This window comes from Melanostigma gelatinosum, assembly GCF_949748355.1.
Source record: "Melanostigma gelatinosum genome assembly, chromosome: 11".
In the NCBI taxonomy this organism is placed as follows: Eukaryota; Metazoa; Chordata; class Actinopteri; order Perciformes; family Zoarcidae; genus Melanostigma; species Melanostigma gelatinosum.
Window position 1 is genome coordinate 24542163 of NC_136644.1, and position 70588 is coordinate 24612750.

At 46.2% G+C, this 70588-nt stretch overlaps 3 protein-coding genes across 6 annotated transcripts in view; all 3 read right to left on the reverse strand.

The window, feature by feature from the left end:
• Positions 1-8863: 8863 nt before the first annotated feature.
• usp34 (ubiquitin specific peptidase 34) lies at positions 8864-52667 on the reverse strand. 4 transcript variants are annotated; one of them, XM_079278324.1, is made up of 78 exons: positions 52491-52667; positions 44433-44523; positions 43567-44095; positions 43031-43081; positions 41816-41965; positions 41508-41575; positions 38954-39146; positions 38664-38725; positions 38224-38305; positions 38000-38092; positions 37234-37359; positions 37019-37148; positions 36514-36644; positions 35553-36277; positions 35121-35335; positions 34862-34980; positions 34232-34359; positions 33986-34075; positions 33758-33853; positions 33529-33611; positions 33136-33290; positions 32764-32877; positions 32442-32541; positions 32018-32180; positions 31802-31928; positions 30998-31148; positions 30748-30848; positions 30375-30584; positions 30126-30251; positions 29900-30022; positions 29624-29707; positions 29329-29415; positions 29017-29217; positions 28859-28941; positions 28739-28779; positions 28422-28546; positions 27994-28146; positions 27446-27550; positions 27248-27303; positions 23829-24133; positions 23150-23313; positions 22983-23048; positions 22486-22632; positions 22184-22240; positions 21711-21788; positions 21262-21356; positions 21003-21175; positions 20767-20917; positions 20578-20656; positions 20448-20501; positions 20264-20359; positions 20110-20174; positions 19952-20027; positions 19494-19541; positions 19326-19391; positions 19140-19220; positions 18878-18963; positions 18023-18191; positions 17647-17721; positions 17153-17304; positions 16795-16948; positions 16449-16493; positions 16165-16269; positions 15469-15616; positions 14926-15230; positions 14419-14748; positions 14066-14223; positions 13814-13892; positions 13270-13396; positions 12849-12956; positions 12592-12696; positions 12372-12496; positions 12098-12221; positions 11942-12021; positions 11701-11841; positions 10773-10913; positions 10530-10686; positions 8864-10334 (listed from the first exon to the last, which is right to left on the reverse strand). In XM_079278324.1, exons 1-78 carry the CDS (start codon positions 52531-52533, stop codon positions 9583-9585), a joined length of 10977 nt encoding a protein of 3658 aa, XP_079134450.1. In that variant the 5' UTR covers positions 52534-52667; the 3' UTR covers positions 8864-9582. The 4 variants fall into 4 exon arrangements, with proteins under 4 accessions (XP_079134450.1, XP_079134448.1, XP_079134449.1 ...); XM_079278322.1 differs by having other exon boundaries at positions 27248-27342; XM_079278323.1 differs by having other exon boundaries at positions 30748-30884.
• Positions 52668-54767: 2100 nt separating this feature from the next.
• xpo1a (exportin 1 a) lies at positions 54768-66728 on the reverse strand. Its single transcript, XM_079277815.1, has 25 exons — positions 66193-66728; positions 65082-65214; positions 64826-64927; positions 64228-64300; positions 64063-64124; positions 63932-63976; positions 63662-63843; positions 63394-63442; positions 63170-63289; positions 62703-62831; positions 61212-61370; positions 60456-60638; positions 60178-60316; positions 59914-60095; positions 59612-59768; positions 59306-59469; positions 59079-59213; positions 58788-58971; positions 57954-58060; positions 57415-57609; positions 57139-57307; positions 56534-56668; positions 56240-56399; positions 55799-55895; positions 54768-55537 (listed from the first exon to the last, which is right to left on the reverse strand). The coding sequence occupies exons 2-25, from the start codon at positions 65205-65207 to the stop codon at positions 55391-55393; spliced, it is 3201 nt and encodes a 1066-aa protein (XP_079133941.1). The 5' UTR covers positions 65208-65214; positions 66193-66728; the 3' UTR covers positions 54768-55390.
• Positions 66729-68368: 1640 nt separating this feature from the next.
• fam161a (FAM161 centrosomal protein A) overlaps positions 68369-70588 on the reverse strand; it is a gene marked incomplete at both ends in the record, with an annotated part of 5636 nt that continues 3416 nt past the window's right edge. Inside the window, 5 exons of the mRNA XM_079279301.1 lie at positions 68369-68624; positions 68947-69068; positions 69134-69233; positions 69317-69484; positions 69758-70588. The exon at positions 69758-70588 is cut by the window's right edge and continues 372 nt beyond it. Coding sequence (XP_079135427.1) covers positions 68369-68624; positions 68947-69068; positions 69134-69233; positions 69317-69484; positions 69758-70588 — 1477 coding nt within the window. The remainder of the gene's footprint in view (positions 68625-68946; positions 69069-69133; positions 69234-69316; positions 69485-69757) is intronic.

The following is a 70588-nucleotide window of genomic DNA, read 5'->3' on the forward strand; positions in this document are numbered from 1 at the left end:
CTTAATGTGAATATAATTCACTTTGTTGGCATCTTATTCTGAAAACCGGATGTTTGTCTGAAGAAACCGGATGTTGTCTCACGTTAATCTTTCCGCTAACTTTCAAAGTCCTTCGCTCGCTCCCGATCTGCGCCGTTTAAATGAGTTTACCATGAATGTCAGCACATAGGTGCACTAGCATGTCTGACGATGTTTGCTGGCTTTTATCCCACTGCTCTTGTCATCCTCTTGTTGTTATGTCTATGTATTGTCTCTCGTCTTTCAAGAAAAATAAATAAAATAAATAAAAAATATTATAATAAATTTAAAAAATGCCTTAACGCGCGATAAAATAATTGTCTGCGTTAATTAATGAAGGCGTTAACGCGAAATTAACGCGTTAACTTGCCCAGCACTACAAAATAAACATAATTATCCTAATAATATTAATGAAAATACCTTTTTTTAAGTTATTTCCAAAATAAATTGCAAAGTGCTTTAAATACAATACAAATGCATAAACAGTAAATACAATATAATAGATACAAGATAGTAAACAGCAGTAAAATACATCCAAAGCAAGTCGAACGTAGGAAAGTGAGGTAAAAGAAGACGGTGGACCTCATGCAGCAACATGTTGGTGTTCTTCCCTCAGCTGACCTCATGCAGCAACATGTTGGTGTTCTTCCCTCAGCTGACCTCATGCAGCAACATGTTGCTGTTCTTCCCTCAGCTGACCTCATGCAGCAACATGTTGCTGTTCTTCCCTCAGCTGACCTCATGCAGCAACATGTTGCTGTTCTTCCCTCAGCTGACCTCATGCAGCAACATGTTGCTGTTCTTCCCTCAGCTGACCTCATGCAGCAACATGTTGGTGTTCTTCCCTCAGCTGACCTCATGCAGCAACATGTTGGTGTTCTTCCCTCAGCTGACCTCATGCAGCAACATGTTGCTGTTCTTCCCTCAGCTGACCTCATACAGCAACATGTTGGTGTTCTTCCCTCAGCTGACCTCATGCAGCAACATGTTGGTGTTCTTCCCTCAGCTGACCTCATGCAGCAACATGTTGGTGTTCTTCCCTCAGCTGACCTCATGCAGCAACATGTTGGTGTTCCTCCCTCAGCTGACCTCATGCAGCAACATGTTGCTGTTCTTCCCTCAGCTGACCTCATGGAGCAACATGTTGGTGTTCTTCCCTCAGCTGACCTCATGCAGCAACATGTTGCTGTTCTTCCCTCAGCTGACCTCATGCAGCAACATGTTGGTGTTCTTCCCTCAGCTGACCTCATGCAGCAACATGTTGGTGTTCTTCCCTCAGCTGACCTCATGCAGCAACATGTTGCTGTTCTTCCCTCAGCTGACCTCATGCAGCAACATGTTGGTGTTCTTCCCTCAGCTGACCTCATGCAGCAACATGTTGCTGTTCTTCCCTCAGCTGACCTCATGCAGCAACATGTTGGTGTTCTTCCCTCAGCTGACCTCATACAGCAACATGTTGGTGTTCTTCCCTCAGCTGACCTCATGCAGCAACATGTTGCTGTTCTTCCCTCAGCTGACCTCATGCAGCAACATGTTGGTGTTCTTCCCTCAGCTGACCTCATGCAGCAACATGTTGCTGTTCTTCCCTCAGCTGACCTCATGCAGCAACATGTTGGTGTTCTTCCCTCAGCTGACCTCATGCAGCAACATGTTGCTGTTCTTCCCTCAGCTGACCTCATGCAGCAACATGTTGCTGTTCTTCCCTCAGCTGACCTCATGCAGCAACATGTTGGTGTTCTTCCCTCAGCTGACCTCATGCAGCAACATGTTGCTGTTCTTCCCTCAGCTGACCTCATGCAGCAACATGTTGGTGTTCTTCCCTCAGCTGACCTCATACAGCAACATGTTGGTGTTCTTCCCTCAGCTGACCTCATGCAGCAACATGTTGCTGTTCTTCCCTCAGCTGACCTCATGCAGCAACATGTTGGTGTTCTTCCCTCAGCTGACCTCATGCAGCAACATGTTGCTGTTCTTCCCTCAGCTGACCTCATGCAGCAACATGTTGGTGTTCTTCCCTCAGCTGACCTCATGCAGCAACATGTTGCTGTTCTTCCCTCAGCTGACCTCATGCAGCAACATGTTGCTGTTCTTCCCTCAGCTGACCTCATGCAGCAACATGTTGGTGTTCTTCCCTCAGCTGACCTCATGCAGCAACATGTTGCTGTTCTTCCCTCAGCTGACCTCATGCAGCAACATGTTGGTGTTCTTCCCTCAGCTGACCTCATGCAGCAACATGTTGCTGTTCTTCCCTCAGCTGACCTCATGCAGCAACATGTTGGTGTTCTTCCCTCAGCTGACCTCATGCAGCAACATGTTGCTGTTCTTCCCTCAGCTGACCTCATGCAGCAACATGTTGCTGTTCTTCCCTCAGCTGACCTCATGCAGCAACATGTTGGTGTTCTTCCCTCAGCTGACCTCATGCAGCAACATGTTGCTGTTCTTCCCTCAGCTGACCTCATGCAGCAACATGTTGGTGTTCTTCCCTCAGCTGACCTCATGCAGCAACATGTTGCTGTTCTTCCCTCAGCTGACCTCATGCAGCAACATGTTGGTGTTCTTCCCTCAGCTGACCTCATGCAGCAACATGTTGCTGTTCTTCCCTCAGCTGACCTCATGCAGCAACATGTTGGTGTTCTTCCCTCAGCTGACCTCATGCAGCAACATGTTGCTGTTCTTCCCTCAGCTGACCTCATGCAGCAACATGTTGGTGTTCTTCCCTCAGCTGACCTCATGCAGCAACATGTTGCTGTTCTTCCCTCAGCTGACCTCATGCAGCAACATGTTGCTGTTCTTCCCTCAGCTGACCTCATACAGCAACATGTTGGTGTTCTTCCCTCAGCTTTCTGGTACTTGTGTCCGTACGGTGCTCGTGTGCCGCTGACTGCACACGACTCCTCGGACTCCTTCATCTTGCATTGTGCTGAAGTTGGGTTTTCTTGCTCTCTGCTGTTGCAGCTTCTCTGCAGGAAGTTCTCGGTATTTGGCCTTAAACAGCGAGACCGGGGCCGTGACGTTGACCTCCGACCTCACCAATCTCACACAGGACACCACACTGGTGCTGACAGCCCGGGCTGAAGACCACGGCCAGCCTCCTCTGAACTCCACAGGTATCTCACAGCATCTTGTAGTTTCACTCAACTAAGCCCCGCCCCCAGCTGTCAGGAGCGCCTCACAGGACCCTGACTGGTTGCTGGTCATGCCTGTATGTAATGTGTACTGTATGTGTGTGTTGCAGCTCGCGTCGTGGTGAATCTCAGGCTTGTCAGTCTGGGGGAGGGCGTGGCCTTCAGGAGCTCCTCCTACAAGTTCAGCGTACCTGAGAACAAGACAAAGGGGGCGTATGTGGGGATGGTCTCGGCCTTCTCAGGAAGTGACCTCTACGACGTCTCCTACGCACTGAACACACACATTGACCTGTTCGCCGTCAACGCCAGTGGAGCCGTGCGGACCAGAACACAGCTGGACAAAGAGGAGCAGGACTGGTACATCCTGGAGGTGGAGGCAGTGGACACAAGGACCCCCCCTACGTCAGCCGTCACAGTGGTATGACCTGTTCTTCAAACGATATCATATAGACATGTTCAGAGGCGGATTATTTCAGGTGGTATTGATTACTGGAAACATGTCAAACTTCTGCAGGGATTATGATACAAATAGTGTGATTTTGAATGAGATTTTCTTTGTTTGTTTTTTTAACTTTCACTCTCTATACTGGTACATTCATCTTGACCCAAGGAAACCTGGGGGAAGTCTGTCCTCTTCAGTATCTGACCTGTTCCTGCTCTCTCTCTCAGGTCAGAGTCCAGGTGGAGGACGTGAACGAGTGTCCTCGGTTTCCCTACGAGGTGTATAACGCCTCCGTGTTCAGCATCGCCCCGTACAAAACCCCCGTCGTCCACGCCAAGGTAAACGCACCAGCTTCTGTCAGTCACATCCTCAAGAAGCAAGTCATGATAAAGTATGACATATACTTCTTAGTATAGTATGTCATAAAAATGATCAAATATAGGATGTCATTAAGAAGCCATAGTTTAGTCTTAAATGCATCTACAGACGTTTCTCTTTACACTGCGTGCTTGATGCGAACCAGCAGGACATGAAAGTCTGTTAGGATAACACATCTTGACCCCCCCCCCCCCCCCCCCCCAGGCTTCAGACCCTGATGTGGGTGAAGAGGCTCATCTGGTCTACAGTCTGACGGCAGACAGTCCTCACTTCGACGTGGATCCGTCCTCGGGTCTGGTGTACGTGGTGTCGGCGGTGGGACTGGCTGGACAGACGGCTGCAGTGGAGGTGACCGTGAAAGACCCCCGAGGACTTAACGCTACAACCAAGGTGGAGGTGAGTGTGGAGGGCCGGAGGGGGGGGGGGGGCATTTCCACAAGGAGGGGAAATGCAAATCAACAACCAGCAGAATCCAAAATCAAGACCAGTAAAAAATGTGTAGATGACTGATTTCAATGTCCTTACTCGACTGTTTATTCATTCTAATAATCTTTGCTGCTTCCTGTATACTCTGTTGGTCTCCTCACACAATTCAATTTCAGTTTAAAGATGCAAACCTCAGAAACACTCGTCCTCCCCGCAGGTGGACGTGCAGGGAAGCGCGAGCAGCGCCGACGTGGTGGTCATCTCCCTCAACCAGCCGGCCAACACGGTGGAGAGGAAAGTCCCAGAGCTGGAGAAGTGAGACGAGTTCGTCACAGAATTCCGATTGTTTGCAGATTGGTTCTTTCAGGGTTGCATGGTTCTGGTTTCCTGCTTCTTCCTCGTCCTCTCAGGTCTCTGGGTGCGGCTCTGGGCTGGACGGTGAACGTCATCGAGGTGTCGAGCGCCGACGGCGGATCCTCCTCCGCGTCCAGAGCGCAGAGCGCCGCCGCCGCGACTCTGGTCGGCTTCATCGCCGTGGACGGAGCAGAGGTCGTTTCCTCCACAGAAGTCACAGAGTGAGAGTCTGCTTTTCAATGTGGGACAGGGACACACAATACCCTGCAAAACGTTTCAGAAGATGAAATACCTCCAGAAAGCAAGACCATGTATCTTGGATATTTACCTAAAACTGTCAAAAAGAGACAATATTTAATAAATGCGCTTCTGGTGGTCGGCAAACACACGGACGTAACAGCATCTGTGACTACAAACAGGAACATGTGTTACATACATAACGCTCATAGACCGGACTTTATTTTCATAGAGAACAGATCACTCACTAGTCAGTTTTCTTTTTTCACTCCTTGTTCTATTCGTGTAGAACTAAAGTGAGCATCATGTGACGTGTATGCAGTGTACATGTCTGACTGATGCCCACTATCAACAAAATAGATTTACTACAATATGCAGACAGGTTATGACGAAGCAGCCTGAACGGATTAATATATTACTTTGTTACATTTACTCATGTACTATACTTAAGTACACATTTCAGTTACTTGTACTTTACTGAAGTACTTTCAGTTTATGCCACCATACTTGCACTTCACTACATCTCAGAGGGAAATGTAGTTTTTACTTCATTTGACAGCTTTAGTTTCTTTAAATATTAAGATTTCTGCAAAGTAAGAGCTTAAAAACAAGTTCTGTTGTTAAACTAAACAGTTCTCTTAAGTACAGCTTGAATACTTAATTGGGACTATTTTGATAATTGTATATTTTTAATGGTTCCAGTTTCTCAAATGTGAATATTTGCTGGTTTCCTTCAAATAATTGTAATGAATCAGTAATAACCTCACGATAATAATATATAACAGTATATATATTAATAGCAGTGACATTTAGTCTGATTATACTTATAATTAAGTAACATTTTCAACACAGGACTTTTACCCAAGTGAGTATTTCCCCGTGTGGTATTCGTACTTTTACTGAAGTAAAGATCTGAACACTTCTTCCACCAGTCGGGTTTTATTTAATCTGTCCTACGGCTTCTCTGGAGGAACTGAAAAGCCTAATTTAAGCATCCATAGTCCAATAAACATCAATAAACACATTTCCTCCCCCAGGAAGCTGCAGAGCCAATCAGCTGCTGTGAGGGCGGCGCTGGTCCAAGTGTTCGGGGAGGCGCTTCACTTCGAGGTGGAGCTGAAGCCTCAAAGTCCCGCCTCCAGCCAGGCTGCGGTCATCGCGCTGGCCACCATGTTGGCCCTGTGCATGCTGGGATTGATTGTTGCCGTTGCCTTGATCATCAGGTGAGACTGGAGACCATCAACACTCGTGTGCTTCCGTTAACGGGCTCGTCATGTGAACGTAAAGGGACAGTCCGGATGTTCTGAAGTGTGTTTGTCTGAGGTTCTTCACTGCAGCAGATGAGTTTTTAGAGACACAGGAGAACCTGCACAAAGTAAACAGACATGAAATATTTTCATCCTCAATTATCAGCGTGTCAATACGTGAATCCTCCCAGAAGGAAGTTTAAAACGTCGTGTTCGCTCTCACAGGTTCAAGCGGACGCAGAAGCATCAGGATTCTGACAAAGAGAGTTTTAACGTCGACCGACCTGCTAAAGGTTACACGTGAGTCCTCTGAACAACTTCTTCATCTTCAAACGTCTTCACAGCTGTTTGAAAACTGCTTTAATGGATATCCATCCGTTTTGTTCCAGGAACATCGATGAAACCTCTGAACAGGTATTTTATTTTAACTCCTTTACATCCTGTCGTCATCAAAGCATCATATTCTATAAGATCATGTGTTCCTGTGAGAACCTCGTATCTCTAGAAAGAACAAACAACCTGTTTCCAGCTTTGTTATGAAGCATCTTCCAGCTGATCCAAGAGTCTCTTTAAAGAGTTTATTCACCTGAAGGAGGAGGATTTTATCAACACAAAGGAACATTTCATCCTTCAGTTCATCACAAACATTCAACATCAGCACATCTGGAGATACGAGGTTTTCACTGGACAGGAAGGAGATGCTCAAGTACAGAACAAAGCACCGTGCCATGTTAACGTACTTACATCCTGTCTGTGTTTCAGGGACAGACGAGGTCACAAGAGAAAGCAGCGGAGGACGAGCCGCAGAGGACAGACGGCGGGACAGTAAAGACAGACGGAAACATTGTGCGGTTCAAACAGGACAGACAGCCGGAGGACAGCAGCACTTCTGCTCTCTGAACACGACAGCTTTCAGCCCGACTGTATGGAGTCTGCAGAGTGCCACTAAAATAATTAGTTTAATCATCGTCAGTTTATACCTTTCAGCTGATGAAAGTATGATTTTATTTATTTCCTTCATGTGGCTGCTGGAGTGTTTTTAAAACATTCTAAACATCCATTTGTGAATCGATTTCTTTTATTTACTTTGAAATGATCCAACAGAGTACGAACAAACAGACTTCCTGCTGCTTGATTTCTTTAGGCCTCGTCCGCACATTTATGGATTTTATTTCCTTTGTTTTCGTCCACACAAACAGATTTAAGTCACTAAAAGACTTTTTTTAAACTTCCGTAGTTGCTTTGAGTAATGACCCGGCTGTTGAAAAGCTCTGACAGAAAGCTGGTAAATAGATTTCAAAACTCCCAGACCGGACAACGCCGTGGTAGAGACCTGTCAATCACAGTAAGCCCCGCCCTAAAGCATCCCCTGCTTTATGGTCTACTTGACTCTATATAGTTCAGTTTACTAAATGTACATCATGCTGTATTGAAGAAGACTTGAAATTAGAGATTGAGACATAAACTCATGTTTACAATGTTTACTGAGGTAATAAATCAAGAGAGAAGTAGAGTCATCTTCTCATAGACTTCCATACAACCAGAGGAGTCGCCCCCTGGTGGTCATTAGAGAGAATGCAGCTTTAAGACTTGAAGAGAGATTAGTTTCTGGGCAAAATGTTTTGGGACAAACACGTTCAGAAATCAAATGTTCAAATGTCACCTTTCTTACTTTCCTTTGCACTTTATCAAAATTGTAAATGTGTGTAGATCAATAACAGCATTTGAATTGCATCAGTCTGGAAATATTCTCATTTGTAAAACATAATAAATGAAAATAATTGTAATAAAAGAACAAATCATCTGAATGTTTGAACATTCCTCCTGAAGTCAACGGGCCGTGAGACGTGGATTAGAAAAGACAAACTCGTTACATCATCTTATTTGATTTCCCTTCATCTCATGTGACGAGCCTCAGATGATGTCACTTTATTAGGGCCGATATCAGTCCGCGATGGACATTTTCCAGCTAAACGATATCGTTACGGGCGTACACGCTGGTGGTGTCATTCCACGTGACGCGTATTTAAAGAAGTAGGAAACTTTCTATGGAAATCACTTTAACTGTTTGTTAGTTTGTTTTTTGAACGACACATCTTTTGTTTGAGTTGTCCGTCCATTCTTGGCCATAACTCATATTTCTCATAAATGTCTAATTAGATACAATTATGACACTTTGTTCAGACATTAAACTGCTGGTTGGCGGAGGCGGTCAAGCGTTTGTTGTCAGACAAACATTTAAAATAACTAAGTTGTGAACTGACACGAGCTGAGACGGACGAGGATTTCTACAGTTTTGACTTTTAAAAGCCATCAAAGCACTGAGCTGCTGCAGTAACCTCCTCCAGTCTGTTCTTCCCCGTGTGATATGAAAAATAAAATGAATTCTTTACTTACGTTGCCGTGATCCAGTGAGCTTCCCGTCCGTCTCCGTCCGCAGCCTGAAAACAAACTTCTATTTCTGAGGAAAGAACTTCACAGCTCCACATGGACTTCAGTTCATAATTCTTCATATTAAAACTGTTTTTATTAATTTATTCTCTATTAAAATAAAATCAGAACACAGCAGAAGAAGCGAAAGTAAACAATAGATGATGGAATGTACTTCAGTAAATAAAATAAAAAGCTCCAGCTGGTCCAACATGGGGGCCTTTATTACAACCAGTCAAATAAAGCACCGCTTTTATATATTCATATATATATAAAGATATTTATATATATATTTATATAGTTTTCATATACACCTTCAGGCAATGACTAGAGAGGATTCTTTACAGAATCAAGTTTCTTGTGGTTCTCTTAATTTACAGGTAAACTCAGTTTCTGGGTATTCAAACCACAGAAGAAGTCAAGGCAACTTTCTTTGTGCCTCGTTCATAAAGTACAAAACTGGCACAGAGGACGACCATTTTTATACACAGTAAAAACGCAATAAAATAAAATTACATACAGGTGACGAAAGTTGTGTAAACCTTTCCCCGTTACAGCAAACCTCAAACAAATAAAATCACTTTCTAAAACAAATTCAAATCAGTATAAAACAAAGACAACAAAAAAAATAAAACTTTTTTTGCCCTTTTGGAAACAATGTGCTGTAGCTTTGTACGACTTTCTGTGGTGGAGTCGGAGCTAAATAGAGCGAAACGACACGGCGAGCGCCACTGAAGCTGAAAAACCAACCGACTGAACATCAGCAGGAGGACAGCAGCACACAAACAGCAGAAGAAGAAGAAACCGAAAAACGGGAAATAGCTGTTTTTTTTCCTCTGACCGGGATTTCAATTTCCAAAGAGGAAAAAAACAATAAGAATAAAGTTTTAGTTAAAGATCTCATGGCGGCTGTGAGTTGATGATGTCATGAAGAGGGCGGCCCCTTAACGGACAGTTTGGTAACTATGGCGATGGTGGCTTCCACCGTCCTGTACAGCATGTCCAGCATGTCGGGTGGGGGGGCGGCGCTTGGAATCGCCTGTGAGGAGGAGGAGGCGTGGCCACTGCAGCCCTCTGGCCCCTCCCCCACCAGCCCAACGGCTGATGGGAAGGCAGCGTCCTCTGAGAGGGGCGGGGCCGAGCTGCTGCTGGTCTTAGAGCCCGCCTCCTTCTCGTCCTTCACCTCCTCCGACGTCATTGCCTCACCCCTCCTCCCCTCCCGCTGCTCCGCCTCCTCCTCCTCGCCTGCCGTCGTGTGACGAGGCGGCTCAGGCTCCTCCCCCTGCCCAAAGCCCTCCCCCGCCTCATTCAGCAGGGAGGAGGAGGAGGAGAACGAGGAGGACGACGACGAAGACGCCTCCATTTTCTCCTCTTTGGGGAAGGAGTCCATGTTTCCAGAGGAGGCGGGGGCGGGGTCCGGGGAGGGCGGGTCCTGCTCGGTGCCCGGGTCGATCAGCGAGGACGAGTCTCGCGTCTCCGTGTCCGAGGTGCTCGCGGGCGTCAGCGCCTCCTGGTGGTCGGGCTTCGGCTCGCCGCAGGGCGGGAGGGCCGAGGAGGACGAGGAGGACGAGGAAGAGGTGGAGGCCACGCAGAGTGGCGCCGACGCTGCATCGCCGGCTCGGCCGTCATCGCTGCTCACCCTCCGCCGCTTCACCGGGGTCGCCCCTTCATCCTCAGCTGAGAGAGACACGACACATGTGAACATCTGGTATGATTTGTACATCCATGAATATGAGACATACAGATAATTACAAATGGAGGTCAGGGTCAACGGGCATATCTACGAGTTACACTCCTTGTCTTTTGGACTCCTCACAGTTCGTTTGGTTTGTAACCGTCTCCGTTTCTATACTTTGCATGTTGGTGTTGTACCTTTGGCCTTGTGGTCCTTGGCCTCGAGCTCCAGAGCGCTGCGCTGCTGGACACAAACGCGGCAGCGACCCAGCAGCTCCTGCAGGGCGGGGCAGAGGGCCGGGTCGACGGTCTGAGGCGGCTGGACGGACAGCAGCAGCAGCAAGGCCCTCAGGTCCTGATGCACAGAGAGAGAGAGAGTTTTCAGTCTGAAACAGACGACAGGAAGTGCTGTGTGGTCTGAGCGTGTGTTCGTGGTCGTACGCCGTTCAGCAGGCCGCTGGTCTTGCTGAGCTCCAGGCAGTGAGCCGCCAGTTCAGGCTGCAGGCTGCTCTGTTCACTCAGCAGGTTCGTCACCAGAACACCGATCAGGTTGGAGCAGCTGGGGCCGGACAGCACCTGGACCTACACACACACACACGCACACACACGATGTGATGCTAAGGTGACAACAGCTAAACAATATACAGGCTGGACTACGGAAGCCCTGAGAGGCAAGTGAGAAAACAACATTTTTTAAAAGTCTGAGAAATGATTGTCCCTTTGTTGTTGGAATATAAATTTCAGACACAAGAGGCTGAAGTGCATCACAACCAGACGGCAACCTCCGGTTCTGCCGAGTGAAGCCGATGCTGAAGTGTCTTATAACTTGCATTCTCTCCAGTGTCCACCAGGGGGCGACTCCTCTGGTTGTATGGAAGTCTATGAGAAAATGACTACTTCTCTCTTGATTTATTACCTCAGTAAACATTGTAAACATGAGTTTATGTCTCAATCTCTAGTTTCAAGTCTTCTTCAATACAGCATGATGTTCATTCAGTACATTATGGTCCATTTAGAGTCACACAGACCATAAAGCAGGGGATGCTTTAGGGCAGGGCTACTAAACACCCTCCGTTAAGACTTCTATTTAGAACTACGGTGGCCTTCAGGTAACGTTAAAATGCATACGGCTCTCTCTGGAGCCAGCGTTTGGTTTGGTCGTTCTGGGCTACTGTAGAAACATGGCGGACTCTTAGAGGACCTGCTCCCTGTGTAGATATGAAGGGCTCATTGTAAGCTTACAAAAACGTCTGTTAAAGTTTCAGGTGATTACACACCAATAAAGACATTTCTCCACCAAAAGAAACAGATAACTGGCAAAGAAGAAACACATGTAAAGACAAGCTGCAGTACAGTTTGTGTTTGGTACCTTGTGCAGGAAGCAGGTGAGGAAGGAGTAGGCCACGTTGTTGTTGAGAAACGTCCTCTCGTCCATCAGGATGCACTTGATGTACTCGCTGAACACCGGATCCTCACAGAGCAGCTTCACACACGTTTTAGCCAGAACAGACTGAAAGAGCAACAAGGACAATGTGTCAATGCCGTAAAACGGGAACCGAACGAGTGAGACTCAAAACACGTTCGTCTGGCGAGTTTAAAACGTGACACACCTGAGACTGACAGAGCTCCGTCCACAGTTTGGGGAAGATGGCGAGGTGAAGAGGGAGCCCTTCATACGCTATCAACACACCTGAGAGACAGAGTTGATATGTAAACATACATGTGTGTGTTCGTGAAAGGTTCACTTTACACAGATTCATACGTACTCAGTTTGACGAGTGTGTCCGTGAACTTCTCGCAGTTGATGGCGACGCGACACAGCAGGTGGCTGAACTGGTGGTAGGACAGGAAGTAATCCAGCAGCATCCGGTCATACACCTCGTCTTTACCCTGAGACACACACACACACACACACACACACACAGTTTACGACCAACATCAGGCTCCTGCAGGTTTTAATCAACAAATATTCAGTTTACGATGAAAAAAAAACAACTGAAAATCCTTCCATAGCTGCACGCGAGTGTTGAGTGATCACACCTTGCTGCTCTCCACCATGGACGGCAGCAGACACATGTTGAGCTCCGGTCTCGGAGGTCGGATGTTGTTCTTGGCTCCCATCAGCTTGATGTTCTCTCTGCAGGGCAGGTAAGGACCGAACGACACTGTGGACAAAAACACAGTCACTGAAACTGCCCTTAATGTAAAGGTTTTAATTCATAACAGACATTTGAATGAGATATTGAAAGAGGAGACTCACTGGGGATGTTGCTGTGGTGGTAGGTGCAGTGGTTGTGCTGCAGGAAGGGAACCAGAGTGTGCAGGAAGTCGTGAGGACTCAGCAGAACAAGTTCCTTTAGAACATCTGCAGGAACCAGAACAAAGAAAGAATAAAGCGAGAGCTAAAAATAGGTTTGACTGTTGTAGTCGAGGTGGAGCTCATTCTGAACAATTAACTAATTCATATTTTCATTGTGGATTCATCTGCTGATCATTTTTTCGTTTTGTGTGCGTTACCCAGGCAGGCGTTGCGGAGCTCGGGCGGGCTGTAGGAGTTGAGCAGTGTGAGCAGCTTGTGGGCAAAGTCGATCCTCTCCTGCCACTGGATCAGAGCCTGCTTCACATCTGGATGACAACACACAGAAACATCTGCTCAGAACAGTCGTACAGTATTTTTAAACTGTACATTATGTCGTACTATATCAATACATTCCACAATATATTTGACTTTATATCGCACATTAAATTACATTATAAACTACTCTTAGCAACGGGTCAACTGCACTAATAGTTCAAATAGAACTCTGGTTGTGCGTCCTGCGTGTCCCGTGTGTCCCGTTTGCCTTGTAAATGTCGAGTCTAATTGCTCTCTAATGGTTTGTTGATTCTGTCTACTGCTGTAACACCCGGATCAATAAAGTTGTATCTCGATTCTGACCTTTGCGCTGCAGGTACGGCCGGGTGGCTTTGAGGACGGACAGGAAGATGGAGAGCAGCTCCACCAGGTCGCCAGTGACGTGACACGCCGTCGCCTCGTGGTACATCATGTGCAGCGTGTTGAAGGACTGCAGAGGACAGACGGGACAACAACAAAGATGAGCTGCAATCGTATTTATATCGTTACAACATCTTCTGTTCTTGGACATTAGCGTCGTTAAAAACTCGAGGGAGAGCAACAGAGGAGAGATTTCTCTCCCAGGATGGACAGAAGTTCTATATCTGCTCTTACGACAACGATCACTTTAACTTTTAATGTCTGCAATTGTTGATTTCAACACAATGTATTCTATTATTCACCTTAATTTAAGTTATTCAGAGTGCTTTTGTTGTTTAAATGAACAGAAATGAGAAAAGCAAAGTCCAAAAGTTGTAAATTTGCCTCCAAATTCCCGATTTTTCTCTTTATTTCTAATATTAAGACGGTTTGAAATTCGATTCTCTCTTTGTCTGATGTAAAGAGGAGATCCAGATCCTGGTCCTACCTCAGTCATGAGGATGAGTCCCCTGTTGAAGACCACCAGCAGTCGGTCCTCGTCGTTCTCCAGCAGAACCCTGAAGGCACTAAGAACAGCAGAACTAGGCGTTAGGATCCAGATCAGAGAAGCTCCTGAAGGCTTATTGTGCCGGAGTTCAGGCTCTAAAGTGGACATATTCACACATGCAAGCTTCACAATACCACCGTCTCAATAAACACGTATGCGTGTGTGTGTGTCTGTGTGTGTGTGTGTGCTCACCTGATGAGCGTGGTCCAGCAGGAGCGGCCGTCCAGGCAGCGCAGGTAGCAGCTGATGGTGGTTTTCTTGAACTGTTTGACGTCCTCCAGCTCTTCTTCTCTCATGTCGGCCCGCTGCGCCACAAACAGCTGCATCAGGTTGAACAGCTCCTCCACCGCCTGTAGGAGTCAGCGCGCACACACACACACGCACACGCACACACACACACACACATCACGTCAGTCACATGGACAATATTTTGTAGGATTGATCCCAGCGAGCTGTGAAACGATCTAACGTCACCAAATCCTCAAACAGGTAATAAAATCCTAAACATGATGAACAATCAAATGCCTCTCGGACTCTCCACTCACCCCGGGGTACTGGCTGGCGTGCGGCGTCAGGTTCTTGAAGGCCCACTGGATGTTCTGGTGCGAGGCGAGCTGCCGGGTGAAGGCGGGCGACTGCTCGCAGCACATCCGCAGGATGCCGTAGTAGGCGGGCAGCATGCCGCGGTTGAAGAGCACCACCTCCTGGTCGTCGTGGTCGGCCAGGATGTAGTTGAAGGCGATGTTCTTGGTCACCACGGGGTTCTGCACCACCAGGCGGACGTTCTCCGGGCAATCCACGCACATGTTGTACCAGAAGGACAGCAGCGCCTGCTTGTTGTGGTTGGTGGCGATGGCCGGCTCCGACAGCTTGGGCTGAAGGCGGAGAGGAAGAAGACGAGGCTAAAGCTTCAGACTGGTGATCCTAGCAGAGCTGCAGCTCAGTTAGTACGTCGTTATAAGCAGACTAATGGACGATTAAGATGCATTTCATGTTATTAGAACAGCGTTTAAAAACTAAATGAATGAATGACAGCAAAGGACTGGATGTACCTGGAAGAGGTTCCAGAGGTCCATGAAGTATCCGGAGAACATGAGTTTCTCCGTCTTGGAGATGAGGCAGTACGTCATGAAGCTGAAGTACTGAACCAGCTTGGTTGTGCCGTGAACGCTGGCGTCCACGTACAGCTTGGCGCGTCCCAGCAGCCCCAGCAGCAGGTTGTACACCTGGTGGAGGACCACGGTGGTGTCGGGCGACAGCGGCAGCTCGCGGGTCGGCAGGTGGAGGGAGCGCGTGGAGCGAAACATCTGGCGGAAAGAGTTGCTGGGGATGAGGGAGACGAGGAGGTACGCCGCCGCTGGAGAGACGAGACACGAGTCGCATTGTTATTTCAGTTATTAGCCCGGATTTATTAGAGCGGTTATATTTATATCATCCAGTTGTGAGGCTGGACTTGGTTCTTTTATACCACAACCTACTCTCGCGGGGTTAACTCGTTAGTTTCACCTCTGAGGGGTAAAAACAGAACTGTTAAAAACCCGGGTGTGATAAAAATTAAAAACTGCTGCCGCATTGGGGGATGCCGAGGCTCTTACATGTGCGGACTCGGGGGTAGTTGTGAGCCAGCAGGAAGCGTTCCACCCAGTTCTCCATGTTCTGCAGCACCCAGCTGTGGGCCAGCTTGTTCCGGGGAGTCTGGACGGCCAGCCAGTCCAGACACTGGGACGGGTTGTACTCGATCACCTGATGGGAAGAACACAAAACACGCACATGAAGACGCACGGAGCAAAACAGAGACGCCACTCGGACGCCTGGTCGTAAGGTAACCTCCTGAGATTCGTGCGTTTGTTGACATGAGGAACATCTACGAGTTAAGGTTGATGCTCTGGAATTTATCGAATCAAACTTTTTATGCAATCTGGTTTTAATCTATCAGAAACGTGAGAGAGAGAAATGTTTGATGAGGAAAGTTAACAGATAATCATCTGTGCCTCTTTGACCTTTCATGGTCCGGACGTGGTCTTTGTAAATTTTTTCTCATTTCATTTATTTACGAAACCATTTTGGTCCGACGTCCCTCGTAAAACAGACATTTTATTTTGAGCGACGTTCTAGGTGATGATAAGAACTCTACACTGAACTTGGTCATTGTCTGGTGTTTGTAGTCGCAGAGAGAATAAGCTAAGCTGAAGCACACGATCCTGATTTCTCTGGTTGAAGGAAACAACACTGAACAGATTTCATTTGTTGCCACATTAAAGGTAAATTGTATTTCGGTGTCAGTGTTTTACCTCCCAGATCCTCTGCAGGATGTAGGAGGCGAAGGAGGGCATCCCCGGTGGGCCGCCCGCAAACTCCATCAACATCGTCAGCAGCTTGAAGAAAGGATTGGCAGCCTGATGGAGAGAACTCATCTTTTAGATTATCTAGTGTCTGACTCAGTAAAAACAAAACTGGCATGATTCCACAGAGGAGCTGAATAAGAAAAAAGAAACACACAGATGTCTCAAAACCGTGGATTCAATAAAACCAAATACATCTGCATGGCTTTACATCTCGTGTTTGTAGAACTCACCTCAGGAGTCAGCTTTGCGATGGAGGTGAAGAGCATCGACACAATCTGAACAGCCAGGAGGAGAATTATACATTAAAACATTTATTTCTACCGCTTTCTGCAAATAAGTTTGCCTTTGTGCCGAATTTAAAGAATCAGACATTTAAAGTTATTTTCTACATTCAAACTCCGCTGGAAGTTCAGGAAATAATTCTATCTTTATACATATATTTATAAATGATTATATCGAATGCTTTTGTTCTTTCCCTTTAAGGTCCAGTGTTTAACAGATGGACGCAGTAAGTCGAGTCCTCGGCGTCAGTTGTGAACCAGTTCCGATCACTTTGTGTGACTGAGATGAACCTACGTGCTCGGCCAGGCGGTTGTTGTAGCGACAGAGGCTGAAGATGAGGTTGCAGGTCTGCCTGATGTTGATGCCGTCTCTGATGTGCTGGAAGAGGAAGGGGAAGCCTTTCCCTCCGGTCAGCGCCGCCATGTCGCTCTGCGACAGAGTCAGATGTCTGGAGAGCAGGAAGAGAAGAGAGTCGGGCATCAAACGCACATGAAATTAAACCGCTCGAGGTAAAAAACATTTCACATGAAAGTACACAACTCAACAAAACATGTAACTTAAGTCCAGTGGTTTTAAGACATTTTACATCTGGAAAAGTTACACGTTATACCTTCAGAGAGCATCTCCGTAATATAGTGAACCCACGTCGTACCTCTCAGAGCGAGACTGCTCCACCAGCAGAGCGATGAGCGCGATCATCTTCTCCAGAGCTGCAGGACGATACTTCTCCTCCGCCAGAGACAAGATGTCTTCCTCCTCGTCCTCCTCCTCTCCCTCCTCCTCCGACAGCACCTCCACCTGAGGCTGAGGGAGGACACTCTTCATGTACACATTTAAACCCGGTTCAGTTCAATTCAATAGACTTTGTTGACTATTGATGGGTCGGTCGATACATTGAATGACATTAACACCAAAAAAAAGGCAATAATAAGATTCAGAAGAACAAAATAGAAACAATTATTAAATTTAATTGTGTGCAAATGAAATTTCACTGAAGTGACTGATTTGAATGATTCCTCTTCCACTGATTCATGATTCAAGAGGACAACAGGCTCACATTCCATTCACACGTCAACAAAGAAAACCAATAAATAAAGCGAGAATCAGAACATGAACACGAGTAAAGTAATCAGCGTGTGCACTTACGTTCTCGGGGCCTTTGGTTCCCATGTAGAAATGCACCATGATGGAAATGGCTTGTAGTGACAACAGGAACTGACTCTGGAGACACAAAATCAGAAGACGATTAAAGCTCGAATAACACACCACAAGCACGGCTCATCAGTTTACACATCGCAATGAGAACCAAGAACGGTTGAGTGGAGTCTATCAGCGGTTCTGTGCTCCGTGTGTTCTGTTCCGTGCGTGTACTGGTACTCGGTCAGAGGAAACAAGACTCTGTTGGGTCTTGAAGATGTTCGACTCATCTTACAGGTTTGTGAAGACTCACGACACTTGAAATGAAACGACACCTTTGGACCACAAACATCCGTCTAGTCTATAAACATGCGTTCGGACCGACCTCCTCCTCCCCCATCTTGGCGAACTCGTAGAGAAAGGCGAAGTACTCCGTCAGGTGCTTGCTGTGGGGCTTGACGCCGTGCTCCATGATGGACAGCAGCGTCTTCACGAAGCGAGTGACGCAGGACCGGCTGCCGATGTCCTCCACGGGGCCGTCCATGTCATCGGAGCTGAGAATAAGAAAAGAATGAACGTTTTCAGAACCAGAGTCTTCTTTATTGACCAAGGAAGTGAACGCAAACAGGAATACGAGTCTGTATACAATAGTGGAAGAGTACAAAGAGGTGTGTGTGTGTGTGTGTGTGTGTGTGTGTGTGTGTGTGTCTGATGTGGGGCCACAGATCTTTCTCAGAGTCCGGAGTGACGGAGACACTGAGCGACACGCGGCTCCTGTGTGGATCTCTATCGCCGCCTGACATCACAGACACAGCACTGTCTGCTCGTGCTGCACTGTCTGACGGCACCATCAACACAGACACTGAATGTGATGCATTAACATGAAACAAAGCTCTGAACATTTCCAGTTTAACTGCTTTCAAACGTTTTTCTCTGCCGGCTGCTGAAGAGAGAGCGTAACAAGTTGTTGCTTTGGATTTTTAAAAGTTCAAATTTAAATCATTTCAATAAAATAAACAAAAACACCGACATGCAGAACCACAAACATCTCACAACGTTTCAAAAATCTCCTGTGAAGAAGTCTCTTAGATTATAAAAAATATTTGAAGGGAGGTAAACTTAAAAAAGAACAATTTATTTTTAAGTACAGAGAACTACAAGTAATTATTTTAAATCTAAATAAGCAGTTTGTGTGTTTGAAGAAAGGCGAGAGTAAAACGTGGTGAAAGCAGCGACGTACCCGTCCTCCATGCCGGGCTGCAGATAGAGGTGAGCGTGAACCGGACGGAGCCTCTGGATCACGTGAATACACAACCGCTGGAACATCTGGAGGACAGAAGCAGAAGTGAGTCAGCTGTGTGTCTGTGACGCGATGGCACTTCAATCATGAAATGAATGAGCTCTGGGGGTGAAAACGAGGGACAGGATAGAGGAACGCACAGCAGAGAACAGGGGAAATGTTGAGCGTTACAATGAAGTTCTATCGGATAAAATAAACTCACCTGTCGGACGATCTGATTGGGGCACTTAATGAGGATCTGCATCGGCCACCAGTTGTCATCAGCCATCCGATCCAAAAACCACTGAAACAGAGGAAATGAAACCACCGTACCGTCCACATGAGGCGTCAACAAAACAACAAATACCTGCACCATGAGGTGAACTGTTCGTCAAAGCCGGGATCAAACCTCGCAGGCGGCCTGGCTGTTGTTGAACTGTTTGGTGAGGAGTTCGATCCACTGCAGCATGGTGGGCTGCAGGAAACAGAGCAGGAAGGAAACACAGCCGTCAGTCGGTCTCCACCGTCCAGCAGTGAGACATCAAACGTACGCTAACCTCAGGCGAGCGGGCTTTACCTTCTCCTTGGAGTGAATGAAAGTCTCGAGGACGAACGACGTGCTGAGCTGCGAAGAAAAGAGCATTTACAGTGAAGTAGAGTTTCATGCGACGCAAAGACAGTCTACAATGACAGAAAACTAAAAAATACCAACAAATCCTCTCATCTGAAGAGGAACACTGTTCGCTCTTTTGGCACGTTTGCGGTAGTTTGCACTGTTAGCGCTGTTAGCTCCAGGATGCTGGCTCAGTGGTCGCCATGTTGAGAGCCAACAGAAATGCTCCTGATCTAGTATCTGGCACCTTTAATAGATTATCTAAAGAGTTATTGGCTCTAATTCTAACATCACGAGAAGCCTTTTAGCGCACGTCTGTTTCGTTATTCTAGTCATCGCCTTAAACCTCGTTTAATTGTCAGAATAAAATGGCTGAACTTTCTTTAATTGTTGTAAAAAGTAGAACCTGGTCTATTGCTCACCTTAGCGGTCATAAGGGAGACGGCTTTAGGGTCCGGTAGAGTGCTGGGGATGCTGCCGCAGAGCTGCCACATGAAGCTGCAAAGAAAGTAATAAATATAAGTAATAGAGGAAGTAATAAATCCATTCTGTCTAAATAAGTAAGAGCTTTGATACCCACCCAAAGTAAGTGTGTTCAAATATGTTCTTATCCTGGAGGAACTGCATGTTGTCGTGCCAAATCCACTGAAAGAGACAGACGTGTACGTTTAACATTTCAACGTAACTATAAATGTACGAACTCGAACTCTAAATAAAAAGTAGAGCCTCGGTACCTCCAGCAGATCGGGAGAGACGTCAAAACTGAAGTCCTTCCCGTTCTCCTCCTCCAGCTCCACCCTCTTATAGAAGAGCATGTAGGCACTGTGTGTCTGCAAGTTCAATCAACGCTGCGTTATTATTACCTTCTGGACCATGAAACACTGAACGAGATCACTGAAAACAGAAATCCAGCTTCACCTTCTCAAAAGAGAAATCCATGAACTTGTCCGTGACGGAGTCGTAGGTTTTTGTCTGAAAGATAAAAAAGCGGTGTCAGCAAAATTCAAGAGCGACAGATAAAATGTTTTTTTTGGGCTGCAACTCGTACCGTCATTTCTCCTCCGAAGCACTCGGACGCCAGCTGTGCGGAGTCGAAGGGCTTCACCTCGGCATCGTTGAACAGGTACCTGTGAGAAGAGATGCTTTTAAACCAACCTGAACCTCCCAACAGACGTCTCGCTCAACAAAGCCCTGAACGCTCCTCATCGTTTCCCCTTCGACGGGCTTCTGCGCTCACCACTTGTTGTTCTTGTAGGCGTGCGGGTTGACGATGTCTCTGATGAAGCTGTAGTAATGGCCGCCGTCTGCCGTGCCCGTGTGCACCGTGACGCCGATGAGGTCGTACTCGTAGCTCTCCGTGACTTTTGCCTCGCCCTCTTCCCGAAAACCTGCGGCAGGCGACAAACGCGGCTCAGAAACTGCATTTCCAAAAACACAAACTCCTCAGACGCGATTTAATATGTTTGGACGAACCCTCTTTGCGCTCTCCTTTGCCCATGAGGAAGTCCTCGGTGTAGGGCGTCATGTCGAGGCGCAGCGGGAAGGAGAAGTGGGTGTTGACCTTCTCCTTCATCATGGTCACCATGTTGAAGGTGTATCTCATGGTGTTGAAACTCAGGATCCGCGGCAGCTTTTTGAAACACGCCCTGTGGGAGGAGAGAATTCAATTAGAGGATTTATTTTACAGGTAGAAATTGTGAAATTTCGATATTCCGAAAGGAGATCCACGGACCTTTTCTCAGCCCGGACCTTCTTGCCACACTGGGAGCAGGTGTACATGTTGTCGCCCTCCAGAGTGTCTTTGATGGTCACCTCATCCAGAGACTCCTGAATACAGACAGACAGAAGGAGAAACGGTCAATACCAGTCGTGGACGAAGTATTCAGATCTTTTGCTGAAATAAAGGTACTACTACCCCACTCTGAAAATACTCCCCTACAAGTGAAAGTCCTGTATTCAAGACCGTACATGAGTAAGAGGTTTAAACTGGACAGGAAGGAGATGAAAAACTAACTAAAGCTGTAGTGGAGGAAGAAGTACAATATTTACCTCTGAGATGTAGTGAAGGAGAAATATAAAGTTATAAAATAAGTATCTCAAATGCGTACCCAAGTACCTTGCTCGAGTAGATGTACTTCGGGACATTCCTCTGTGTGATAGTAGAGTGTTTTAAATACTCACGTAGATGTTCTTCATATCCGCCACTTGACATCTGACGGTGTAAAACTCCTCTGCCGTCTGACTGACGTGGTCACAGTCCTGCAGGACAAACGGCACGAAACGTCTCAAACTGTCCACAACTGATTCATAAGTTCACCACGAGGGCAACTTTGTAACTCTTGAATTTAACGACATTAAACTTCTGCGCCACGTTTAGAAAAAGCATTCCGACGACGTGAAGTCTGTTCTTCATGTAGAATCAAACCTAAAATAAACAGCAAGAGCAGCACCAATATCCTTTATAATCACTACAATATTAAAATAACGTGACTTTGTATTTATTATAAAGAATAATAGGAGTCAGAAATACTTCAAAGGGGAAATCAAATCAAAGGTAACAGATATGTGTGGAGCTCGATGGCTTCTTTTTGGTCCTGAGACCGAAATCAAACACATTTTTAATTATTAAATCTAATTATTGTCCTCAAACTCACCAGAGAGACCACGTTGTTGGTGATGACGCCTCCAAACAAAGTCTTCACTGTGTTTTTCTGTGAGAACAAAGAAGACACATTCACGAACATGCAAATAAATATGGAAACATAAATCTATCACCATGTGTGCACGTCTCATTTCCAAATGTGCTTTTATTCCTTTAACTCTGAAGCATTTAATTCAGTTTATCATCATACTGATGTCAGGAAATGTGTTGTCTTTATTCATCACCAGTTCTTGACTTACTACACTCATAATAACTCGTTATTGGTCTGACTTGTGTGGAGCCGTGTGAGTTTACCAGCTCCTGTGACATCTCCTCTATCTTGGTGATGAGGTCGGTGAAGAACTCCGTCATGTCCTTCTGCTCCCCGGTGTTGAGCGGCTGTTTGTCCATGGTGTAGGTTTTACAGAAGGGCCGGGGGTTGTACGCTTTCCTCTCGCTCTCCTGAACGGACGGACGGTGAAGAAACGGAAAGTTTAGCCGATGTAAAGATGTCTGTCTGCACCGACATGCTTGAACCTTTCGGGAGCTCCGCTCTCCTTAAAGGACCAGCGCGTAGGATTTAAAACATGGCGGTGCAACAAGGCCGGCTCTGTGAAGAAGACCTGCTACCTACGTAAATAGCAACCAGATTCTGTAGAATACATAAAATTCTGCACTCCTCAGCGCAACTGTGAAGCCATGATTGACTCGCCTGAGACCAACAGTCACGAGACAAAAATTCCGTGAAATATTGGCTGAACTGCAAACTGATTTATTGCATATAAATATAAAACTATAAATGTAAAACTCACCATGAGATACGTGAACATCTTCTGCAGCTCCAGCAGCGTGGTCTTGTGTTTGATATCCTCAGCGTACTGCACACACACACACACAGATGAGAATCTACACTCTGGCTTGAATTTGAAGGATGCTTTCCTGGGTTTCTCTGCCCCGAGTCTGTCTTGCAGGCACTGACCTTGGCAGTGAAGACGGCCTGGCGGGCCTCGGGGATCATGTAGAGCTGCTGGATGGTGGAGGCCAGGTAACAGGTCGCTCCCAGGTTAGTCAGACCCACGAAGCGGCACTCGGCCCGCACGTCGTCGTGGGGCCAATAGTCCCACTTGTACGGGGCGTGAGAGGCTGGAGGAAGAGCATCAGCAGGTTCTTAGTGTTAATGTTCAGCACGTAGACCGAGACGTCTCTGTTCTGGTGTGGTTTTAAACCACGTCGAGGCTGTCCCTGCGTCTCCGGCATTATATCGATGAATCCCACCAGAGGGACAACGTGTCACTGCAGCAAAGCTCAAATTGAGTCAGATCATCGTCCCAGAGGACTTCTGACACAGAGTGTAGCCTGCAGACGAGTTTCCTACTTTAACAATGACGTGAGTGTTGGACTCGCATTCATCGGGTGAACAGAAACACGACTTCAAATTAATTATAATGATGCTTTGAGTGGTGCGTAAATAGTCAATGTTTTATGCCGCCTAGCGGACAAAAATGAAATCGTTCAGAAGACGTGATGAACCGAGCAGGTCCGTGAGCGTCGCTCTTCCTCATATAACAGCAAAGAAAGCTTTATTTTAAACAGCTTTCTTTGTGTGCCGCTACATTTCGGATTCCGGTAAAGAACGAGGAAAGTGAAGCGGTCCTCACCTTGCATGTGCTGCGACATCACCCAGTTGTGGAGCAGCCGGTAGTTCTCCACCGAGCCCTTCACCGTCTCCACCAGCAGGTCGTAGGCGGCGGCCCGGGCGGCGTGGGACTTGCATTTGGGCTGAGCGCGGTCGGCCAGGCTGGGCAGGAGGAAGAGGAGGTTGTGGACGTCGCGCAGGAACTCCTGACCCTCGCGGGAGAACTTGAAGGGAGGCTTGTGTTTGAGGACGCTGGTGGCGAGACGCAGGAGGCCGGTCAGCCCGTCGTCCTCGATCGTGCCGTCCTGCTGGTCCAGGATCTCGCGGCTGGAGGAGAGAAGAACACGGAGGTCATGTTGGCGTTACACCTCCACGCTGAGCTCTACAGTTCACCGCAAGTCTTATAGAGCAGATCATCGACCATTTGCTGGTTGAGTTCTGTGCTTCCCTGATTCTTCTGATTTTGTTTGTGTCCTAATAATTTCAGAAAAGCATGTTTTCAGCGTTTGTTATAATTTCTGGTTACACTTAAAATTGTTTTCTTTGTTAATGTTGGTGCTTTGGTTTATCAATTTGTATTTGATCACAGGAGATACACTGGCTTTTGCACAGTGAATTTACAAAGAGGCTATGACACTCTGATGTCCACACTTAGCATCAATGAGTAGGGTCGTGAAATGCGTTAGCTTTAATGTGAATGGGCTAAATGGACCTGTTCAAAGGAAGAGAGTTTTGACACACCTTAAGAAATTGCAAACAGATATCGCTTTTTTTACAAGAGACCCATCTTACCACACAGGAGCATAAAAAGCTGAGAAGAGAATGGGTAGGACACGTACTATCATCATCATTCAACTCGAAAGCCAGGGGGGGGTTGCTATTTTAATAAATAAAAACATTCCAGTGACAATTGGAGAAACTATATTCAAACTGAAACGGGTGCAATCTCACACAACCCAACAGAAATGAACGACTCATTCAAACAGTTTTATACAAATCTACATACATCAGAATCACCAGAGGATCGATCTAAGATCGATGAATTTCTGTCCACTATTGAATTGCCGAAACTCGGCCACGAAGACCAAAATAATCTTGATTTGCCCTTCACCCAGAAAGAAATTGAAAAGGCCTCATGTTCACTACAACCCAATAAATCACCAGGAGAGGACGGCTTCCCTCCTGAATTCTACAGAGAATTTAAGGACTTACTCACTCCTCTCATAATGGATGTGATTAACTTAGCATCCAAAACTCAAACTCTTCCATTTAAGTGGCTCCCGAAAATTAAATATCTAGGAATAATTATAGATAATGATCTTAAAGATTTGTACAAACTTAATTACCTCCCATTGCTGAGTAAAATCGAGGACGACCTACGCAGATGGATGAATCTACCCATTACTTTAATTGGTTGAATAAACTGTGTGAAAATTAATATTCTCCCGAGGTTGCAGTATCTTTTCCAGTCCTTACCCATTCCATCACCTCAAGCCTGTTTTAAAACCCTCAACACACACATCAGGCAGTTTTTATGGAACCGTAAAATGCCACGGGTGTCAATGGAAAAATGAACATGGGATTATAGTCTGGGAGGTTTTCGACCACCCAATTTGAAGAAATATTATTTAGCAGCCCAGATGCGAAATATTTTGTCACTTTTTGACGGTGATGCTGCCCCCTCCTGGATACAAATTGCACTTCATCCTCTGAAAGAAGAAACCTCCAGTGATTTTATTTATAAATGGAACTCCAAAACCATATCCAAGAGGACAGACAATCCTATTTTGAAACATTTTATTAAAATATGGTATGAAGTTCACAAAACTCTTGGACTAAATATGAGACTATCACCAAAAACACCTCTAAGACAAAATTAACTTGTGCCCATGACTCTAAGTAACAAGATTCTGGAGACTTGGCATGACAGAGGAATCCAGCATCTGGAAGACTGCTTTGATAAAGGACTCCTCGTGCCTTTTGAAGAAGTGAAAATATGATTTGCCCAGCAGAACTTTCTTTTGTTACCTCCAGTTAAGGTCCTTTGTGAGAACCAATGGGCCCTGGAATGACTCTACCTGTGTTAACTAACGTGGAAACATTGCTTCACCAGGGAAATGTGTACAAATTCATTTCTAAAATGTACTCCATGTTGCTGAATGAAGGCCCAAAACCAGGATTACACAGATCCAGGATGAGATGGGAATCAGACTTGAATATAACAATTGATGAAGAACTCTGGTCAGATTTGTGCCAGAACAGTTTGTCAGCAACAGTTCATGCCCGGTACAGACTTGTTCATTGTAACTTTCTTCATCAGCTGTACCTCACCCCACAGAAGCTTCATAAATCCAAACCTGAATTGTCAGAAATGTGTTTCAGATGTGGCATAGAGGTCGACTCCTTCCTACACTGTACCTGGCTTTGCACAGAGGTGAGGTCCTTCTGGTATGACTTTTGTAGTATAATTAAGATCACAGGAGTTACCTTTCCATTAGATCCTGAGCTCTGTTTACTGGGAAACTTCTCAACTCTCAACAGGTCTTTAACGAAGCCCCAAATTAAACTTGTAGAAATTGCTTTATGTGTGGCCAGGAAATGTATCGCGATGACGTGGAAGTCTGATTCCCCCACTCTCATCGACAAATGGTCTGTGGAAATGAACAGTTGTATTCCTCTTGAAAAAATTACATATAGTCTAAGAAAAAGATATAATTTATTTTTGAGAATCTGGCAGCCTTATTTGGAGTACATGGTATAACACCAACAGCACCATAGGACTGTAATTATTTAGAGCTCTGATTTACAATGTAGTCATTGCATTCGCCTTTGTGTTGTGATACTTTATGCATCAATCTTTTTTTTTTTTTTTTTGGGTGGGGGGAATTATTTATTTATTTACTTACTTTTATTTAATTTATTTGTGTTTAGTTTTTTTTTTGTTTTTGTTTTTTTCTCTTAACTTGTTATGTAGTTGTTTGTAATGTTTAATGTTCTATATGCTCTCTTAAAATAAAATATTCAAAAAAAAAAAGAAAGCTGTAATAAACCATGATGAATAGATACAGATACACTGAAATGCAAAAAAAAGTAGTGTTTTATGAACAGTTTTTAGACAAGAATTAAACATTTTGAATGTCCAAAAAGTTGAAATCTGCCACTGTGTTCAGAACAACAAATTACATGAAACTCCCAGAAAACTCCGCAGCAACTCTGTTCTTCTAACTTACGACTTTCTGTTATCAGCCGCCTTTTATTAAATCAAATAACATTTCAATTTGTTACACAATATCTTATTTCACACCAGTCTTATTCTATTGTGGCTTGTTTTCTATTCTCGCGGCTCTTTAATGAGGCTTTTCAGCGTGTAGCGCACTGAGCCTTGCTGCTTAAAGCTGCTATAGAACTCCTGTATTCAGAGCGTGTGTCTGTCAGTCTGACCTCCGGATGCAGTCGGCGAGGTGTCGGGCCAGAGCGTCCAGGTCCAGCAGGGTGGTCTGCATCGAGCCGGCCAGCGACAGAGAGGGAGAGACCTTCTGTGAGTTCAAACAGACCAACACTAGCAACGGCTCAACGACGCATCACAACAACACCGACTGACAATACGACCGTCGGCACCGCGGTCGGCGAGGGTCCCACCTGGCCGGCGTCTTTCACGTGGATGTTGTCGATGAGTTTGCAGAGCAGCCAGAAGTATTCCTTGCAGCCCGTCCTCAGCAGAGGCTCCTCTTCGTAGTCCTCCACCTGCAAGATGCACAAGTTACCGTCAAACTCCCCTTTTCACAGCAACGTACGCACATTCTGAATCATCAACAGTCAGAGTTGTGTACGACAGGTTAGGACAAGATGCAAACAACACAGCGTTTGTCGTCAAGGATACACAATGCATTGTGGCAAGTACCACTGAATACAAACACAACTTTTGTTTGTTTAAATGAAGAAGAAGAAGAAACCTCCACAGGGCGCCTTTGTTCAGATTGTGTCCCAGCGTCTCCGGCATTAATCCCACCAGAGACAACGTCTCACAGAAACAGACTGGTGTCACTAGCAAAGCTCAAATTGAGTCAGATCATCGTCCCAGAGGACTTCTGACAGAGTGTAGCCTGCGGACGGGTTTCCTGTCCCAGTGCGTGTGTGTGTGTGTGTGTGTGTGTGTGTGTGTGTGTGTGTGTGTGTGTGAGACCCACCCTGAGTGGTTTGAGGGCCTGTGCGTCAGGCAGGAACTTGAGGAGCGTGGAGGCGGCGAGCAGCAGGAAGGACCTGTTGATGGACTCTCCGCCCTCCAGACCCGACAGAGAGAGCTTGTAGAGGCCGTTACACGCCTCGTGTCTCACAGCCGGCTGAAGACAACAACAAGTCAGCCATACAGGGTTCACAAGGACATTCAAAGACTTTCAGGCACTTTTTCAAGCACTATTTTTTCATTTTCAAGGACTTCACTGAGCCGAGGGCTCAAAACCACACAACGAGTGTTTCTCAAGCGTTCACGTGACACACACAGTCACAGTCTAATTTAGTACTTTGACGTAGAAGGAAGTACTACGTTAAGAGCCCCCGCCTCCCTAGAGCAGTGAGCTGAAGACATCCAGATGGAATTTACAGTTCGCCGGCTCACCTCGGGCACCAGCAGGGTGAGCTTCTTCAGCCAGTCGTGGAGGTGGTCGCTGTCGGCCAGACTGGACTTCACCGTGGAGGAGCAGTGAGCCCAGCTCACCAGCAGCCACATGGAGTAGTGAGTCACTGGTGAGAACAAAAACGTCACCGACAAACATCAACAGCGTGCACTGCTTTCTTTGTCTGCATCCGGTGCATTGATGTTGTTTGTATTTGATTTGTTTTGAGCTGAGACATGTTGAGGTTTATTTATCTTGTCTGCGTGCTTTTGTTTCATTGTGTGTAAATGTGCATCATGAATGAATATCAAGTTCTCACCCTCATGACGAGACCTGTGGTCCGACTGAGCCTTAAGAACTCTGCAGAAGGGAAAAGACAACATGTAAATTATACCCGAGACATTTAACATGTAAACAGCAGGAGACGTCCTGTACTCACCTGTGTGCGAGGTTGTCGTACGTGTAGGCCACGTTGATCAAGCGTTGGATCAGGTTGGTACCTTGAACGAGGCTGAGGAACACCTGCGAACCAACAGAGAGAATCTCAGAATAATGGCTTCGACAGTCGGCCGTGTCACCGTCCGGTGGGACATCTACCTCAGTCAGCCGAGGGATGTGCAGGCCTTTCCCGTGCTCCACGGTGGACTTGCGGGATTTGCCCGGCCACGCCCGCTTGCGTTGGCTGTCGGCGAGGCCGGACCAGGAGAAGACGTCGTGGTAGGCCAGGTCCAGGTCCGCGGGGTCCACCGCAAACTGGCAGATCAACTTCAGCAGGCAGGCCAGGCAGTCCAGCAGCCACTGCGGAGGAGACGGATGAGAGAACCGAATGAAAAACAACGAGACGCTGGGAGACTTCACACAACGTTTGTTCACCAGACAGACTCAAGAAAGGGAGGTGGTCTCTCTCACCACAGTCCAGGACTCCTGGTCTTTGGGTTCCAGGATGCCCGAGTTGAAGATCTCCAGGAGCAGCTGGAGGCCTCCGGACGACACAAACTGGAGGACAGAACAAGACATGCATGAACACATCTTTGGTAAAGACTTGAACTGGTTCTATCGTGTCATTTTAAACAGAGAAACTCAGTTTTACAGATCCGTCTATTAAATCAACTTTAAGTTGGTCGCCAACAGATGTCTTCGGTTGACGACGGCCCTAAAGTGAACAGCGTCTTGTCTGTCACAGGAGTGCGGTGTTGTGTTGTACCTTGCAGCTCCAGGAGTTCTTGCTGTTTTCTATCTGATCCTCGCTGGAGTCGTCAGAGTCCGGATACAGATCGCTGTAGCTGCCCTGGAAACACAAACACTCGCACGGTCAGATTCACAAACACGTACCAGGTCACATATACACAAGACCTAGAAGAAGAGCCTGATGCGTTGTGTGTTTGTGTAAGTATTTTTGTCTTTACGGCCTATTCTGCCTTCACATAGTACGAAGTAAAGAAAACTCAAAAATAAAACAACGTTGTGTGTTTGTCCTCACAGTGGACTCTCGGTGGATCCGTCGGTTGGGTTTTCCAAGAGACTCGATGATCTCCAGAGCGTACAGCAGCTTGTGAGGACTTTTTATCCTCAGCAGCTCCTTCCAGCAGAGACCCTCCCCATTCTGCACACACACAAAAGTGATCAAAAGTGATCGGTATCAGTCGATGCTGCTTCCAGCGATGGCCGAATCCTGAGGAAGCCGTTCGGTAAGTGCGACGACTGACCGTCTCGTCTGAGATGTTCTGGAAGGCCTGAAGCATCTTGGGACACGTAGGAAGCAGCATCAGCAGCTCCCAAACCCGACGAGACAGATTCTCTGCATGCAGGTGAAGCTCCTCGCACCGCGCACTCTGCACGGACACACACACACGTTCCAGTGTTATAATGAAGACAAAAAGATCATGTGAGCTACTCTGCATACATGAATAGTTGCAAATGTAAGTTAAAAGTGTCCTCCACTCAGTCACACCCACCTCAGGGTTTTCCTGGACCTTCTCCGTGTTGGGCGGTTTGAAGCAGGCCAGCATCTCCAGCAGGTCGAACAGCGTGGTGAGGTGCGGCTCCTGGAGGAGCAGCAGCATGGGGATGTGCTCCTTCTGGGGAGGGGGCAGGCAGGAGGCCGGCAGCTGGACGCCCTCCCCCTTCCTCTCCCTCCGCGGAGCTCCGAGAGACACAAACACCATCTGGGAATAAAGACAGACACTCGCGACATCAGTCGGGATTCATCTGTGTTGTACATTTCAAATTACGACACAACTACAAGACGTCCTGTCAAATAAAAACAAAGCAAATGCAGATTTTCGGACAGACAATAAATGACAATGTCCAAAGAAACCAGGAAGTCACCTGCATATCTTTGAAGCCCAGCTCATGCAGAGTCTTCTCGTCGTAGTCGGTCGTCAGCTCGTGGCCGGAGGAGATCATCCGGACTGGTCCCATCAAGCCTCCTGCAGCAGACGAGACAGACGTCACACACCAGCTCACTGAAGACAGTTAAAACGAGGGGCACCTACTGACTGTGTGACCGCGGTTTGATCTGGAGATGCGTGTTCAGTGTAAGAAAACGGTAACAAGGAGAGGATCTGAGGGAGCTGACCTGGGAAGTCTGCCGGCTGCCGGCCGCTCTGGCCGAACTCCTGCAGCTGAGCCTGCTGGTTCATCTGCTCCTTCTGCAGGTTCTCGTACCAGTGGGTCACCTCAGCTCGCAGGTCGGCCACCTGGTCACTGGGGTACATCTCGATCGTCATCTGCAAAAGATGAAACGTATACAGAGGCTCAATCTACTGATGTAACAGCTTGATTTACATGATATATTCAATACCCTTTGGCTTGAAAGATTGAATTTCTCAAGACGAATTAAGGCTAGAGCGCTTTGCACATCTACCTCCGAGTTAAATGTGTAGAATTAGAAATTGTGCGACTTTTGAGGCGATGCATGCTGATAGAATACAACAGCTTTCACTGAAATTGTCTCAAACAAAAGCTTCAGCCATCAGAATTTTAAGAACTATACAAGCACTTAAAAGGACTTTAATTACACCTCCATGACCGCATGTCATAAGTAGAAGCTTTGATTTCTGAAATTGCACTCAACATGAAATATTTTCATCACATACAAAGCATGTAATATGAATAATATGATAATTAATAAAATATAAATTCTAAAACTGGAGATTGAGACCATAAACTCATGTTTACTGAGGTAATAAATCAAGAGAGAAGTAGAGTCATTTTCTCATAGACTTCTATACAACCAGAGGAGTCGCCCCCTGGTGGACATTAGAGAGAATGCAAGTTTAAGACACTTCAGCACTGGCTTCACTTTTCAGAACTGGAGATTGCCACCTGGTTTGTACACAGTATCCTATTACTATACTATTCCTAGATGGAGATTTGTCACCTTGTCAGGAAGGCCGGCGGGCTGACAGACGATCCTGAGCGGCAGAGACTGTTTGTCGCTCAGAGCCTTCAGGTGGCTGCTGATTCCCGTCCCCTCGATCTGCCACTGTCGCAGGTGGTACGCAAACCTGACGAGGACAGGAAACAACGTGTTGTTGACATGTTGCACTCTATTTACGTCCCTTCATCTCGCGTTAACCCTGCCGATAGCGCGTACCTGCGTCGAAAGGCCTCCAGGTGCGTTTTGAGCATGAGCAGCCCCCTCTCGATGCTGGTCAGGCTGGAGTGCGCGTCCTTCTCCAGGTTGGCTGAAGCCATCAGCAAACTCTCCATGCACTTCCTGATGAACTCCTGCTCCTTCTCCAGGCCCGTCTTACCAGCTGGAGATACGCACAACGAGGTATAATATACTCAATACTCATTTTCACCGAACAGAGCCTGAACGCATCATAATGTAAGTGAATGGAACCTCCGTACGTTGGCCGTTAACGCTGCTGCTGACGTTACTATAGACTGTATGTAAGAGACCGTTACGCTCCTCCGTCCCCTCCCCCCAAACACACACTCCTACTTTGATATGAGAGTCAACATATTTGGATCACGGTCTGTAAACTGTGTGTGAGTGATGGAGGTAAACTAACCGTTAATGTAGTAGGAGTTGATGTACTGGATCGCTGCGCGGCTGATGTCAGCAGACTGAGCCCTCAGAGCGATCCCCCACAGCTGGTCCATCCCGCACAGCTGGGGACACGGACACACACACACACACACACACACACACACACACACACACACACACACGTTAACTGTCCGTCTACTCTGATCTAACTAAAGACAAGACGAGTAACACGTCAGCATATCTCTTTAATCTCCTGTATTGAGAAAACTGTTCTTAACAGAGAAATAAAAGTTATTGAAGGTTTTTCTTTTTTAAATATGTTGAATATGAAGTTCTCTGTGTACCTCACAGCTGGAGGCGTTGTCCAGTGCGCTGGTGGCGAGGCGGGCTAAGTTACAGAGGTGTTGAAAGAGGTTCAGGCCCGTCATGCTGATGGTCTCTGGCTTCAGCTGGGGCATCTGAAGACACACAGAGATTGACATTAACACACACAGACACATGTGCAACACATACCCGGGACGCTCCAAAAACCTGATCCCAACCAGGAAACCAACCAGATGCTCCTTCCCAAGAACAAAACGTAAAAACATGTCCAGGAACAAAGGAAAGCCTGAAACTCAAACGAGTTCAGCCAGACTTCAAAAATAAACGGCTGACATTTCTTGGTAAACTTCTCATTCCGGTACGTCGTTTTTGTTTCCCCTCCTCGCCCTCACCTTCTCCAGGAAAAGATGTTTGTAGGTCTCCATGCCCATTGCATGCTGGTCCTTGCTGCGCACCTGATTGAGGAACCAGTGCAGCGCGTCGTCGTAGCACTCGGCGTCCTCCACCAGGCAGTGCCACAGGATGTCCACCTGCTCCAGACTCAGTCCTGAAACGCACAGACACACTCACACAGTTACACACTCAGACTGGTGTGAAAAACTCGATTGTATTGGGGTAAGAGCAAACATAAACTTGATCGCAACTGGATAACTTAATAGAACAGTCATTGACATCATGATGATGTCAGGCCTTCAGAGCGTAACTCTAGCTTGTGAATCAAAGTGTCAAACGTCTTTCTTTTATCCAGAATGTTGATCTCTTAGCCAAATGAAGCTGAATCTTACTGAAGTGGTCTGGAGATCCCAGTGTGGAGAAGACACAGGTGAGAAACTGCAGACGGACCTGGACCTCCGCGCTGTGGCTGTACCTGCGAGGGAGACGGGTCGGTATTAGTCGAGAAAACGTATTTCACTGAAATCCACAATGGTCGTGCAGATAAATGTTTGAGTTGCTGCTCTCCGTGTGGCCTTCAGGAACTTAAGGCGGGCAGTGGTGAAGCGCTGACGGACTCACAGTGCAAACTTGTGCCGGTGTTCACGGACTTCCTGGATGTAGTGCTGCAGGTTGTCAAAGAACAGCTTCATCATGTGCAGCTCCTTCTCCGCCCACCTGACAGAACCGACACGCACATCAGAACCACACTCGTGAAACACGACGGCTTCCTTTTCGTTTCCTGTTAAGATCGTATTGAAAGCTACGACGCGGAACCTTCATTTGCGTGTTGATTTCGGCGGTACTTACATGGTGATCCAGTGAGTGTCGTAGCTGGAGCCAAACTGCTGAAAAGTGCCAAAAAGTTTGGGGAGGAGACGCAAGGAAACCACAACAGACCTGAGAGGGAAGACGAGGACAAAAGAGAAGAGAAATAAAACATCGAGAGTGTTCTGTGCTCAGGAATGAGCCTCATCCACGTCTGTTCTCTGAAATGATTAAATCCAGGAGGAACCCCGAGTTACAACCAGACCAATGTGTTCGGGTCACTCGTACCTGTGGTGGGCCAAGTTTTCAAGGCATCCCTCGATGAAGCGCATTCGGATCTGTCTGTCGGTGAACCAGCAGACGAGTGAACACAACAGCTTCTCCGCCTCGTTGATCAGACCTTCAGACAGATGAATCTACACACAGACAAAAATCAAACACGATTCTGTGCTCTACTAAACAATATGTTCATAAATTCATCAGCGGTGTAAATGTGAACCGTTATGAAACAGCTAAAAAGTCACAACCACAGAGCGCGGTGAACGGGACGGATCCTTGTTTTGAGATGCTGCAGCATCCTCGACTCCCCGCAGGGAGAGAAGGCACCGAGGAGACATCCACACGACTACGTTTTCATTTTTAAACATGTTTCTGCCTCGTGTCAACACTGCTGCTGCGCTATAGAACCCCGAAAACAGTCTGCTGGCGTTGTTGATGACACAGACGCACACGTTTTCATAATCCTTGGAAGCCAACATTTATCGCATTGCCGTAGTGTCTCCATGCATGTTAATAATTCAGTTATGACCCGGGTGAAGGAAGACCTAGTGTGTGGCCTTGGAGGAAGCCCCGTCTATAAAACATGTCGGAACATTAACGTCGTCGTCGTCGTCTTTAAAGAGAAGCCGTGTTTCATACCGCGTCCTCGTCCTGCACCAGGTCCCACAGCAGAGTGTTGCCCTTCTTACAGACGTTGTCCAGGTTGATGTCGGTCACAGCGTGGCTGCTGGAGTACTGGTGCTTATGAACGGCTGGACCTGCAGAGACAGAGCGCTCACAAAATCAGTTCCTCCGGTTCTTTGAGAGGTCGACCTTTATTTAGTCCTCTAGTGAAAACAAAGCGATCAAAATAATCGGTTTATTCCAAACTCGTCGAGGCCTTGAGTGCGTGGCTCACCTTGCACCAGGTGCTCGTGGTAGATGGAGGCCAGGTTGGGGAGGTGCTGCTGGAGGTGGGAGCTGAGCTCAGCGTGGGAGTTGATCTGGACCAGCTCCTCCTCGCAGCCCGACTCCTCGCCGTCAAAGTCGGCCATGTTCTTCTCCGACTTGGCGCTGACCTGGGAGCTGCTGCAGCTCACGTCGTCGGCACTCAGCATGTCCTCCACCATGGGCCTGACGGAGGAGGGAGGGTGTTATAAAAGAGGAGGCAGAGAAGCAGATCCACTAAAGATCAATCCGCCAGCTGTTGGACATCGTTTGTTTTGGTGAATTTAGATTAAAAAAAAGACAACATAATCATAAACCGTTATTACACACAAAAAAAACGTGATTGTTGTGATTATTCTTCTTCTGTTTTTGTTGACTTTTCATTGCCTCCATGAGTTCTTACCCTTCATGGTGGTGGTGGTGGTGATGGTGGTGGTGGTGCTGGGGGCCAATGAAGCGGCGGCAGTTAAAGAGCTCACTGCCCATGGCCTCACCCAGGAAGTCCCCGGGCCGCGGCAGGCACGGAGGCTCCTGAGGCCCCTGGACCATCTGTGAGGGGCCGATGTCCGGCGGCTGCTGCTGCTGCTGCTGCTGGGGCTCCGCCCCCTCGGGCCGGGCGGACGACGACGCAGAACAGGCGTCCAACATCCTCATGCGGCTCTCCAATGACGTCGACGCGGTAGTACCCATGATAGAAGTGTCCGGGTTGAAGGGGAGACCCTTGGGCTTGACCCCGCCCCCTGAACCACTGGGCCCCGCCCCCTGGCTCGGCCCCTCGCCTAGCGCCTCCCCCGCCTTCCTTTTCCTGGACTCCGTCTGCTCCCTGGGCTCCTTCTGCTGCCCGCTGTCAGCAGCCGACCGGTTCCCCTTGTCTTCGTCCTCTTCGTCGTCGTCGTCATCATCGTCCTCATCGTCTTCCTCGTCATCGTCCTCCTCCTCCTTCAAGGTCTCGCTGTCCGCCATGTCGTCAGAGTGCATCTCGCTGCCGGGGCTCTCGGCCGACTGGCTGGCTCGGCTGGAGGCGGCCTCGTTGCTGGAGGCCTCGCTGCGGCCGCTGCTGCTGCCCGGACCGCTGCTGCCTTCATCCGCGCTGTTGGCCGTCTCATCCGAGCTGCCCTGCATCGACTCCTGAGGACACAACAATCAATACAATTATTTTAAATCACTTCAGTGTGGCAGTCTGAGAAGAGGCCAGAACAAATCCCTCGAAAAAACAACAAGAACACAAGAACAGAGCACAAAATCTAGTTCATGTTCAGTCATTATTGGCCCAGACGGGATTGCTTTGACCTCTTAAATACTTGATGTTTAATCTTAAATATTCCACTGAGCTTCTGTAAGTGTGTGTGTGTGTGTGTGTGTACCTCTGTGTCAGACAGCCTCTGCTGGCTCCTCTTGCTGCCAGTCATCATCTGGTCGTCCATCTCCATGTCGCTGCCTCCGCTGTGCTGCGTGTCGCTGTTGTCGCTGCTGTCTGGACTGGCTGCCGGTGAACCTGAGAGAACGACAAGAAGACCGAGACTGAGAACCGGAGAACCGGACCTGTGACAGCAGCGGCAGCGGCTCAGAGGCTGAGGAGAGAAGGATGCACACGGGCTGCAGAACCTCACCCATTTACTCAAGCACTGTACTTAAAGGGCCGGTGTGAAGGATTTAAGTGAAAGCAGGACTTCTACTTGAACCGGTACTCTACACTGTGGTGTTACTACTTTTACTGAAGTAAAGTACGTCTTCCTTCAGTAAGAAAGTGTGAAAAGTTCTAATGTTGTTCAGTGCTGGTTTCTCTGGACGGAGTCCTGAAACGTATACAATGCCGCTCCAACAATATCATTCAGAACTTCCTGGAGTTGCACGAGAATCCAGACGGACCTTTCTTGTTGCCCATGGGGAGGTTGGTGTTGAGCAGGGAGGCGAAGGAGCTCTGTTTGGAGAGCTGGGCCTTGGCCGCCAGGGCGTTGTTCCACAGAGCCTTGATCAGCATGGAGGCCAGGTACAGTGTCTGAGGAGGGGAGGGAGCTTTCATTATAGATAATCGACCCCTTAATAAAGTACAACAGCGTGGTGTTGTTCAGTGGTTCTGGTACCTGCTCGGTGTGGGCGCTGGGGTGCAGGCCTGACACCAGGTTGAGGACGTGGCGGAGAGGCACTGGGTCCAGGTTCTTGATGAGCGAGGGGAAGAGGTCGTGGATGTAACGGCTGCAGTGCTTCAGCTAAAACACCGAACAAAAAGCAGAGTTCATCATTTCATATCTATCCTCATTGACTGGTACAGAATGTCTGTATACAATGTTCTAAAATGATGTAATATGGGTAAGAACAACAGAATTATATTTTATACATGCATGCTACCTCATCTTTGGAAATATTTAGTCGATTGTGCTGCGAAATGATTCGTCTCCGATTCGTGTTTCCGCAGTTTGTGAGACGGTTTGTTCTTCTTACACAAACGCAGAATGAACACTGGTGCGTTTTCCTTTATTTGAACATCTTATATGAACGACCTCCTTATCTTTGTTCTCTAGTGACGCTTAAAACTATCCGTTTTAGGTTCATTGTTTGTGCTTTTTGTGAAACTTAAGCTGCCGTCTTAGCCAGAGCTCCCTCGAAAAAGAGATAAAATACAGGTCGGTTCACAGTTAAGTGTAAAAAGTGTTGAGTGGACCTACCTACAATTAAAGCAGGAAAAGTTCACACACGCATACAAATGTTCACATCTATACAGTATTAACTCGAAGAAGACCAGCGCCAGCTGTTTTCATCTGGGGCTCATCACCTTGACGCTGCTGATATAGTGATGAATACTGCAGGCTCACGCCGCGTACAGTCGCCTGTAAATCTGTCCCGTCTTACCTGAGCTGCAGCCCAGATACAGTCCACATGCTGCGTGCTGAGTCGGCCTTCTGCAGCCAAGAAGTTCAGGATCACTTGGCACTGTTTAATGATCTGGAGAACACACACACACACACACACTTAAAAATCGTCCGTGCTTGGGTAACATAAAATGACCTCCAGTCTAAATGCAACGTGTTAATGAATTTGCTGACTGTTCACGTCACTGCATCAAAAGGTCTCACCTCGATGTGCAAATTTGGTCCGAATATGTGCTCCACCACGTTGTTGTGGATCAGCCAGTCGGCCAGTTCCTTCGCTATGGACCTGAAGGGACGAAGAAGAATCAGACAGTCGGTGACGTTAACACAACTGCAGCTCAACATGTAGAGCAGGAGGTGTGTGACACATTGACTGTGTGGATGAATACCTACAGGTGTAAAGAGAGGCGACAAGGATCTGTATCCTTCCTCTTTGGTTACGTTATCAAACTCCATTCACATGTGAATGTTTATTCACGGGTGGAAACTGGATTACAAGTCGTAAACATTACACATGCAGCTTCTGAGAAAGCTACCGCCGTCTTTTGGTAATTACTTGCAGCCTAAAAATCCACTCAACGCTGAATAAAATCCCATCATTGATTAATTCACGCAGAGCATCGGATTCCTTTAAACCAACTCACGTTTCTGTGTCGGACACCAGCGACTCGTTGTTGCAGACGTCATTGAAGGTGTGGAGTTGGTTCTGAGGAAACAGACACGTGCGACTCCGTGGTGAGTAAAGAAATAACACATCTGTTTCACATCAGTAACGTAGAAAAGAAACAGTCAAATCAAAAGACTCTGAAATCTGCAGCTGAAGCTCAAATGACGACTACAGAACCAGAATCAATCACACGGGTCTGTCGCCGAGAGCCCAGACGGGGGCGCTAAAACGCCCCCCTGAGAGTCGGCGGTGTTGGCGGTGACTCACGGTGATTTGGCTGAGTCCGGCCAGCCTCATGGTGAGCGTCGGGGACATGAAGTACTTGAAGGCGAGGTCCAGGCTCTCCTTGTCGAAGCACAGCGCGCTGTCCAGCGGCTCCTTCACCGTGCTCCACATCAGGTCGGCCATGTTGCGCGCCGCGCTCTGCCGCAGCTCCTGGTCCGACAGCTTACACAGATACCTGCGGACGAAAACGCCGTCTTCAAAATTCACCACCAGCATTTCTGACAGCACAACAATCCACCGGGGGGGGGGGGGAAGAGAGTTTGAAGAACTTTGGGAATCACTGTTTTGTGAAACACTCAAACAAACCACAACCAGAGTTCAGGAGGAGGGGCCGTTAGCTGCAGTAAAGTCCGTCTCATATTGTCAATAAGAAAACATTTTCACAACAATAATCCTCCAGAAGTTGAGCTCGATCCGTCATGTTCCTACACAGCGCAACACAAATGTAATTAAAACAGCACTTAAAGGGACAGTTCACCCCAGAATCAAACGCACATATTACCCTCCCTAACACACACAAAGCACCAACCGCACTGAAAGCTCGGATCTCTTTGATCAGAGGATTTCTGATTCAAACCATATTTTTGCTCTTTTATTTCTGTATTTAATTCAGGCTGAAGTCTTGTTCGACTGCTCGTGTTCAGGCCGCGATCAACGAACTCAACGTTTCCATGACCTATTAAGTGTTACGGTCCATGAGCTCACGCAACCTTTGCAGGCTCTGCTGCCTCCTGAAGCTCTCCTCTGTCTGCACGGTCAACGCTTCAGTGTTTCTGACCGGACTGCATGTTATTTTGGGTTATTTTAACGTCTTCTTGTGCAGCTTTGCTCGGCTGTGAATCCACATGGACAAACACAATCCCTCGCCTCGTTCCTCCAGGAGAGTGTGCGTGTGCATCGTAAGCTGCCTGGCTGCTGAAGCTCAACGACACAGAATCTTCTTCTCGTCGATGGAAATAAAACACAGAAATGTCAGACAGACAGAATGGTCTTTATACGTTTCACCGCTTTTCCTATTGCAAAAACTATTGTTACATTATTATAATTGATATGAATTCACCCGCAAAATGCAGTAATGTTTGTTTCAAGATCATATTTTGAGGGAAGTTAGAATAAATCCAGAGGATGAGCATTTAATCATTTTGTATTCAAGCCCAGTGTTTGACACTCTGCTCGGCGGCTGAGCGTCAGCACCGCTGCCTGCGTCACATGACCGGCCCCTCCTCTGGGGGGGGGGTGGTCATGTGAGGAGAGGTTCACTGGAGGCCTGGCAACTGTTGCCGTGGCGACGGAAGCTCTTCCTAGCATGTGTGGCACTTTGGTATTTGGGGGAAGAGAGCACGAATGAGCGAGGTGTACTGACACACGAGAGAGAGAGAGAGAGAGAGAGAGGAGAGAGGAGAGAGAGGAGAGAGAGAGAGGAGAGGAGAGAGAGAGAGAGAGAAACTCAGAGAGATAGAGAGAGACAGAGAGAGCGAGGAGAGAGGAGGAGAGAGAGACAGACAGACAGAGCGAGCGAGCGAGACAGACAGACAGAGAGAAACACAGACAGAGATAGAGAGACAGAGAGAGAGAGACAGACAGACAGACAGACAGACGGACAGACGGACGTCTGGCTTCCTCACTTGAAATGGAAACACCGACTGACGGAGACGACTACACTGTCAATGTTTAACAACGTGCAATAAGTCCGACTTCATCCTCTGACAGCGCAGACGAACACTGAGATTGAGGAGATTACTGATTGAGGACCAGCGGTCATAAACAGATGTTTGGGTTGCTCCGATTTGAATCAAAACGTCAGCAGCAGTCCTCTGCAGAAGCTCGACTTCTTCCAGGAGCTGTCGGATGCAGCGCTGACAGGAGAGCAAGGTGTTCAAAAAACAAAATGGCAGCTACTCGGTCAGACACAGACCGGGGAATAAAGACGGGCATGCAGCGGTGAGCCGGAGCTCTGGGTGAAACAGGAAACATGTTCTCCATTTTCTTCTTCTTTTGTCACAACGGCTGCATGGAGGAACGTAGACTGTAGACGCTGCTGATTTTCATATTTCAATTTATTTACCAACAATGTGCAGAGAAGGTGATCTTTGTGTGGAGACGGGTGCATGGGAGACTGATTTACTGATGCTCTGTTTCATGTTGAAGGGAACTCTCCTCACTACTGTGGTAAATAAAGAGGATTTATTCTCACACACACGGGGAAAAAAGAAAACTGTGCATCTTCTATAAAATCTTTCAGCAAGATTCTCCAGGGTAGACACACAAAAACATAATTGCAATTTATATGAAATGCATAACGTATTTATGGGGACAATAGAGCCAGATATAAAGGGAAGTTGTAGTGAAGCTGATAAAATAAGTTAGCTGTTATCGCGCTAATGTTAGCGAGCTAATGTAGCTAGCTTAGGCACCTGCAAACATAACGCTGCATAGCTTTCTGATGTTTCCACATTCAACCATCACACAGGGACATCACACTATGTCTCAGCGTAACTTACAGAAACGCACACACACACACACACACTGAACTCACCGTATTACGTAGGTGCGGAACGGTATGATGTGCTGCATGACCGCAGGAATGTGCAACCATATTCGGATCTGTGGAGCCAAAAACAAAACGCAAAGTATTTAGCAGCAAAGACATGATAAAGCAGATCGACATTGGTTGTTTCCACCATGTTTTTATCAATGAGGATACGTTAAATATTGGAAAAGCACGTCACTGAATGAATCGCTTTCCCTCCAAATCCACATGAAAAATACATCTCAATCTTTCATTTAATTCAGATTTATGGATTTTAGAGTTCATCAATCATGGCAAGTGGTCGGTGGACTCACGTTGGAGACGATGGTGATGAAGGCGTGGGCGATGGAGAAGGGGAGGCTCTCCGGAGTGCCCGTCTCGAAGCACTCCTTCATCAGGGAGAGGCCGTGCTTCCCGCAGAACAGACAGACGTAACGCAGCAGATGCAGAGGCACCTCCACGTCCTGGTCGACGAGGGGAGAGACAGACACAGACGGTTTGAACTGACCACCTTTAGAAATCAGCCGATTTATCTTGAATTAAGCAGTAAAATCCAAACGTAATGAGCCTTGATTATACTGCCAGAATGGTCTTCATATGTTTGGATGTTTCACCACTATTGTAAAAACTTGCAGAACATTATAATTGATGCAAAACGCACTCATGTTTGTTTTAAGATCTGCTGCATTTCTCAACATTTACTTCCGTTTAGCATTAATTTCTGGTCTGAACGACGCAGGACTGATGTGGTCTTATGTACTCTGTCATCATGTTTTTGTCAATTTGCAGAGAAACAACTGCAAATTCGCTTCAATTGTCAATTATTTTCATGTTGAGCATCAGTTATTTTGGTGGGTAAAAAGAAGGACCGCTGGTGGTTTATTGTAGTTTGCATACAAACTTTATTCGGGTGTGAAGGTAAAAGCCATCGAGCGAGCGGATTATCGGGGGACACGTTACGGCTCTCTGAGGGACTTCATCTGCAGGAAATCATGTTCAAGACACAGAAACTCACCCAGCACAGAATAAACCCGTAAACCTAAGAACTACAGACACAAGCTGATTTAACGCGGTTTAGAAGAACAAAGCGTCGGTATCAAACCGATCGTGAGCTCCTAAAATGTTAATCTGAGAACACAGAGCGCAGCGTGAGGAGCAGCCCTGTTACCATGGCGCTCAGGCGGCTCAGCACACTGAAGTAATGTGGGCGTCGATCTGACACAACCAGCGGAGAGGGCAGCAAACGTGGACAACACCGAGCCCAACACAGAACTCCACGCTGAAGACTCAACACACCGACTGACATTCACATAAATGAACACATGAACGTGTTCTTCCAAGGAAACGTCTAACATGAGCAGAGTAGTTCAGGCAGGTGTCTGGAGTTTGACTGGAATGAACTAGAAGTCTGTGTTCATTGCGACAGACGTCATTGTTATTTCCTGCCGTTTTGTGTCAGGAGACAGACAGGAAGCAGAGCGGACACTTGACCCGACTCGGCGGAAAAGAGGAAAAGGTAGATCTCTTACGTTCATGTCGCAGAAGGAGCCGAGGATGTTGCTTTCGTGAGCAGATATGTCCTGCGGGAAAGAAACAAAAGGACGGACAGTGAAATCAGGGTTTGGGAGGTTAAACGTGACAAGACAACCGTTGCGAGTAATTATTATTTGAATGCAGAGTTCTGTTAAGTTAATTACAGGCCAACGTTCAAAGGAGACTGAAAAGAGAACAACGTGTTTACGCCACAGGACACATCTGTGAGTGTGAAGGAACGTCTATGTGGACTCTGGAGGAGAACATCAACACGACTCCAAGTCCAGTGGACCGCTGGACCATATTGAGAAAATGTCTCGTCATCAATATTGCAGACCATTGGTGCTTTCACAGAACATTTACGCTCCGTCTCATATCACGATATCGATATAATATTGATACATTGCCCAGCTCTAGTCCAGAGCTAGAGCCAGATGACGTTTAGCTTAGCTTAGCATAAAGACTGGAAGCAGGGGGGAACAAAGATCAGTTGGAGATCATGTAGAGAGAAAGTGAGCTATCCCGTCCTCACCTCTATGGTGGGGTGCGTGTTGTGTTTGTAGGCTGTGTAGAGGGGGAACTGGATCTGGAAGATCTTGGCGGCACACAACAGCAGTTTCTCTCTCTCCTCTGTGCTCCAGGAGCTGAACGGGTCCTGGCTGTCACTGCTGCTGCCGCTTGCTCCAGCACCACCACCCCCACACCCACTGCCTCCCTCCCCAGGCCCCAGTGCGTCCATCTGGGCTTCACACGGATGGTTGGGCCCCTGACTCTGGCCCTTATTCTGGTTGAGGTCGGGGGCGTCGGTGTCCTCTTCGGCAGAGTCTCTCTCCACGTTCACGGGTTCGTCCTCCCCGGGCGAGGACGGCTGGGGGAGGCCCCCGCTCCATTCGGACCCCCCCTCGGCCCCGGACGCGCCTCCTTTATGGAGGCGGTCCTGGACGCTGCAGAGGCGGTCTCTCAGGCTGCTGATCTGAGCGATGACCAGGTTGATGAGGGCGTAGACCAGCTGATTAAAGACCTCCAGGTGCTTGTACTCCTTGAAGCAGCAGAGACATTGTCTGAAGAACCAACGCAGAGGAAACGGGACGCGTTAGAGAGGAAACCAACAGGAGCTCGGTCATAATGAGGAAAAGACCTGCAGCTAGGAAACTCTCACGCTGTTTGTCACATTTTATAAAGATTTACAGATTGTAAAGCCACTCGAGGCAAACTAGTAATGTGTGATATTGGGCTATATAAATACAGTGGTATAAAAACAGTCTAGTTTGAAGAATTCACCGACAATCCGACATGTAAATTGCTGCAGTGATGAGTAAATAAAGTGTTACAAGAGTCGGTAGTTTGTGCAGGCAATTAGTCACGACGCTGATATTCTGTGCAAGAAGACGCACTGACCTCTGTGTCCAGGAGCTGATGTAGCCCAGCACTCGCAGGGCATGTTCCTTCTTCAGCTGGAAGCCTCCTTCACTGCCGTCGGTGTCCGAAACTGAGGAGGAACGAGAGAAGATACCCGTGAGAGGAGCGATGACCGCGTCCCAGGAATCTATAGAAAATCCTCTTATTTTAACATTTTATTTCGGACTAAACACTAAACACCACCAACGATCAACGGTCGCTCACTTTCAGGAAACGAAACTTAATTCAACGTTTATCTTAAACGTTTGTCAAGTAGCAGAGTAGGGCTGGGCGATAAATCGATTTAATCGATTAATTCGAATGTGTGCTTTAAGGCGATGTGTTTTATTGAAAATCGAGAAAATCGCCCCCACCCCTCCCCCCCGTTGGGTTCCCGTAGTAGAGTGCGCGCGCATTGTTTACAAACTAAAACAATGGCGGCCAGCAGCTTCACCGCCGCCGCCGCCACCTCACAACAACAACCCAGCATTTTGGAGACATTCACCAACTGTACTCCGCATGAGAAGAAGAGTGCCCGGTGGAAAGCCATCACGGATGCAGTCGCGATGTATATCGCAAAAGATATGGTGCCCATATACACCGTGGAAAAGCCGGGGTTTATTCACCGTCTCAAAGCTTTGGACCCCAGGTACGTGCTACCAAGCCGTAAACATTTTTCTGACGTTGCCTTGCCTCGGCTGTACAATAGTACACGCCAAAGGATCTCTGCGGAGCTGGAGGGGATGTCATTCTACTCCGCAACAACTGACCTGTGGTCCAGCAGGTTGACCCAGACACCGATCCACTTGACTGGTGGAAGCGTCACCAACTTAACTTTCCAAGGCTAAGTACTTTAGCAAAGAAATACCTCTCTGTGCCAGCTACAAGTGCCCCCTCTGAGAGGCTTTTCAGTGTGTGGGGGGGGCATTGTTACATGCCACCGTGCATGCCTGAAGCCAGAGGTAGTAGACAGGCTTGTCTTCCTGGCAAAAAATATTTAGAAAAAACATGCACTACTGTTTAATACTGTTGGTTATGTTGTGAATGCACTTGATTTTGTTTACATGCACTTATTTACTGTGCAAAATATGTTATGTTGATGTTAGATCAGATGTTGCACTTTTGAAAATGTGAATGTTAAAGGGTCACATACATTTTATTTCATGCTGTGTTTGTCAGTGTATTCAGTTAGAAAAGCTTACTGTAAAAAGTTACATTTGCACAGTTGTTTACAATGGAAGGCTACTATTTAATGCCATTTAATGTTATGTTTAATTTAATTTTATATTTAAATGATTCAGGGAAACAAAAGAGTGACCAAATACTTTTTGTATACTACAGGCACCTTTCTACAATGTTCAGGTTTTGTTTGCACTTTATTTTTATCAACCTACTTGGGAAAATCATCACAAAATAAAAGAAAAAATTGTTTTCAACAGCTTCTGTCATCTGCAAAAAAATTTGGGGGAAAAAAATCGATTTAAATCGTGAATCGGATTTTTTGTAAAAAAATCGGAGATTTTTTTTTTAGGCCATATCGCCCAGCCCTATAGCAGAGTACCAAAAAACACGGCTGGCATTAAAATACGATGCGGTTGTAAATTAGCTTAATAAGGAAGATGTAACGTTGACCCCCCCACAGTCAAACTAAATCAGTAATTAATCAGTAATAAACAGTCATGAATATTAAAGTAAAAATCCAAACATTGTACTCGCTGACTGAAGTAAGTCTTAAACAATGGATGAACATAGTAATCCTGGGTTATAATAATAGTGATTCACAATATAATCCCATTGATCATCAATATAGAAAACGGCACTAAAACATACTGGAATCACTTTAACGTACATTGTTTCTGAACTCCTGTAGGCTCCATTTTCCCTCCTCTACATGATAATGAGCTCGACAGCCTTTTCAAGGAACTCATGTTAGAATATTCACAATAATCCCAGTAATAGAAATACCCCACGATCAACTAACGGTGTCCGTTTCCATCGTTACAGCCTACATCGTCCCATCCTTACGGGATACGTATGAGAGACATAAACTGAAGAGTAAGTGGAAGACATTTCCCCAAAAAACTAGGAGGAATGGATCAGCTTCACTGCAAACACGGAGGACGTTATCATATCTGGATGTGGAGAAATTAAAAAGGACAATATGGACACAAATTGAAAATGCCCGCACTTGGTTCCCATACTTTGTTGATGTTTATCGGCCTCAAAGGCCTTCATCAGACGGGCTACAATACGGAGGCTGCCGACGACAAAAGACATTGAATATTGGCACCAGACTTCAACCGCTTCCATCTAAAGTTACAGTCTTTCTATTGACCTTCGGAGATGCACATCAGTCACACCCAGCTTAGAGGAATCAGGTGTCTCCATTGAATTGCTGACCTGGATTTGACAGCAAAGACACACACACACAACAATAGTTCTCAATCAACCGTCTTGGCCGTGCAAAGCAGGACGTCTTTCCTCACGCAAACCGAAACCCTTTCAGCGCTACATGTGAACAGAAGCTCCTCTGTGGCCCCGGGGCCGACCTCCACTCTCTGGGATGTTTCCCCGGCAGCTTTTGGCCATTTTCCTGCCGTCGCTTCGCTGCTTTGGTGAGGACCACGTCGTCTGGGAGCGGCCACACGGGTGCCAGCATTAACGCCAGTTTACGGCTGCAGCTCACCGTGGATATTAATACAAAAGCGTGGGAGGACACCTGCACCGTGTGATCAACACGGCGACTGCAACGTTCAGCCAGACTGGAGGCGTTTGAACATGAGCGCTGCAGCTGTGACCCTAAACAGTACAGTTCAACTAAAATGTGTTTCTGAAAGCAAACGCAGAAGATCTGAAGCCTCAAAACGACAAAATCAGTAAAGCAAAGATGCACTTTGATGGAGGTTTGGGTGTCACTGCATTTGTTTCAAAGGATTAAAGCTGAGATAAAGACTTAAAAACAGGTGCATGGAGAAGGAAAAAGGTCTTTTTTAGCCCTAAAATGAATTATCGTCAACACAGACTCAAAAGCAAGAGCGATGCCGTCGCGGTGCACACGCGTTCCCAAGTGTCTATTTTACAGGATGCACAGGTCGTGTGACGAGGAACAACCAATCAGAGCCGGCAGATATCTTTTCTTTCTTCCGTGAATATCAGTCTACGGTAAATACACGGAGGAGAAGTGAATCATCTCAGTGCAGAGCTACCCAGAGCTCTCCAGCCGTCTCATGGACTATTTTACAGTCAAACAGACAAGTTGAGCGGTTAAGATACTGTGAGCGAGTTACTCTGCTGGAAAACCATTTTCTTTAGTTTCGTCAGTGAGGCTTACTGCAACTTCATCGTCATCTCAGCGCGCAACTCCCCGAAGCACCTCGGATACAAGGATGAAAAGCAACTCTTGTAGTAGAAAGGACAACTTCATTGTCAGAGCAACGGGTTTCGGCTCGCGGTCTTCAGCCTCTGGATTAAAAGAGTTTCGGGATTTTGCTTCAATATTCTAAAGACAAACTAATGTTTCAAGCAAAGCACATGAACACTGCTATTTTAAGAATGTAAAGATAATAATTCTCAAATGTGTCAGGCAACAGTTAACACAACACCAGCCTCTACACACAGCATCTCAAGGTTGTCATGTTATCTGCTCCTCCTCACTTCCTCTGGTCAGAGAGGAAACAACACTTTCACAGAAACACACGTTTGTGTTCTGAGCTTCCATCTAAACCAGCATCTCCCCGCTAGTAAAAGAAAAGTGATGCACGATTGTCAGAATTTAACAGGTTTCATTTTTATGCTCAGTAGTGAAGCGAAGACGCCGACTTCATGTGACCTCAAACATTCTATGTTTCTTATTTAGTGTTTCAGTTCTGCACGAGTCTCTAACTGAGACCAAAGCCTGTAAGACAAAGTTAAAACCAAAACCTTTAATTCATCCATGATCTTACCGGACTGTTGAACCATGGGAACAACACTGGCACATTCAGATAGAGAAAATTGTTACTGAATTACATTTGAAATAACAAAACCGAACCCGATCCGAGCTTTACGCAACCGAACCAGCTGAAACAGACCCGCTGGATAGCAGGCTGAACAAACATCAGCGCACATTATTACTTCTGATGAATACAACAGTGGATCTGAACAAGACAGCCTTGTTAACATTTATTAACAACAAAGACGACCAAAAAAGTGACATAAAGCGCATAAACCTAAAAGTATGAAATGGATGAGTGACGAGCTGCCGTGGCTCTTACTTTGAACTTTCACCACATTTCCTTCTGCATGAGTCCGTGGTTACCGTCACCATCAACATGAATCTATGAGTCAGCTTCTGTCAGCACTAGTTCCCTCAAAGTAAAACAATATATTTGCAGCCCTATTTCCCCATCGAGAACAGTTCAACTTAAAGGTATCGGTGTTTATATATATATATATATATATATATATATATATATATGGAACATGCATCTCAATTAGGGATTTTACAACACAAAGTCTCAGATCTGTGAGTTATACAACTGTTTTTTCCTACTTTTGTCTTCTTTTTTTTAGATTACTCATCAAGTGGAACTTCCAAACTACCTTCATTGTTTGAGTTGCATCATCAGCATATTTGTTTTACTGAAACTAAACTCACTTATTCGAGTGATTCGGTTTGTGTGTGAGGTTTAAGACTCTTTAAACAGGGAGAGGGGCTAAAGTCATTCAATGCTGTCTGACACTGGTGACACGCTCACATTGCGTATAAACTGTTGTATGAATAGATTCTACCGGCTCAATTTCATTCAGTTAACTTAGAAAAAACAATCTGAAAATACTACAAAATATACCACCCAAAGTGACATCTTCACATTGTTTGTTTTGCCTGACAAACAGTCCACAAGTCAAACCTATTTGTTGAGCACACGTACAAACCCAAAAGACGCAAATCGTTGCATTTTTAGAAACCACGAGGATCAGCCCCCATCACAATCCTCCACAACACCAGTTTGTATCCGGCCCGACAGACTTCATCCTGCCACTAAAACAACCAGGTTTTACTGGGTTTCAAACAGCTGAACTGGTGAAAAAGCACACGAGCGGCAGATTGTCTGTCGTGTAACTTGAGTCAGAATGAAGCCAAACTACAGCGAGGCGAAGCGAACGCATCAGCACGGAGCAAACTAACGAGAACCCAACACCGCATCAAACGCTCAAACTTCAGTCTGCGAACCCTTAAAGCACAAGCGTACAAAAATACAATATAGTAATGCAAGATCGTTTTTGGTACCAACTAAATTGTATCATAAGCATGCCGGCATTGAATGCTTGGTGATCAGGCAATTCACTTCATTTTAGCCGAGACAAAGCTGTTGTATGGCTGCTTGTGTTGAGACAACATTAAACATTTGAGAACTTTGGGTTTTTATGGCTTCAGCAGAAATAAAACATGTTGGTATTTCTCAAAGTAGGGCATCGAAAAAAAGTATTGTTCTGGAACTGAAAGTCAGGTATTGTATCGTCACTAACTCACTGGTATTAATTATTCTAAAATGAAACCTAGCTCTACTTGTGACGTCTGACTGAACAACTCAGTTCATCACAACGATAACTGCAATTTCCCACACAATGACCTCGTACTTAAGAATGCCGGTTACAATGAAATCGATACCGTTTGACTTCCTTTCACCATGCAACACAATGCAACACATGCTTTGTGATCAACATCAATCAGACAACCTGACCTATAGATTCCCCACAAAATATACTGTTGCACAAATCAATATTAGAAAACAGTCCTCTCGTCACTAAGATGCGTTTGTTTCTGTCCACATATTCTAATAACTGACAACAATCGCAGAATTGGGGTGAACAAAAAAAAAAAAACGAGAAAGAAACAGATTAATCACACAATAATTTGTTTTAAATACAGTATATAGTCAAAGATATGTGGGCATTGTACTTCCGGTCCAGACCCCAGCAGACTTTAGACGATAGTGTGCTTCTTGCTTTGTGTCAACAGTGTCATAACTTTCCTGTTATAACATGACACCGTCTCCATACACAAAGCCAGCTCCACACAGAAACCGTTTCCCCAGCTCTGTGTGGAGGAACTTGACTGGACTGCACGGAGCATCCAACACCTTTAGGATGAACCGGAACATCAACAAGGCCTCTCCACCCAATATCAGCGGCAACACATTCTGACCAACACGGCTGGCCGGCTTTGGCGATCAGCCGTCTCTATTAAGGATGGAACGTGAATGATTGTGACCTTTAAATGTCATTTGACAGACTCCCTAACAAGAGAGAGACAAAGAGAGAACAGGACAAACAGAACACATGCAGGCATGGGGCAAGACGCCTTTTATTTGGTGATAATGTAATTCTGTGTTGTTGTATGCTTTAGCAACTAAATTGCATTAAACTCCAACGCAGACTTGGGTCTCTGCTAAAAACGACAACCAGATATCATACTGACGTGTCACACGAGGACACGTTGGCATGTCAGTAGAACCGTGTCATGCATGCATCTCCTGTGTGATTGTGTATTAAAGTGCATTATGTGTTATGGAGCCCATGCTACATTCAAGTGCAGGATTGTGTGTTAAAGTGAGCCCATGCTTCATTCAGGTGCAGGATTGTGTGTTAAAGTGAGCCCATGCTACATTCAGGTGCAGGATTGTGTGTTAAAGTGAGCCCATGCTTCATTCAGGTGCAGGATTGTGTGTTAAAGTGAGCCCATGCTTCATTCAGGTGCAGGATTGTGTGTTAAAGTGAGCCCATGCTACATTCAGGTGCAGGATTGTGTGTTAAAGTGAGCCCATGCTACATTCAGGTGCAGGATTGTGTGTTGAAGTGGAGCCCATGCTACGTTCAGGTGCAGGATTGTATGTTAATGCCCTGCAGGAGGAGCTTTCACACAAGCTCATGACACACAATAGGCTGGACCCACACAGGAAAACGACAAAAAAACTGTGAATCACTGCCTAGTAACAGCTCTGCAGATATAGTGTTATAACACACACAAACAGGCTTTGTTCCGTTTCTTACGGACATCCTTGAGGTGCAGCAAAAGGCCCGGTTAGCACGCAATGGACGAACGGCTAACTTGTAGCTATAAAAAGGCAAACCTTGTATTTACGTTCGCTTTGCTATACTTGGCGGTAGACCGGCAGGTGAAAATGGGGAGCTTCTTCGCATCAGTGATTTAACGTTAATTTACCAGCATGGAGTGAGGCTGATGTGCACACGACGTCGTTCCGAGAAAGACACACACCTAAAGCTACCGAGGATTAACGGTAATGCTGTGTGTGCCAAAATATGCGCCTCGTTGCAGCCATTAATTTTAGTGAGCTAGCTTTAGTCGCCGCTAGCTTTCGACTACCAACGGTTATAACAGTTTTAAGATTTAAGAGACTCGGCAAGTAAACACAAGCAATTTACAATTATCCTCTTCGTGGTATTGACATGTTAACTGGGTCATTTTGAAGCTGTGGATGTTTCTCCATCCGCATAACAATGGGTGGCAGCGGAGTGGACAGCTAGCAGACTGACCTGACAAACACATCAAACAAAGTCAGGCTAAGCTAACTCTGCTAACTTCCAACACATCCGTGCAAGACGCGTCTTAGCATCCTGCAAACACACACCGTCCCCGTGCACCAGTGTTCAACAGCGCTGAAGTATTTAAAGTCGTGACTGTAATGTCACGAACAACAACCAATCAAGGCGAAACGGTTCTTTTTTTGTGCGAGTTCTGTGAGGAGTGTTTTTGACAGACAGGCCCCAAAAAAAAACATGAACTGCCAATTTTTGGGATGGATAAATAAAAAAAAATGGCATTCACATGAAAACCCGACAGAGTCTGACACACGAAGACAACGACCGTCACCGACTGAGAGCACCCGCAGACACAATGCCACGTGTTCGTACGGTTGCAGAAGTCTGCACAAGACGAAAACACAAAGTTATATTTAGCTAGAAGCTAACAGCTAGCTCCAGTGGACAGCGATGCTAACATCAAGCAGCTAGTTCCAAGCATCGCCTAGCAGTGCAAATAAGATAAATACTACTTACTTTCATTTAAAACCTCCACCAGCTCGGCGCAGTTTTCACACATTTTCACACTGAGTCAAACCATCGCTTCTGGAAGCGGTTTCGTTTGTTGTCGGCTGGCAGCTGGTTGTTTTTGGGGTAAAAAAAAAAAAAGGCCCAGTGTGGAAGGGAGTGATTGTGTGAAGGTTATCCTCTAAATGAAGCCAGAGGGAACAACCACGTGGACAACGGGATTTGCATCCAAAAGCGAAGTTTGATGTCAGGTTAAAAAGTTTAAGAGCCTCTGGGAAGGTACGAAATCGAGTTAGTGTCCAATCTGAGCGTTAACTTGAGAGAGTAGACACAGCAGCCATGATGAAAAAGGAGGGGGGGACGACACACAGTGTGGAGAGAGTTCGGGAGTTTTCGTGCTATTCTCCTTCACCCGTTCGGGTTTCTTCGGTAATCTCGCGATATCTTCGAGTTGCAGATATCGCGAGATTTGCCTTACGATCTCAAGGGCAATGAAAACATTGTACTTGTCAAACTTGAATTCTAGTAATAATAATAATATAATTTACATTCACAAATGTAAAATTGCTAAATACTACAATTATTCTGTGTATATATAATATTTTAGTTATTGTGGAGTTTTTACTTTTTTTATTTACACTTATAACTTATATATATGTAAATGAAGTTATACTTTAAGACAATAACTTCAGGAAAAAAGAAAAAGCAATTAAAACTCCTGGTTACTTTAAATTTTTTATATTATTACAATTTTATTTTTCATATAATTGTTTGATGAAGTATTACTGTTAATTTACAGCTTTGAATTGTTAACTGATTTAAAATAAAATAAAAAGCAAGTTTTTTTTAAATATATTTTTTTCGAATAAGACATACCGGTATTTGGATTTTAAAATATTAAGTTCTTTAATTTAGTTTTATAATTTACATTTTCTCTGGTATACATGTAATTCTGTCGGTTAAAACAGTCAGAAGTATTTCAAATATACGTATGATTGACTACAGAATCGTGTAATGAGGTTTATATACTTATATAGTGTTTGTCTTGTCTGTACAATAGTGGAAGAAGTACATGGATACTTTACTGTAAAAGTAGCAATACCAGTGTAGAAATACTTTGTTACAAGTAAAAAGTCCTGTGTTCAACATTTCACTTAAGTATTAACATCAAAACATTTAAAGTACCAAAAGTAGAAGTACTCATGATGCAGAATAATATACATCATTGTATCATAATCATTGATTCATTGTTCATCACTTTAATGTTGCAGCTGGTAAAGGTAGAGTCTAAAGCATTTCATAGACTGCTGAGTAGTTCAATCTATAATAATACATCAGAATTTATTCGTCGATTTATATTTTGTATCAATAATCTTAATCTGCAAAGTATCTTTAATTATCAAATACATGTGGAGTAAAAGGTACAATATCGGCTTCCAAAATGTAGAGTAAAATAAAATATAAATATTTAAGTAAACTACAGGTACCTCAAAATTGTGCTCGAGTACAGTTCTTTGGTAAATGTAATGCATGTATTGTAAATGTCTTTGGTGATTTTGGGAGGAAAGAGACTGATTCCTCAGATGTAATACGTTTTGTGCTACTCAAAGACCTTTCATTTATTTCAGTGTGTTTTACATCACAGACACACGCGACTACGAAACACTTTCAAATCAGACTCGTATGTCGTAGCTTTCTCAGGACCTACACTGCAGTGTGTGTGTAGACTCAAGAAAACTAAACTTTTTCTCTAGAACCAAACCTGCCATGTCCAACTTCACACCCATTTCATGTCAAACCTGGGACACCAGTGTTTGTCTGGATCCTCATCCCCCGCTGCACCGATCAAACTATTTTAAATGCCGTTAAAGCTGAACTGATGGAGTAAATTATCGCATGTCTCTCGATACAAAGACCTTTAACAGGAGACATTTTGTCCCGTTAGTGGAACCAATAACATCCACGTTATTGAGTCCCATCACTTCCTGTAATGCTGTCATTAGTTCCTGCTCTTTGTGTGGAGCTGGGACAATGCCCGTCTAAATGTTCGATTCAACTTTAGTTTCACGCCATGTTTGACTCCTCTGCCCCCCCAGTCTGAAGTTTCCTCAAAAGTTACCTCGGCCTTAAAAGGTTTTTGGAAAATTTGACATCAAGTCATTTGCAATAAGTGCTCATGACCTGGAGGCAGAGCTGTGACATTCCCGTTCTTCTCCAGGTTTTCCACAACCTTCAGAGCTTTGCTAAAGAAGCAGTCACACACACACACACTTTTTTTTTTTTTGTAAAAATAGCCAACTTTATATTGTCAGAGTACTAAGACAGCTTTACAAACAGGATGATATGCACACGGCCTTCTCATCCAAACGCAGAGCGGTCTCACTGACTCAGAGAGTAAGAGAAACAAACACACTGGCAAACCAAAACCAGACAACAAAGGAAGCACACGTCTACCCCTTGAGCGTCACATTCGTCCTGCCCCATGCACGCGGCACTTCAGAAACCAGAGCAGCCTGTCGACTTACCATCGCAAGTGATTCAACATTATATATATTACATATTAACAGATAGCAGAGGAGGTGAAGAATGATTAAAAATAACCTGAAATTCTTATAACTTCATGCAGGTGTAAAATAACCATATGGCCAAACATAAAGCTTTAATTAGTAACAGAACTAACAAAACATGGCATGTTACACGTACACAACAGAAAAACATCGTTGTATAAAATAAGTTGTAGGAAAAAAAAAAAAAAGGATGAAGAATCCGCACCAGGGCTGAGGAGGGTCGGGGGACAATTCTCATTTACATATTGACATTTATTTGGTCGACGTACAACCGAGTGCTGGGGTCCTTCCTCTGTCCCCTCATTCTCTTTTCAACACACACACACACACACTGCTGCTGCTTCAGTCGCACATCTCCTCCGGCAGCTCGTGCGGGTTGAGGATGCCCGGCACCGACATCTGGAGCTTGTGTTTCTCCTCCTGGGCTTGCCGCAGAGACGTCTCCCTCTCCTCCAGGAACAGGTCCGTCGTGTCCTCGCCAGCAAACTCCTGCAGGACCACACGCGCAAAAAGACTCAGCAGCGCTCGGCACCAGAGAGTCGAGCTGGACAAACTCTCCACTTTAAAATAACCCGAGTTGTGACGCAGGCTTCAAACACTTCCAATCAGATTACATTGATTCATGAACATGAAACATGAACAAACATCCACAGGTTTCTCCTTGAATAAGCTTCAACAATATGTGGGTTTTAACCACAGACTGTAGATAGTTTGTAGACTGCGGTACTGGAGCCTGCTCCTGAAACTCACCTTGATCTGCACGAGGAAGTCCCTCAGGTGCTCCTTGAAGGCGGGGATGTCCTGATTCAGGCTGAACAGCCCGGTGACGAACACCTTCACCTGGGCGCTGCGGACATGAAACTCAATTAGAAAGGGTCACGCAATGCTAACCTTTGAAGCACAGCTTTCAGCTATATGACGGCCATATTAATGGGTGCAACGTGTTTGGTGGGGCAAAGCAGAAGATTCTCAGTCGGTTGTCAAATTCGGACCTTGCTTCTGGGTTTTAGAACGACAAACTGAAGCCTTCACTCACAATTCGTTTAAAATGCATTCTAGTGTACTAAAAATATTAATTTATTCCTTTTATCTCCATGTATTTGTGTGCAATTCTTCCACGAAAATGCATCACAAACAGGGGAAACATGAACCAACACACAAACAGCTCAGAGTTCAGTGTAACAAACTTACTCTTGCAGATGGGGGAAGGCCGTCTTCAGCAGGTTGGCGATGTACTCCTGGACGTGCGCCTGGTTGTTTGCCGGACTGCCGGCGCTCAGCGCGACGCTGACCTTCCCTTCCTCCACCAGGTTAAACATGTAGGCCAAGATGGTGGCGTGCATGGTCAGCCCTGTGGACAGGAAGTGAGTGGATGACATCATTAGTTATGTTTCACAACATATATATTTATTGACCTACGACGGCCATAATAGATTTGTGCAAACTTCATATTTGAAACAAACAAACAGGACGTTGTGTGTTCACCTGCAGTGTGAGAGGTATCGGTGACCACAGAGAAGATGTGTTGCAGGACGTCACAGAAGTACGTCTGGTAGAAGCTCTGTGCTGCTGCGTCCTCTCCAGACACGTTCTGCAGGAGAGTGTACAGGATCTGGAGACCTGCAGGAGACACGCTCATTAGACCAGCACAGATGTGAAAACATCTGCAGCGCCGACACTTTAACCTAACGAGTGTCAGTTGTCCGTGATCAAAATCTGATTTAAAAAAAAGAATAGCTGAGTTTGTTTTAACATCAATTCTTACGATTAAATAACTAATCATAGCGTTTTATTGTTCAAACTGAAACATCGTCTGAAGATAGCACTTGAGTGGGTACTTTTAATATTTTGCCATCATTTAAAATGACATCAACATGTGTTAAATGTTTAAAGTTACCATGAAACATGAAACAGCGAGCGAGTGCGATTTGTTTGCAGATGAACTCGTATATTTGCGTTTCCTATAAAAAGCGGAACCGGTCCAGTAGACTTTATCATCTAACTTTTCCAAAGCCTTGCCGAGACCGTTTTTTGATTCTGTATTTGTGTGAACTCTCTATGTAACGAGACGATCTGATGCAAGTTCACACCTGTGTCGGCCACGTTCCTCATCGTGTGCTTGAAGGCCCAGATGATGGAGTCGAGGATCAGCTTGAACTGGGCCGGGGCGATGGACAGGAAGGCTGGGAAGCACTGGGAGGTGGCGGCTTGGAGGAGGTAGAAGAAATGGGTTCTGTGTTCTGGGAATTCTTCAAAGTCCTGATTTCACAAAACAACAAGGAGTTAAAGTCTTTCACTAACTAACTCAACATTTCTTCTCAGAGACTTCCCCTGATACCAGATGTGATGAAGCGACGCAAACACACCTTGTTGATCATGTTCAAAGTGCACTCAAAGACGGCATCAAAGATCTTGGGGATCTCTCCCGTGATGTGCACTCCCAGCTTGTTGACGATGGTCGCCATCGTGCTGAGGACCTCGGGCTCCCGGGCCGCCGGGACGTTCCTCTGGTAGTCGATGAGCACCGCCTCCAGCAGGGGGGGCACAAAGTTCTCTCCGACCTGGACCGCAGAGCATGTTGAAGACAGAGTTTTAAAGTTTACGTTACGAAGACGTAAAGCTCGCCATCGACAGCAGGTCCTAAATAATCCGTGAGCATTCGTTCAGACACTTCTTATATAATATAGTGTATTCTTATAGTGTATAAACAGCCAACGCTAGCGGAGGTTGCATCGACTCCATTGTGGCGCGTTCAGTCAGCCGAAAATCGCAATCGCTGCATCTTCTCTGCATAATTCCAGAACCGATGGAACAGTTTTCCATTTGTCGGAGCAGCAACGCTTCATTGATACAAAGGATGCTTGAAATGAAATCCATTATAAACAGATTTAAATAAAACACTCACCATCTGAGGGTCGTTGGAGCGACTGACCCAGCCTGAGATCAGCTTCAGAGTCTCTCTCTTCACCGTCCTCATGCTCCTGATCAGAGGCTGTTTGGTCACCATCTCACCTGGAGGAACCGGTAACCACAGTCTTAACTGATTGTTCTTATTTTGGGCCACTTCTTCATATTTTTACATTTCATTTATTGTTATATATTTTGAGGGTTTTTTCCTTGACACGTGCAGAAAACAAGATTAAAACTGGACAAATGTGACTTCATGACAACGCTGACATGTGCAAAAGGGGAAAGGACGCCATTGACAGGTGACCCAATGAAAACGAGGCATCAGCTTCATGTGTATGACGGACTTCTCTGGGAGAATGTAAGCACACGAACGTAACTAAATAAAGAGCCTAGCTCTTCAAAGCGGAAGAGTTCCACCGTAAAAACGTCTCATCTTTTAGATTAACTTTCAATTACACAATAAAGAGTATGAATAATGTCACAGAATCGATGTCAATCTCACAGCATTTATTACAGGCATGCAAGTCTGAATTATTTTTATTAATATTATGATTAGAAAACCCTGTCAGGACATTTCATCGTGGCTCAAGTAGAATGAGATATTTCTCCCTCATAGATCGGGTGAAATGAGCTGGACGGAGTGCCGGTCTTAAACACGCTCATCGCAGCTGTGAGTCTTGACAGTTTAATTATGTTGTCACAGCAGAGACAGGAAGCTCATTCTGTGAATCATAAGATTCGTTCTCTACTCCAACCAGAGCGTCCTAAATCATGTTTCTATAAAAGATGGCCGACTCCTTGCCTTCACTGCCAGTCAACGGGGACTCACCGTTGGTCTGGACCGCAGAGGAGATGTTTTCACTCAGACACTTGTAGACGTTGAGCATGTCCAGGTAGATTCGTCCCAGCTGGACAACAAAGGGATGTCCGACAGCTTTACAGGCTCGGACGTTGGTCTTCAGGATGCTGCCCAGCTGACGCACTGTCTCCGCGTCCTTCAGGATGTCCACGTTCTGCAGCAGAGAGTCCACAATTCAGCATACGGAGACATTTTCAACAAACGTGGACGACAGGCGGAACTAGATGAAAGCGTTTGCTCGTCATCGTCTGCTGCCCTCACCTTGGTGGCCTGCTGGATGATGCTGTCCCACACCTGGTTGGGAAGCAGCATGTACTTCTCTATCAGACGCTCCTGAGCCGTCTGGTCCGTCTGAGCTGCAATCATGTAGCCAACGGCCTCGTAAAACGTATGGACCTGCAGAGACATGCCTTTGTATGACTCTGACCCTCGTTAGGAACATTTTAACACACGTCATCGGAGAAAGGAAGCCCAGCGACGGGACTGACCTGCTGCGGCTGCAGGTCACAGATGATGGTGTTGATGTTGTTGAGGATCTCGTCGATGAAGGGCATCACCTCGCCCACCTGAACCTGGATAAAATGACGCCGGCACTTCTGGGCGATCTTGATGAAGGTGTCACACGCCATGTCCTGCACCCCGTCGTGGGTCTCTGAGTTATGAAGAAGAACGTCAGTCGACAACTCAACGGTGGAACTTTTAGAGTCTTGCAGGTGGAAAGCGTGAGGTGAGATTTAATATCGAAGCAAAAGGATCGGATTAGACCGGCGTGGAGGATTTGGGTTTTTTCTCACCGTGCATGAACTCAAAGAGCTTGTTGACAACAGTCTTGAGGAACTTCCAGTGGGCTCGAAGGAAGCGAGGATACTGGCCCACAATGTACATGATGTTGGACGCTATGATGGCCTTGTTGTCCTTCCCTCTTTTCTGCTCACACAAGCCAAGCAGGTCCTGAGCGCGCACACACACACACACACACACTCTGTTATTCTGGTCTCGGCTCAAACAGCTGCTGTGTCTATAACCACACGGACCAACACCTAACTACGTTCTGCTTGTAGGAGGACACAGCGATATCATATTCAGTTTGTCTCACCTTGATGACCGTGACCAGGAACCTCTTCTCGTCCTCCTCGTGCATCGCCCCGCTGATGGAGCCGATGGCCCAGCAGAGCATGTTCAGGTTCCTCCACGACCACTCGGTGCCGTTCACCTGGTTGTGGAGCTTCTCCGTCATGATGCGTTCGGTGTCGGCGTAGTCCAGATGGGTCAGATAAACTGTAGGCGCACAGAGAGACATGGTGGATACTTCTACATGCAATAACTCAGCTGGTGAATTCCTCTCTTGCTATTATCTTACCGAGAGTCTCCCTCATGTTCTTGTAGAGGTTGATGGCGTCCGTGTCCTTCATGAACTCCCTGACCACCTCGCCCTGGTCGTTCTCCACCACCAGCACCTCTTCTGGTTTGGCCATGCGGCTCACCATCAGCAGACGCACCTTCAACAAGAGGAGGAATAAGCTGCGCGACGAGGTGTGATCCATACATTCAACTTCTAAATCAGAGACTTTGTGCAACAATAAATGTTATATCTTTGAGGTCTGGGCTGTAGGCTTGTCATTGTGTGTGAACACCTACCTGGGAGAGTACCGGCAGGTAGAGGTGTCGGCGTGGTGGGACGTCGGAGAGCAGCGGGGTGCTGGAGGTGGAGAAAGGACTCTCCTTGTAGAGCTCTGCTGCCAGGTGGTTCCAGTACTCCAGACAGATCTTAAAGATCTCCGTCTCCTCCACCTCAGACACCAGCAGCATGAAGTGCAGGGCCTGGGGGGCGGGGCCAGAGTGTGGCGAGGTCACATGAGTCAGTCTTACTATATGCTAAGAGTTTACTTCTTCTGGTACACAGAAGAATGCAGGTTAAACATCACTGTTCATTGAGAGCAATGAAAACAAATACAGTTCGTGGTGAAAATCTCTGATGTATTTAACATGAAACACTTGATGCACATCTGTAGCGACCATATGCTCTTATTTTTGCAACATCTGGGATTGTAAAACATCTATTTAACATTCTTTTCCTGAGTGAACACTCTTCTGGTCTGCTCTGAAACATCTCCGTCTGCTGCTGAGATGATTCTCAGTACTTAAAAGTGGACACAGCCACAGGGAAGGTGGCCGTTCCTACGTTAATTGGTCCCAAATGTCTGTCATTGTAACGGTGTAATCAGGACGACATGAGGCGAGGAACGAGTGAGGGGGAGGTTTCTTTTAAACAACCGGCTGAGAGATGTAGGTTTGTTTGTTAAACCAGATTCTTATCTGCATTTAACTTCACCCTTCCACACGATGAAGTAAACCGTGAAAGCGGTTTCCTTCTGCAGCGTCTCGGCGTCTTACCTCCATGAGCGTCTCTCGCAGGTTTGGCCTCTTCTCGATGAGCTGGCCGTGTTCTTTGAGGAAGGTGCAGAGGAAGAGGCTGAGGTTCTGGATGAAGTTCTGCTCGTCGTCTTTCCCGTTGGAGTACGCCAGTCTGATGTTTGTGTTCAAAGGCAGCATCTGACCGCGGGAAGGAGAAACAACACGACATCAAGAACTCACCTTTGTTTGTTCAGTCTCACTTGTTCTGCTATAATTGCAGCCGCAGTGTGTTCAGTTTGAGGATGTTGAATTTACTGTAAATAGGATTGTGAGCCATGAGACCACCCATGAAATCCATTTCATCTCACAGTAGATGTAGAAACTACAGCGACCACGAGGGGGTTAAAGGCTTTGGAAGAATCTGGGACGTAAACTGAGAGTCGAGATGTTTTCATCACAATGAAGGAGTTAAATTAACTCGATGACTCTTCAGTGAAACATGGCGCTTTAGACCCGACGGCTTCACTCGCACCTCCAAACATCATCTACGAGAAATCTCTCCACCGAGATCATTTCCCTCCAACACCGTCACAATGACGGCAGCTGCAGGCAGGTGGAGCCGTTTACACCCACCTGGTGAGGTGTGTGTGCGCGTGTGTGTGTGTTCATGCTGATGGTAAATACACAGGGTTTATTTGGTGTGAAGAGTAGGATTTGTTTCCAGAAAGACGACGTGATCTCAAAGATCATATTTATTATCTGTTTTATTATTATGTATTTTGTGCCGACTGATGCTGATCTGCAATATGAAACTGGTCAATAGAAGTAATATTACACCGCAGAGTCTCAGAGGAGCCACATCAGCTCCAATCTGTAGAAAACATCTTGTGTTTCTTGATTTTATCACTTCATAGCGTGCATGTGTGGACTTCATCTCTTTGGTTTCTGTCTCTTTCGCACTCTTTAACTTTGAAGAGTGCTTCATGAATAAAGTTTTGCTTTCGTCGGCCTCATCAAACTTACATGGGTGTTAAATGAGTTCCTGCACGCAGTAAAAGTATTCTTCATTCAGAAATGTATGAATTAACAGAGAGACAGGCACACAGGTAGGTGTGTCAGTATATACAGTAAGCTGCATGGAAGTATGTCACTCCCTCTGAACAAACAAAGACAAACTACGGTAAACAGAGTTACACTCATGCGTTTGTTTTTGGAATTTTCCCCTGCAGCTTTCAATGTAGTGTGTGTGTGTGTGTGTGTGTGTGTGTGTGTGTGTGTGTGTGTAACAACAGGCTGACAGCAAGTTGGAGAGTTTGTGCTGCCTGCAGACTTTAAGTAGTGTGTGTGTGTGGTAGGAAACTGAGGAGGTTTGTGCAAAGTGTGTGTTTGCGTGTGTAATAATAACAGAGTGGGCTCATGTAACTGTGCTTGTGCGTAATCATAGCAAGTGCAATTAACATGAGCACCACTCACAATGATTGATTGTGTGTGTGTGTGTGTGTGTGTGTGTGTGTGTGTGTGTGTGTGTACCTGTTTGAGCTGGCACATGGTGAGGGTAAACAGGTTGACAAACTGCTCCTCGTACTGGTTGACGCTCACTCCGGCGATCTCCGTCAAACATTTCAGCGTCACGTTGCGGAACATGGGCACGTTCAAGAACTGAAACACGCGGAAAAACAAACAAGTCAGGTCGGCGCCGAACTGCCGAGTCATCGTCTAGTGACGGTTTAGTTAGTCAGCACTTTGTTTCTCTATGAACAGGACTCGGTGTTTACAGCCCCGACTGCAGACTTTGACAAAACGTTGTTGGTGGTGAACATCTGCTTAATCAGCTCCACTCCTTAAGAAGTAGAAAACCTTTATTCATTTAAATGATGTGTGTTTTTGACTTATCGTGAGCCACATCACAGATAAATTGACATCACTCTGTTTTTGGATAATGACAGAAATGCTTCCCCGGAGGTTGTGCTTCACTGGCTGAGTGTGAGCTGGTTTACCTTGTAGACCAGCGTGCTGATGAGCTTGGTCTCGAAGATGTAGCCTAAAGGGATCCAGTTCAGGAAGCGGAGGAGAGTCTCCAGCGTGGCGTGGACCAGCGGGGCATTCTGGGAGTTCTCCTACACAGAAGAAGAAGAAGAAAGGTGCATATAAGAACAGATTGTGGTTTTTACCAACACTGAGATGCTGAGAACCGTTGGGTCTGGAGTCCAGCTCGTCTTACCATCACAAACTGGCACAGCTGGAATATTTGGGAGAACTCGTTGCACATGCTGAAAGACAAAGAGAACGAGGTCGTCAGTGACGGCGGAGTCACGTCTTACACTGGACTTAGACTAAATCTGCCCATTGTAACCGTGCCACAGCTGGGAAATTCATTTTAATTGATTTAAGAGACAAAAGTCGACACGTTCGGGACTCAGAGCGGCTCACACTTCTACTAACGAGCCTCAACAGCTCCTGCCGTCCCATGAGAATACGTCAGCACTCACCTGTCTTTGAGGTGCTTGGCCTTCACCTGCGTCATCTGGCCACTGGAGAAGTCAAAGACCTCCTCGCTGAGCAGCTTCAGGATGATCATGTTGTTCTGACAGAGGCTCTCGCTGGTCCGACTCGCGCCCACGATGTCGCTGATGAAGGTGGGCCAGTGTTTGGGCCATTCCTGCTTCAGGATCTAAAGGAGTCCAGACAAGAAGAGCTCCGCGTCAGCAGCCTCGTCACATCACGTCGGCCATCGCTCTAGCACTGTGTGTGTTACTTACCTGTACGAGGATCATGTTGAGTTTTGAAATGTACACTCCCTCTTTCTGCAAATCAAAAAACAGTGACGTCAGCATCGGGCAGGACGGGGTTCATGTACAAAGTGCCGCCTCTTACATCGGTGGTACCTCACCTCCATGTTTGCAGGATCAGAAGAAGTCTTGATGATCAACCCAACAACATACTTCTTGATGCCTGAAAATATGTTGAAGAGAAATTAATGAAAACCGAAAAAGGTGTTCCCCTGAAAGGCAGAAAGCATCGTTATCACGAGTTCATCTGATGTCGTTAAACTGACCTTCACACTGATTTCTGGGGAGAATCTTCCAGCGTGTTTTGATGACCGTCTCCAGAATCTGCAGAGCATAATACTGAGAGGAAGAGAGAGACGCATCAGAGACGCATTCTCTACATCAAGAGCCATTTAACAACCAACGGGAAGGGTAATAACCACCATATCGTATTAGCAACGTCTCTTTGGTGATGTAAAACATGGATTATGATGTTTTAAATAACCAAAATGCCTGCAGCAGCGGTGGTATACGTGTGAATAGTCAGCATAAGCATTGAAAGCCATCAAAACTGAACAAATGAAGACAACAGCAACAACAAGAGAAAGTCAACATTTAGACAGCACGGCTGCAGCAAAAATGGGAATAATTCTGCAGATAATAACCGCAGATTTAAACACAGTGAGCTTCCGTTAGCTGGAGACAATCCAGTACGTACAGCTGAGCTAAAGCAGAGTTAATGCTCACAACCTCACTGCCCTGAAAGCCTTGGCCTGATAAACATCAGCTCACATCATTAGTCGCCCCGAGAGAGCGTCAACGAGCAGCTGACGAGAGCGTCAACGAGCAGCTGACGAGAGCTGGGAGCTTTCGTCGGGTACGTACTTTAGTTTTCATGTTCTGAGAGAACTCCAGGATGGTGTCGACCCTCGTCCAGGCGTCTGGGTGGTCCTTCAGGTTGGTGAGAACTTCCTGGGCCACTCGTTGCTACAAGAGAGCAACACAGCAATCCCGTTATAAGCCATGAATCTAAAAGATCAACTTCAGCTACATTGTTACATATAACCACGCCTATAATAAAATGCCACAGGTTTGCATTGACTACATGTGAAGACCACAGTGAGTAGGCGCTGGTCCTCACCTGGGAGCCGATGTCCTGGTACATGGAGTTGACGACATTGTCCAGCAGGTTGATGTCCAGTTTCTGACTGAAGTCCAGCAGCTGTCTGGCTGGGTGGTCGGCCAACATCGTCATTTCTGCTGGCATAGAGCTTCTGATGAGAGGAGGAGAAAGTATTTAGACTCCAACCACAGCAGCACAGGTACGACTGAAACATACACAGAACTAAAGCTTTGAGTACATTTAATAGAGTACAATCTTGAGGTACTTGTACTTAAGTATTTCCTTGTTATGCTACTTTATACTTTTACACTACTACATTTATCTGACAGCTGTAGTTAGTAGTTACTTTTCAGGTCAAAACTTAACTCCAAAAACACATGATCATCAGTTTAAAGAATATTATTGTTTTCTTACAAATCTAACATAACAGTATCTTTAGTAGTTACATTTATGCCCACCTCAACATTAAAATGCTGCTTTCATGAACGCATCAATGCTAATATTCCAATAATACATTTTGATGTTCATACTTCTTTACTTTCACTCGAGTACACTTCAGTATGCAGAACCTTTAGGCCACTTGTTATGTGGTATTACTACTTTTACTGGAGGTAGAAGATCTCAACACAGTGCAAAATACAAGACATGATTTAAAAATAGAAACATATTGAAATGTACAATAAAACAAATATATGGTAAATACACAAATAAGAGTATATTTATTAAAGTGTCATGTGTATGTTTGTGGAGGTTAATCAGAAAACGAGTTATTCTCGTTTGGCCAAAATATGTCAAGACACTCAGCCCTCGTGGTCCAATTACAAAACCCATTGAACCACACCATAAACGTGCAAAAAGATGAAAACAGCGCCCCCACGTGGCCAACGGGGCACATAGAGGCGCATTCACTATACAACCAGACTAGTTGTATTCAAATGCGTGGAAAACACAGATCGCGTACATGCAGTAGTGTCCACGGCTACAAAGCCACGTGTCACGTTTAGTTCGTGTAACCGTAAGTTATCCCCCAGACAAAACACCACAATACTTGTTTTTTTGTGTCGCTAACGGATGCTAACGTTAGCCCCGCGCTGGGTAAGTTGGGTTACAGTTGATCCATTAAACTTACCTTGTGTAAAGGTCCGCTCGTCGAAAAACAAGTGTTGGTTAACAGATGTAGGCGTGTACTTTACGAAGAGCGGAATATCAAGCCTCTGTGTCGCGTTATTATCTCATGGCACACGCGCTTAGACTGCTCCTAACCTTCCGATAGCAACAAGCTAATGCTAGCTTAGCCTAGATGACAACCAACGGAGCTTATTCTTAAAAAACAAAAAAAACACCGTTACCTATGATACTTATCGATTCTTGGTCGACGTGTTAAAATCGTTCCGCTTATTGTTTCTCGTCTTCAAGCCAGTTTAGACATCATCTTTTCTTTGGGCTAATAGCAACCTAGCGTGCTAATTGTAAAAGTCAATGATTGCAAGCCTGTTGGGTAATGTAAGCTAAGCTAACAACACCAGATTCACGGAGTCCCACTTTTGAGCGGTCATCATAATCACGTAAAAAAAAAAAAAGAGTCGTTTTTATTTTCTGACTCTATTTATTCGCACACACTGTTTGTGGAGAGCTGAGATGTTTTTTAATGCTCTTCCTCTAAGCTCATGCTTCCAACCACGGACCGGTTGAAACCGGTTGAGACCGGGATATTCATTCTCGGTGGTGTTTCGGCCCCGTCGCGCGCCGCGTAAAATTTGGACTATGTACCCGCCCATCGAGTGTCCTGATTGGTCGCGCTGGCGCCGTTGTCACTGGGGTGTCATAGGCTGGGTGGAGCTGTCAATCAAGCTCAGCCTCCCTCCCTCGGTGTTGTCTGACCTCTGATAACATCACACAGGCCCAGAACAATGATTCATAACCTAAATTCAGTGGTGGAAAGTACTTAAGTACATTTACTCAAGTACTGTACTAAAGGACACAGTCGAGGTATTTTAGTATTCCCATTTTTATGCTACTTTGTACTTCTACTCCACATGACACGATAATAATATACTTGTTTTGATATAGTCTTATTTTTTGTTTATATACCATATTTTTGTATTTTATTGTACATTTTAACATGTTTATATTTTTAAATCATGTATTGTATTTTGCACTGTTGATTGTTTAAATGTCAAATTCCTTGTATGTGCAATAAAACTACATCTTAGCGCTAAATATTGTATCTTTGAACATTTACCCTTCCTGTCAAGTAGAAACCACGTATCTCCAAATGTGGTGACTTTGAATGTTTGTGAGAAACTGAAGGATGAAGTGTTCCTTCATAGGTTAACAACTAAAGCTAAATGAACTATTTTAAAAACCCTCTCAGCATTCACACAAAGCCGTTAATACAAATAAAAACACTTGACATGGGGCCTTTTTTCTGCAGAAAGAGTACTTATACTTGAGTAAAGTTTTAAATGCAGGACGTTTCCTTGTGGTGGAGTTATTTCACAGTGTGGCGTTAGTACATTCACATATCCAAACAAAATAAAATGTTAAAGTTGTTGATTTTGAACAAGTGTCTTTATTGCAGATGGTCCATTGTGACATAAACAAGGTAATGATGAAAAACACAAACAATGAGTAAGTATCTAACAATAAATGTTACTCAACTTCTGTGAAGTTGAACATGTCATCCTTTTAACTAAAGTGACGACCAATTACAGTTATTTATGTCCCCAAATCAATAACTGAAAGCCATAAACATTACACAAACATTATTACTGTAATAACACATTTCACCCGTATGACAAACTGTTCACAGAGCATGTGTGTGTTGTATAACTGTAAATTAATTGAATTTCTGCCTTTTTATTAAAGTCATTTTGTGTCAGGAGGGAAAGTGAAGCTGTAAATAATCAAATTCATGACGGACAAATTCCATTTAGCTGCTCCGGTTCAGTGCAGTGTGTCTCAAACAGCGGTGGAAGAAGTAAAAGTACAAACAACACACTGAAAATACTCCACTAACAGTAAAATATATGCATTCAAAACATCACTGAAGTAAAAGTATGTGGAAGTATTATCAGCTAAATGTACTTGAAGTGTGAAAATCGTGCAGTAAAATGTTCCCTGTCAGTGTTTTACTGTTATTTTTGATGTTTTATGGATTAATATCACTGCTGCATTAATTTAATTAATTAATTTAGTATTTGATATGTACCTCAGGTTACAGATGTCACATTTTCCATTCTTGTGAGCACAATATTTACTATAAAACATAACATCTGATCATGAAGGGATAAGGAGCTTCCTCTTCAGTGTTCTTCCTCACTTGATGGTGACATCACTCCCCGGCTTCCCTGTCTGGCGTCGTGCTCGCTGTCGTCTGAATAGTTCTCATGATCGTCCGAGTAGTGGCAGCTCTCCTCTGAACAGCGGCCGCCGTCGTCCTCTCCGTCGCGGCGGCTCAGTGGAGCTTTGCGGCTCCCTCCGTCCCGTCGGTCTGGAGTCGCCAGGAAGAGCTTTCTGTAGTGGACGGGTTTGTACCCCATGTCCGGCTCCTCTGGGTCGCTAACAAACAAGAAGGAACCAAATCAGCAGTGAGTCAGGAGTGTTAGTGTTGTGTGTCTGGGGTCTTGTTCACAGGAAGCACACAAACTATTTTCTGTCCGGTTATTTTCAAAATAGCAAAAGAAAAACTAGCTTTACAACCAAAAAAACAACAAGGCAGCTGTGGATCCAAGATTTCCCGCGCTGTGCATGACAATAATTAACATGAAAACCTGAAACTGTGAGCTTATTTCTGACATGCATTGCTGCGGCCCCTCCCAGACGTGTGACGTCGATCACCACGTTGGAGTTTCTTTGCTCGGTGTTGTTTTCACGGCTTCACCTGTGTCTGTTGTCACTGGACGCTCCCGACGTCGCCGCCTTGCTGCTGATGAACTCTTCGGTCAGATCACATCCGTGCAGGGCGTCAGTGTAGCGCTTCTCCGCTGCCTGCTTGGCGTTCCTCTGTCATCAAAGTTCAGAGAGTCAGCGTAAACAATGACCTGCCAATCAAAGCTGTCACAGCTCACCTGTGCGACCTGCTCCAGCAGCAGCGGCCTCCCCTTCACCCTCTGCTGCATCTCTTTGATCTCCTGCTGGTACTCCTTCTTGCGCTGCAGCTCTTGTTTCCTGCAGAGGAACACAAGATTGTGGATCGTCGCATTTCATCCGACAGCGGCGCAGCTCAGCTGACGCGGTCGCCACGTTGGTACCTGAATTCTCTGAGTTTGGTCGGGTGTGTCTGCGAGAGAGCCAGGTGGGGGTCGTTGGCCTCGGCGCGTTTCAACACCACCCTCTGCAGCTTCTTGTCCCTCTGCTTCTGCCTTTCCTTCCACAGCTCCTCCTCCTCATCAGCCTTCTTCCTCTGCTCCAGCACCTTTCTACTCAGGGAGACAGTCGGGTCACAGATGTAGGAAGGTTTTGGTTGGGATGGGGACTTCAGAGGGATGGAGGGGCAGACAGTGATGGAGGGGCAGACAGTGCTATTGGGGTTGGATAAACGGTTTTGGAGGGGGGGGTCGTTGGGAAAAAGGAGTTCCACAAGATTTCATCCTCTAGGGATTTCAAACACTGTGTCTAAACAGGACATTTGAGTCCTGAGTCTCTATCTCACAACTACAGCGGTGGGAGCCTTTGGAGTCCTACAGTGGTACCTCACGGCCTCCTCGCGCTTCTTGCTGGCGTCTGTGACTTTGGTAGGCAGGACCTCCAGGCTGCCGGAGAGGGACGAACACCGACTTGAGTCCGCCCTCCGAGACGGCCCGGGGCTGACGTGCGGCCAGCGCGGCATCCGAGGGCTGCTCTGCTCCTTCTCGATGTAGGCCGCGATGCGCTCGCGGTGCGAAGGGATGCGCGACGTCCTCAACGCAAAGGGTTCGCATGCGGTCGTGGGCTTCACGTCTCTTTGTTTCTGCAGGTGTCTCTGGAAGCGTCGGTAGCTGGCGTTCAAGTCGGGCACCTGTGAGTTAATGTGGGGCCTGTGGGAGAAGTTTTCGTCCCTTTCGGCCGCAGCGCCGTCGTCGTCGGTCTTCTTGCGGTCGCTAAGTCGCCGTGCGAGCATGCTGGGAGGCATGGAGGCGCTGTGGAGCATCTCCTGCGCTCTCATCTGTATCTTGATGGACCGATACAGCTGCTCCTCCTTCATCTGCTCCCCTGTCACCGCTGCGTACACTGCCTTGGGCACGGGCTTGGCCCTGAAGGGTTTGGCCTTCTCCTGGCCGGATGGCTGTTGGGGATGCAGCTGCTTCTGCTCCTTCTTCAGTCGCTCCCTCTCCAGGAAGCTGAAGGGCTTCTGGCTGGATCGAGGCTGCTGATCTTCTCGCTCTCTCGCTCGCCGTCGTTCCTCTTTGCGCTCCTGCAGCTCCTCATAGAGCGGGAGGTGAACGTGAGCCGGCACGGGGCTGGCGCGGAACTTCCTCTGGCACTCGGTCAGCTCTTCCAGCTGCCGTCGCAGCTCCGCGTTCTCCTGTTCGATCTCTGCGCGC

What these genes read in the sequence shown, in the direction of transcription:
- xpo1a (XM_079277815.1), bottom strand. Translation starts at nt 65,207, where the DNA reads ATGCCAGCAGAAATGACGATGTTGGCCGACCACCCAGCCAGACAGCTG. An exon ending in CTGATCCTGCAAACATGGAG is followed by an intron (nt 63,977 to 64,062) that starts GTGAGGTACCAC and finishes TTTGATTTGCAG; the next exon opens with AAAGAGGGAGTGTACATTTC. An exon ending in TCCTGGTCACGGTCATCAAG is followed by an intron (nt 59,769 to 59,913) that starts GTGAGACAAACT and finishes GTGCGCGCTCAG; the next exon opens with GACCTGCTTGGCTTGTGTGA.
- usp34 (XM_079278321.1), bottom strand. Translation starts at nt 52,533, where the DNA reads ATGTGTGAAAACTGCGCCGAGCTGGTGGAGGTTTTAAATGAAA. An exon ending in CCCCATGGGCAACAAGAAAG is followed by an intron (nt 36,645 to 37,018) that starts GTCCGTCTGGAT and finishes TCGTTCTCTCAG; the next exon opens with GTTCACCGGCAGCCAGTCCA. An exon ending in TCACCTGCTTCCTGCACAAG is followed by an intron (nt 10,914 to 11,700) that starts GTACCAAACACA and finishes GTGTGTGTGTAG; the next exon opens with GTCCAGGTGCTGTCCGGCCC.